This window comes from Leucopleurus acutus (genome assembly GCF_964270905.1).
Source record: "Leucopleurus acutus genome assembly, chromosome: 16".
Taxonomy (NCBI): domain Eukaryota; kingdom Metazoa; phylum Chordata; class Mammalia; order Artiodactyla; family Delphinidae; genus Leucopleurus; species Leucopleurus acutus.
The window spans coordinates 9389794-9459096 of NC_139158.1; the positions used below are offsets into that span (position 1 = coordinate 9389794).

Sequence of the window (69303 nt, forward strand, 5' to 3'; positions counted from 1 at the left end):
GCGCAGGCCCAGCGGCCATGGATCACGGGCCCAGCCGCTCCGCGGCATGCGGGATCTTCCCGGACCGGGGCACGAACCCGCGTCCCCTGCGTCGGCAGGCGGACTCTCAACCACTGCGCCACCAGGGAAGCCCGCAACTCTTTTTATTTATTTATTTATTTTTGGCTGCGTTGGGTCTTCGTTTCTGTGCGCGGGCTTTCTCTAGTTGAGGCGAGCGGGGGCTACTCTTCGTTGTGGTGCGCGGCTTCTCATTGCAGTGGCTTCTCTTGTTGTGGAGCATGGGCTCTTAGACACGTGGGCTTCAGTAGCTGTGGCGTGTGGGCTCAGTAGTTGTGGCTCGTGGGCTCTAGAGCCAGGCTCAGTAGTTGTGGCACACGGGCTTAGTTGCTCCGCGGCATGTGGGATCTTCCCAGACCAGGGCTCGAACCTGTGTCCCCTGCATTGGCAGGTGGATTCCTAACCACTGCGCCACCAGGGAAGCCCTCTTTCCTTTTTTTGTTTTTAATTGTTAGTTTCTTGGTACCTCAATATCCTTTACTGAATTCCCTAGCTCTACCCATACCTCTCTGTACATAGTCCCTCCAATAAAGTCTCTTTAAAATCAAGCATGCTGGACTTCCCTGGTGGTCCAGTGGTTAAGACTCTGCCCTTCCAATGCAGGGGGCACAGGCTCAATCCCTGGGTGGGGAAGTTCCACTGGCCACGTGGCCAAAAAAATAAAAAATAAATAAATAGAATAAAATCCAGCATGCTGTCTGCTCTCTGCCAGGCCCCCAGTGATACAATTAGTCTTTAAAGTTTGCCAATCTAAAAGGGGGGAAAATTTGTTTCACTTAGAGAATTTAGAGAAATACCACTTAATAGGGAAGTAATACATCTTTTCATATGTTTATTACCATAAATAGTTTTATAATTGCTTCTTCTCCTTTGCCGATTATTCTTTTGGACTGCTATACTTTCTCTTGTTGATTTGCAGGAACTCTTTATAGTAGGTGTTTTAACCATTTTTCTGTTACATATGTTGCAAACATTTTCTCCCTGTTTCTTGCTTATCTTTGACATTTGTTCATTTTTCCCTTCTATGTAAATTTGTTTATTGTGGCAAAAAACACATAACATAAAATTTACCACCTTAACTATGGAGTATAGTTCAGTAATTTTAAATAAATTCATATTGTTGTGAAACATATGTTCAGAACTTTTTCTTTTTCTTTATTTGGGATCTTAGTTCCCCGACCAGGGATCGAACAAGTACCCCCTGCTGTGGAAGCACAGAGTCTTAACCATTGGGCTGCCAGGGAAGTCCCCAGAACTTTTTAATCTTGTAAATCTGAAACTATACCCATTAAAGGACAACTCCCTTTTTCCTCCTCTCCCTGCCTTGGTAGCTATCATTCTGCTTTCTGTCTTTATGAATTCGACTCCTCTATGTACCTCATGTAAGTAGAATCATACAGTATCTGTCTTTTTGTGGCTGGATTATTTCAATTAGTATTTATCTTTAAGGCTCACCCATATTATGGCATATGTCAGAATTTTCTTCCTTTTTAAGGCTGAAGAATATTTCATTGTATGTATAGACCACATTTTACTTATCCCTTTATCCATAGATGGACATTTGCATTCTACCCCTTGGCTATTGTGAATAGTACTATGAACATGGGTGTGCAAATATCTCTTTGAGACCCTGCTTTCAACTCTTTCGGGTATATACCCAAAAGTGGCATTGTTGGATCATAAGGTAGTTAAAGTTTTTTACCCCCATACTGTTTTCCACAGCATCAGTACCATTTTACATTCCCACCAAAAGTTCCAATTTCTCTATATCCTTGCCAACAGTTGTTATTTTCTGTTTTATTTTTCTTTTTGAGTTTTAGGAATTCTCTATATATCCTGGATATTAATCATATATCAGATACATGATTTGCAAATATATTCCAAAACCATCCCGTGGATTGCCTTTTCATTCTGTCCATAGTATCTTTTGATGCACAAAATTTTAAATTTTCATCAAGTCCAATCTGTCTATTCTTTTCTTTTGCTGCTGGTGCCTTTGATGTCATATCCAAGAAATTGTTGCCAAGTCCAACGTTGTGAAGCTTTTTCCCCACATTCTTCTAAAAGTTTTGTTGTTTCACCTCTTATGTTTAGGTCTTTGATCCAGTTTTAGTTTTTGTATAAGCTGTCAGGCAAGAGTCCAACTTCGTTCTTTGGCATGTGGATATCCAGTTGAAAAAACTGTTCTTTCCTCATTGAGTGTTCTTGGCATCCTTGTTGAAACTCATTTGACCATTTTTGTGAGAGTGTATTTCTGGGTTCTCTATTCCATTTCATTGGTCTATATGTCTGTCTTTATGCTAGTACCACACTGATTTGATTACTATAGTTTTGTAATATTTTGAAATCCAAATGTGTGGATTCTCCAACTTTGTTCTTCTTTTTGGCTATTCAGTTCCCTTGAGATTCCATATGAATTTCAGAATGAATTTTTCTATTTCTGCAACACAAAAACAAAAATGTCGTTGGGATTTTGACAGGCGTTGCATTGAATCTGTAGATCACTTTGGGTGGTATGGATGTCTGAGCAATTTTAAGTCTTTCAGTCCATAAACATGGGGTGTCTTTCCATCTATTTGTGTTTTCTTTAATTTCTTTCAGTAATGTTTTGTACTTTTCAGTGTACAAGTCTTTCACTTCCTTGGTTAGGTTTTATTTCTAAGAATTTTATTCATTTTGATGTTATTGTAAGTGGAATTGTTTTCTTACTTTCCTTTTCAGATTGTTTATTTATTTTATATTTTTATGCACTCAAATCTGATCATCTTTTGTTTGACTTCTTCTGGGGTTTTTGTCTTGCTTAGGGAGGCTTTACTCATTTTGATATCATAAAAATGCTTTCTGCATTGTCTTCTAGTTCTTTCTAGTTTGCTTGTTTGTTTTGTTGTGTTAGACCTTTAATGCATCTGGATTCCCAATGAATTGCCAATGATTAGCATGTGGACAGAAGGCAAGGTGGAAGGATAGGGATAGTAAAAAGTGTTGGGACTTCCCTGGCAGTCCAGTGGTTAAGACTCCTCTTTTCCACTGCAGGGGGCACGGGTTCAATCCCTGGTCAGGGAAGTAAGATCCCCGATGCTGCTGTGCGACATGGCCAAAAAAAAAAAAGTGCGGAGACTGGGTGGGGAGAGGGAAAGGAGGAGGGGCAATATAGGGGCAGGGGATTAAGAGGTACAAACTACTAGGTATGAAATAAGCTACAGGGATATGTTGTACAACATGGGGAATATAGTCAGTATTTTATAATAACTATAAATGGAGTATAACCTTGAAAAATTGTGGGTCACTATACTGTACACCTGTAACTTATATAGCATTACTGTACATCAACTGTACTTCAATAAAAGAAAAACTGTGGCGGCTGGAACAGCTCTAGGTGGCTGCATTGTTGGGTCTGGGAAGGAGGCACTGAAGGGTCTGGAATACCAGGCAGAGAAATATGGGTTGAAATGTAACTCCGTGTCCCTACTCAAATTTTTCAACCTTTCTCTTACTGGCTTGTATACAAAGTTTGTACTTCAACCAGGTTGACCTTTTGGTCAACTCCTGACTTCTGGTCTGACACCTTGCCTTTGCCCAATCAGTGACTCCTGCCTGGAAAGCCTTTTCCTCTTAGCTCTGCCCATCTAAAACCTACTTATGCAAGACCTTTTCAGGGACCACCCCCCCCCACTGCCCACAAAGCCTTCCTGGACTGTTACAGCTCTTCATGACCTCTGAACTCTTCTAGAACCAATCTGCTGCTGTTCCCTGATTGCACATAAGACACAGTCATTTTTGTCTCCAAAAGGCACCATGGACATTAACCTTGTCTCTTCTTTATTGAGTATCAGCTTTGTGCTGGGCATTCTGCTAGGCTTGGGGCATACAAAGGTGAACAGGATGCTTAGGTCCTTCCCCGACAGAGCTGATGGTCTAGGGCAGGAGAAAGACAAGAGGTGATTCTGTCCACCTGCCAATGCAGGGGACATGGGTTCGATCCCTGGTCAGGGAAGATCCCACATGCTGCAGAGCAACTAAGCCCGTGTGCCACAACTGAGCCGGTATGCTGCAACTACTGAAGTCCGCGTGCGTAGAGCCCGTGCTCCGCAACAAAAGAAGCCACTGCAATGAGAAGCCCGCGCACCGCAACGAAGAGTAGCCCCCGCTCGCCGCAACTAGAAAAAGCTTGCGCGCAGCAACGAAGACCCAATGCGGCCAAAAAAAAAAAAAAAAAAGAGAGAGAAAAGAAAAAAAGAGGTGATTCTGACACAGAGGGACAAACGCTATGGTGTTACCCGGGATGCCCAGGACTCTATAGGAATAGGCTGGGTGTCAGGGAAGCATCCCTCAGATGGGATATAAAGTGACCTCTAAGCTTCCCAAGACGGGTGAGGTGAAGATGGGGAAACTGTGCCAAGAAGAGAGGATGACTTGTGTTGAGGGTCCAGAGAGCACGATTTTTGAGGAAGGGAAGGCTGTCTAGTGGGGTTGAGCCTTGGAGGCCGGGGTGGGGAGGCAGAGTGGGGCAATGCGCAGAGTGCAGGCAGAAACTGAGAGGCAAGCACGGCTCTGCCCTTGTAGGGGCTCTTTAGGCATGCCATGGTGTTTGGGTGGGCTCTTAAGAGCCACGTCGGCTTGGGGGACTGGAAGGACTTTAAATAGGGGAGTGACGTGGCCAGATTCAGGACTGTGTCACTTGGCTATTCCAAATGGCTTGGAAATGGACTGAGCAGGGTTGAGGGTAAGGAGAGGCAGTCTGGAGATGGGAGACCCTCTTGAGGCTGTTACAGAAAGATGGTGATAGCCTGGTTGGAATCGGTGGTACAAGTGGGGAAGAAGAGAGGGGGACGTATCTAGAAATAATAACAGGCTGGTAATTGACAGGAGGTGGCAGAGCCTGGAGCCCAGCCTCATCAGCTTGTGAGCTTCGGTGGTCTCAGCGTGTAATGCCTACCTCGCAGGGTTCTTACGGAGATCAAATAGAGCAGGGACAACATCACCTCTCTTACAGAGGAGAGTGGGAGGTGGCCAGTGACTTGTCCAAGATCCCTCACCAGGGCCAATGCGCTCTCTCTCTCTTCACCTCCTCTGCAGTGCATACTTGTCTTGGCAAGGATGACCTTGAATGGAGCCCTGGCAGGGGAGGGAGAAGGAAGGTATAGTCTGTCCCTCCAGGCCTGCTGCAGACCTTGAGGGAGCCACAATAAATGCTGTATTTGTTTGGTAAAACACTTGACTTTTAGTTTTGCTAGGAGGAAGAGCTAGAACAGGTATGGCCAGATCAGGGCAGCCTGCAGCACAACAGTGGGGGGTGGGGTGGGACAGAGCCCCAGGGCCTGGCAGGGGGCTCCAGGGGCTGTGGATTTTGAAGAAAGACAAGGACTTTCTCATGACCCAGCCATCTCCCTCATGTTCCCAGACTCCTGCCTGGCCGAATACACCAAAATATTAACGATACCAACTCAAGTTAACTGACGTTCTACTGTGTACCTAGCATTGTGCCACGTGCTACTCCTGCACATAGACAGGAACACAAATGAGTGCTGGCCTGTACTGGGTGCTGCAGACCGAGAGAAGCTCAGGATAGTGCCCCTGATCTTGGGAGATGACCTTCTGCAGGGGACATCTCACAAGAAACAGAACAACAACATAGTGTATGTAGTATGTGCTGTGACGGGGTGAAACTAGACTGCATGGGAATCCAGAGGATGGCTCAGCTAATCCTCAACACAGCTCAGTGCTATTATCGTACCCATTTTGTAGATGAGGAAACTGAGACTCAGAGAGTGAACTGCCCTGTTTACCCGGTCAGTTTGGTTCCGACTAATTTTCTTCTGCAGGGGGTGATAAGGATAAAAATGGGGATGGAAAAGACAAGTTACAGGGGCCCTCATGGATCATCTGGTCCAAGCCCTATGTTGAAATGATGGGGAAACTGAGACCCAGAAGGGAAGGAAATTGCTCCGAGTCACACAGGGAAAGGAGCGGATCCCAGCTGACTCCCAGTCCAGTCACACCAAATGGCTTTCTCTTCTCTAGCAGTCTCAAGATTTCCTGGGACCCCTCACGGGGGACCCTCCTCAGTTTGTGGGCTCTAGGCTGCAAACTCTAAGCCCTCTGTTTACCCTAAACTCCAGAAGGAATAAGAAGAGTTTGAGTTAGGACAGATCCTGAAGCCAGGCAAGGATGTGTGTGTGAGTTGGGGTGGGAGGGTGTAGGATGGGGTAGGATACCTCACCACTACCTGCCAGGGGAGCCCAGGAGAGCCCAGGCTTGGGGAGAGACTAGGGAGCCGGGGGAGGGTCTGAGGCCCGGGAGTCCTTCCCACCCCACCTGAGGATCTGATTGGGTGTGTCTACCTTCTCGGCCACATCCCTCTGGCTCATGGGTGCTGACAGGTGTGCTGGGGATGAACCACAGTGGGCTGGCTGGCTCAGAGCCTCAGGCTGCAGCTCTGCCACAGTGCGGTTGGGAGGCGTTGCATCCAGGCTGCCCTCTTGAAGCGGTGGTAAATGAATAACCTCGCTCCTGCCTGCAGGGCCCTCTGGGACAAAGAAGCCACCTGGTGCCCCTCAGTTTTGGCTTGGGCCAACCTGACTCCCTGGTTCCACTGACCAAGAGACCGTGGGGGTGGGTGAAGGCAGATGCAATCCCTTTGTCCTTTGCCTACACTCCCAAATCCCATCTCAGTTCCCTCCCCCTCTACTGCTAAGCCTCTTCCCTCTCTGACACTTCCCCCCACGGAGCCCTCTCCCCTTCACTGACCCCCTTCTCTGAGTCCCTTCCCTCTTACTGGGCTCCCTCCCCTCACTTCGCCATGGCTAAGCCTCCTTCCCTTGAGGCCTCCCCATGGAGCCCTCCCACCCACTGCCCCGAGCCCACATCCCCTCCCTCTAGCTCTCCCAAGGATCCATCACTAGCAGCCCCCCTCACCTTCATATTCCATGTCACTCTGTTTCCTTCCCCGCAGGCTAGAAGACTCGTTCCCAAAGGGGACTGGGCTGGAGAGAGAGTAATGGCAACCCCAAGTCCCTTCCTGGAACCTCACAGAGAATGAAGGCTCTAAAGCTAGGGTACTCTTACTGTTCATGGTAACCTACTTCCTCTTCCCCGGGTCAAAAAGGGTAAAAACATATCTATTGTTCCTTAACTAGAGGAGAATTTTTTGGGAGCTATGTGAAGCATTCTACTGAAAAAATCTGCCTGCTCCCGGGGCCTTTTGCTTTCGCTTTGCTGCAGGCCAACAAGTTCAAGATACAATAATTTCGAAATAATTGCAAGCCTCCACAATCCCAAATACCTGTCCTCTGACCTTTGCTCCCCTGCAAGTGGCTCTCCTGGCCTGGATTCCCCAAACCTCTAGGACGCATGGTCTACATGTTCTGTTTCTGCTTCTCATCTTCCACTCACTTTTCTGTCCACTGCATCTGCCCCCGCGCCTCTAGTTAAGGCTGCCAGTGACCACCTCGCCGCTTTTAATCTTCAGGCTTCTTCTTGCCTGACGACTTCCGCAGCCTCGGATGCCATTGCCAACGCCCGCCTTCTTGAAACTCTTTTTTTTTCTCTTTGGTTTCTAGACTGACCTCATCCACTTCCCTGGTTTCGGTTGCCATATGTATGCTAACAACAGCCAGGTTTACTGTTCCTGAGTTCCAGATCTCTATGTATGTCCAGTCACTTCCTGGACGTCTCTGCCTGGAGGTCCCACAGGCTTGCCAAACTCCGTTCACTCACAAGTGAAACCATCATCTTCCCCCAGCAACCTGGTCCTAGTTTGGTAAATGGTACCACCACCAGCCAGTCAGTGACCTAAGGCAGAAAATTGGGGTTATCCTAGCTCTTTCCACTCCCTCACCCCGCCTATCCAAATGGTTCTCCAGCCCAGCTCATCTTGCTTCTTGTACAGCGCCCCCTCCCCGTCAGGCCTGGTCCCCCACCCCGCCGTCCCTGCTTTATTTCTGGGCTGCATCATCTCACACGGGTACAGCTGCACAGCTTCTAAGATGGTCTCCTGCCTTCATGTGCCTCCTTGAGTCCCAGTTCTGCAGGGGCAGCTGGAGAGGTTATTTTAGAGTGTAAATTTGACCAGGTACGTCCCTCCCATGATTCCCATAACATTAGATGAGGGTCCAAAATCTGTAATTCTGCACACGAGATTCTCCATGACTTGGCCTCTTCTGGGCCCAGGGCCCCGTTGCTACTTCCCCCCTCACCTTGCTATCTACCCAGCCATCGGAATCCCACTTTCCTGGCTCTGCACACCAGCCCCCTTTCCCGCTGCCTGAACCTCTTATACCTTCTCCAAGACACAAGTGCTTCCAAACCTTGTTTACCTTAGCATTAGCATGTCACCAGAGAGTTCTGAGTCCCCCCGCCTCTTTCCCTCCCTCAAGGGTTTCAGGAAGAAAATGAGGTCCCTCTCTCATCTCTTCTCCTGGTGAGAAGATTCCACTCAGCTTCCTTTGGTGGTGTGTTTTACCAAAACAATAGATCTTTTTGTTCTCCTTTCCCAAATATGAAATCATAGCATTGAATGTGCTCTTTCACACACCACAGGGGAGATTCAGGTGTGCGGGAGCGCTGTGGAGGGCGGGTGCTCCAGGCACAAGCCCTGGGGAAGGGGGTCCCTGACATCCTCCTCCCACCTCCCCCATGCCCGGAAGCGCTCATGCCCGCCCCTCCAGATTGGGGCTTCATCGTCTGAATCCCCAGTGAACAGGCCAAAAGACCAACTAGCTAGTGAGCACCCAGCTCGGTTTACAACCCCACTTTCTCGGCTACCGAAACTCGGTCCCTCTCTAAGCTTCATCCCGGGCAGTGGGAGAGCAGAATCCAGCCAAGGCCAGCCCTTGCGGGGAGAGCTCTGCGGGGAGGTGGAGGCCTGTCCGCGCTCGGGACAAGGAGGCACAGGCAACTGCAAAACGAAAGGCTTTTATTGAAAAATATCAAGTGGCCCTTTTCAAGACTGCGGGTCCCTGCTCAACGAAGGCTGTCAGGCCGCAGCCCGACGGGGCGAACAAGTAGCGGCAGTCACCCCAGCTCCGCGCTCCAGAGGGGCAAGGTTTCATGGTCCATGCTGGCTGGCCCCTGGACTCCGCACTCCCGCTCCCCGGCCCGAGGAGGGGTGGCGGCTGGGGAAGGGGGTGCCGGGAGGTCCCCTCCCAGTCCAGCGAGAGAGTTGCCTGGCATCTGGGTGGGCTGGTCTCCGATGCAAGGCCGCACGCAGGACTGGTGGGCGCGCCATCTCGTGGGAGTGGTAGAGGCTTCCCGCGGCTGCTCCCTCAGACGTAGTCCTTGCGGTCGTAGGCTGTGCCGGTGCCGGTGCCCGGGCCGTTGGAGCGCGGCGCCGAGTAGAGGATCTTGGCGGGCGTGTATTTCTTCTCGCGCGGCGGGCACGAGCAGCAGAGTAGCGCTCCCCCCAGCAGCTGCAGCGCCGCGGCCGCCCAGCCCACGTACAGGGCGGAGCCCATCTCGCGCTTCTGTGCATCTGGCACCAACGGGTTGTAGAATTCCCGGATGATGGTGTTGGCCGACCAGGACACCGGCACGAGGGTGAGCAAGGCGGCCATCAGGAAGAGCACGCCCGCCACGATGGTGATCTTGGCCTTGGCCGTTTCGTCCTGCACACAGTTTGTGCACTGGGCACCCACGAGCGCCACAAGGAGCCCGAAGGCGGCCAGCAGGATGGCGATGACGATGAGGGCGCGGGCGGCCTGTAGGTCCTGCGGCAGCGCCAGCAGCGAGTCGTACACCTTGCACTGCATCTGGCCCGTGCTCTGCACCACGCAGTTCATCCACAGGCCCTCCCAGGTGATCTGCGCCGTGATGATGCTGCTGCCGATGAAGGCCGTCACGCGCCACATGGGCAGCACGCAGCACACGATGGTGCTCAGCCAGCCCATGACGGCCAGCGAGGTGCCCGCGATCTCCAGGCCCATGGACATGGCTGCCGCTCCAAGGCCGTCACTGGCGGGCGGCTCCCGGTGCGGGACGACGAGGGGCCGGGGCCGCTGGGGCCTGGGTGGGAGCGGCGGTGCGCCGACGGACTGACGCCCGAATTGATGGACCGACGGAAAGACACACGGATGGCGCGCGCCCTAAAGGGTCCGCTCTGCCCGTTCGCGCAGCGGCTGCGCCTGCACCTGCCTGTGGCTTTGTAGGCGGGCGGCAGCGACTGGGCTGGCCCTGGGCTGGGGCAGGTTAGTCTTCGATCCGGTCCCAGCGCTCCGGCGGGGGAGGGAGGGGCGGAGCCGCCCTCTCCCGGGCCTGGGGACAGTGACGTGGCCCCTCTTCCCACCTTCACTAAGCGCCCTGGGAGGAAGGACTTGGCCAGGAGTGGCTCACGGCGCGGGGATGGGGGGTGCCAAGAGAGGGCGGGGCCGAGACCTGCGCCCCCGCCCCTCGCTCCTGGTTCCCCACTGCTCGGAAACGAATTCTACGGGGTGTGGGGTGAAAAGCACAAAGTGCTGGACACTCCCCCTCCCACCTCCCGCATTTTCAGCGCCGTTGGCACGGAAGGCGTGGGGAAGCGGGCGCTGCCAGCTGCCAGGGATCCGCGGGGACAGGGAGGGCCCACTGTGGGCGTGGCCGCGGCTGTTTTCCCAGAGTGGGCCGCTGCCCCGGGAGCTGCGCACCTGCTCCTCGGTCCGTCTGGCCTCTGAGGCAGCGCTCCCAGCGCAGGATCCCGGTCTGATCCAGGCCCATGGCGTTGCCAGCCCTGGACGTCTGGACTCGGCGGAAGCCAGGGACCACCCGCAAAGACGCCCAGAAGACACCCCTGAGCCAGTGCTGAACTCAGATTCTCTAGCCCCTCTCCAGCTCTCAGCTCTTAACACTCGCAGTGACCCCGGATCCCTTTAGCTGAGCTGCTCTCGCCTTCCAGAGCCGCCCCCATTGAGTCCCTTCCCTTCACAGAGCCCTGGTCCTCTCTCCTGCTGAGCCGGGGGCGGGTGGGGGTGGGGGAGTCAGAACCGGGATCCACCTTAATGAAACGGTGGTGAAAGAGGTTTGATCCAGGCAAAAGTGGGAAGTCAGAGACATTACCTGCAATAGCCTTGCTCCCACACCTGGGCTATCCCTCGCCCTGCTTAGAGCCTTGCAGAGTTGGCCTTGGAGGGTCTGTCCCCCACCTTCCTTGCTTCCCCTCATCTCAGAGCCCTCATTCTTGCCGTGTCCTCTGCCTGGGACATTGCAGAGACCACATGGCTCACTCCTTTCACCTTTCATGTTTTTGTTCCCAGCCAGGCCTTCCCTAACCACACTATTTAAAATCACAGCTGGGACTTCCCTGGTGGCGAAGTGGTTAAGAATCTGCCTGCCAATGCAGGGGACACGGGTTCCATCCCTGATCCGGGAGGATCCCACATGACACGGAGCAACTAAGCCCGTGCGCCACAGCTACTGAGCCTGCACTCTAGAGCCCGTGAGCCACAACTACTGAGCCCACGTGCCACAACTACTGAAGCCTGCGTGCCTAGAGCCCGTGCTCTGCAACAAGAGAAGCCACCGCAATGAAGAAGCCCGCACGCAGCAACGAAGACCCAATGCAGCCAAAAGTAAATAAATAAAACAAATTTATTTTAAAAAATTTAAAAATAAAACCACAGCTGGGAATTCCCCATCGGTCCAGGGGTTAGGACTCCCTGTTTTCACCGCAGTGGCCCAGGTTCAATCCCTGGTGGGGGAACTAAGATCCCGCAAGCTACGTGGGGCGGCCAAATAAATACATAAAATCACAGCTATTCACCCCACTATGTCCTGTCCCCTTCTTATACTTTACATTCTTTTTTAGCATTTAACACTGTCCATCATACTCTATATTTTTCTTACTTACTTTTTATTCTCTCTCTCTCTGCTCTAGTATGTCAACTCCACTGGGACATCCAGAAGGTCCCCAAACGAGCAAGGGTTTCTGCTGGTTTTATTAACTGCCGTATCTCCAGTGCCCAGAACGGTGCTGGGTCCTCAAGAGAAAGCTGATTTAGAAAGTTCATGCAAAAACATCACTTTCTTGCATCCCTGCAACCTTGTCTGCCTGCGGGCCCTCCTCCTGGCATAAATGACTGATAATGGGACACTACTCTGTCACATGCTTTTGGAATCTAGTCGGAACCTAGGGCACTTCCAGGCGAGATGAGAAACCCCATCAAACCAGGCCTAGGGGTTTTTCTGGTTTGCCCCACATCTCTCAGATACAGGCATGCAGCCTATGTCTTCCTCTGTAAGGGTCGAAGCCCTGGGGTGAGGTAAACAGGGCCAGAGGCCCATGGAAACCAGGGTCCTACTTCTCGCAGGGGCAAAGGTCTTGGGCTGGGCCTATTGGGGCTGGGTTGGGCAGGGCTGGGAGTGCCCAGCCAGAGGGCCCCGCTGGTGCTGGGCGGGGGCTGCCCCGGAGCATGTTCTTGAAGCCCAGGTCCATCCAGTGGACTGCTGGCTGCTGCAGTTTCCTGGTTAGTGGCGTGGCTTTGGGTCGGAGGAGAGGCAGAACACTTGGGCAGTGTGGCTGCATATAGGGTGGGTGCCTGAAATCACATGCTTTTGTCCTGAGAGTGGGCTTCCTGCTGGTTTTGCCCTGAGCTCTATCTCTTGCTACCTGTGAGGCTGAGGAAAGTCACGTCCCCTCTCTTAACCTACATTTCCTCCTCTGCCAAATGAGGAGACTGATGCCTACATGACCTACCTCACAGGGCATTGATGAGAACGGAGGAAACGTATGTGTACTGCAAACCAGAAAACAGCCAGGACCAGACAAACCAGTGGGCAGAGAAACAGTGTGGACAAGGTGGAGGGTTTAATTGGACAGACCTGAGGCGGAGTCCAGCTTCACTCTTATCAGTCCTGCGGCCTTGAGCAAGTCCTTTCCCACCTGGACTTGGTTTCTTCATCTGTGAAGAGGGGTTTGTTCTGAGCTGCTTGGGTTCGGGGTTGGGGGGCTGGTGGGCAGGAAGAGGCGCCTTGTTCCCGAGCCTGAATGAGGTGGATGTGCTGGGCAGGGCTGTGAGGAGATGAGGCCAGCAAGACAGAAAGCTTCTTGCCCAGGGGCCAAACTTCAGGGACGCTGGGCAAATAGCTTCAATCAGCGTTTTGCTCAATATCGTCCACGGTCCTTACAACTCAATAATAAAAAGACAAATAACCCAATTAAAAAAATGGTCAGAGGATCTGAGTAGACATTTGGAATAGACAAGGAAGACATACAAATGGGCAAGGTGCACATGAAAAGTTGTCTGACACCATTAGTCATTAGGGAAATGCAAATCAAAACTACAAAGAGGGATTTCCCTGGCGGTCCAGTGGTTAAGACTTTTCCTTCCAATGCAGGGGGTGTGGGTTCGATCCCTGGTTGGGGAGTTGAGAGCCCACATGCCTCATGGCCAAAAAAGCAAAATATAAAACAGAAGCAATACTGTAACAAATTCAATAAAGGCTTTAAAAATGGTCCACATCAAAAAAATCTTAAAAAAAAAACATACAGAGGTAAAACTTCATACCTATGAGGATGGCTAGAATCAAAAAGATGATAACAAGTGTTGCAGAGGATGTGGAAAAATTGTAACCCTCCGACAATGCTGGTGGCATTGTAAAATGCTGCAGCTGCTTTTGAAAACAGTCTGACAGTTCCTCACAAGGTAGAATTACCATAGGACCCAGCAATTCCATTATTAGGTATTTACCCAAGAGAAATGAAAATGTACGTTTACACGAAAAACTTGTGCACGAATGTTCATAGCAGCATTATTCCTAATAGCCTGAAAGTGGAAATGTCCTAAATGTCAGTTGATGAATGAATAAACAAAAAGGAGTGTATCTATACATGCAATATCATTCAGCCATAGAAAGGAATAAAGTTCTGATATGTGTTACAACGTGGATGAACCTTGAAGACATTATGATAAGTGAGAGATACCAGTTGCAAAGGATGGCGTATTATATGATTTCACTTATAAAAATGATCCAGGACTTCCCTGGTGGCGCAGTGGTTAAGAACCCACTTGCCAATGCAGGGGACATGGGTTCGAGCCCTGGTCTGGGAAGATCCCACATGCCGCAGAGCAACTAAGCCCGAGCACCACAACTACTGAGCCTGTACTCCAGAGCCCACGTGCCACAACTACTGAAGCCCGAGCACCTAGAGCCCATGCTCTGCAACAAGAGAAGCCACTGTAATGAGAGACCTCTGCGCGGCAATGAAGAGTAGCCCCTGCTCGCCCGCACTCAGCAACAAAGACCCAACGCAGCCAAAAAAAAAAAAAAAAAAAAAAGATCCAGAGTAGGAAAATCTATAAAAATAGAAAGTAGATAGGTGGTGGTGCTGCGGTGGTGGTGTTGGGAGAAAATGGGGAGTAACTGCTAATGGGAACAGGGTTTCTTTTTGGGGTGATGAAAATGTTCTAATGACACAGTTGATTGTGTTGATGGTTGCATAGCTCTGTGACGATACTAAAAAACCATTGAATAGTACAGTTTAAATTGTGAGTTGTAGGGTATGTAAATTGTATCAATAAAGCTGTTAAAAACCACAATGGTGCTGGGTGGGGGGGCTGCAGTGTGTGTTCGTGTGGTATGTGTGTCCCCAGAGAGTGGGAATGAGGGTGGGATGAAGCTGTTTTTTAATGGAGAGTACTGTGGGAGTTGGTGAGAGGAGGGTGAGGCTTGGGGGCTCCAAGCACAATGCTTGTCTCCTCCTCCTCCATTCCTGAGCCTCCTGTCTAGAAACAGCAGCATGAGCCAAGGTGGGACCGATGCTCCAACATCCCTCCAGTTAGTGCTGAGTGACCATAGGAAGGGGAGTTCTGATGCTGTTTTGGTCCAGGAGAGCTTCCCGTAGGAAGAGGTTGGGCAGGAGCTGGTAGAGAAGGATTTGGCTGGTGGAGGTGACTAGGTGCGTTTGGGGTGAATTGTGTGTGTGTAACTCCAAGAAGCAAGGGTCTAGAAAAAGAGGAACTGAAAGAAGAGTGCCCCCAGCTAGGAGATTAGCCTGTTCCCCATCTCCCACCCAGTGTTCAGCTCCCCAGAAGTAGCCATCACGTCCCCAAGGCCTGCCTTTCCCCTACTGCAGTGGTGGCATCCTCCCCTTTCTCCCATCCCAGCACACTCAGCCTGGCCCCCACCTCTCCCCAGTGGGCAGTCTGTACTGAATTACACCATCGGCTTTCTTGGTTCTCCAGTTTGCAAATGGCAGATTGTGGGACTTCTTGGCCTCTATGACTGCATGAGCCAATTCCTATGATAAATCTTCTATTATACGTATCTGTATATAGTCTATTAGCTCTGTTTTTCTTGAGAACCTTGACTAATGTGGTAGAATTCTCCAGTGAAAAACTGGGCCCGTAGATTACTTTCTGGGAGTCTTAAAATTACAAATACTTAATACTTACAGGTCTATTTAAATTATCTATTTCATACTGAGTGAATTGTTGTAGCTGTGTTTTTTGAGAAATTGGACCATTTCATCTAAGTGGTTGAATTTATGTGTGTTCATAATATTTCTTATTATCCTTTTGATATCTGTAGGGTCTGTATGATAGCTCCTGTTTCATTTCTGTTGGCAAATTGTATTTCTCCCTCTCTCTGTCAGCTAGAGGTCTGTCTTTGTCAGCTAGAGGTTTGTCATTTTTACCAGTTTTTTTTTTTTCCTCAAAGAACCAGCCCTTTGTTTCATTGATCTTCTCAATTATCAATTTCCTTGATTTTTCTCTTTATTATTTTCTTATTTCTACTTGTTTTGGGTTTATTTTCTCCTCTTTTTCTAAATTCTTGATGTGGGAGTGTAGATTATTGATTTGAAACTTTTCCTCTTTTCTAATATATGCATTTAGTGTTATAAATTTCTCTCTTAGCACTGCTTTATCTATGTTCTACAATTTTGATATGTTGTACTTTCATATTCACTTATTTCAATGCATTTTAAAAAAAATTTCCCTTGACCTATGGCTGCCTTTTGAGTTATGGAACAAGAAGTGTGCTGTTTAGTTTCCAAGTGTTTGGAGATTTTCCTGTTGTCATTCTGTTATTGATTTCTAGTTTGATTCCATTGTGGTCAGAGAGCATACTATATGATTTCAATTAATTTAAATTCAATTAATTTAAATTAATTTAAATTCAATTAATTTAAATTCCCTGGCCATCCAGTGGTTAAGACTCAACGCTTTCACTGCCAGAACCTGGGTTCAATCCCTGGTGGGGGAATTAAGATCCTGCAATCCAAGCAGCACGGCCAAAAAAAAAAAAAAATCCGTGGAGATTTCATTTTGGCCCAGGATATGGTCTATCTAGGTTTTTAATTTTTAATTAAAAATTTTTTTTAAAAGATTTTTTGATGTGGACTATTTTTAAAGTCTTTATTGAATTTGTTACGATATTGCTTCTGTTTTTTGTTTTGTTTTTTTGCCCCCGAGGCATGTGGGATCTTAGCTCCCAGACCAGGGATCGAACCTGCGTTCCCTGCATTGGAAGGTGAAGTCTTAAGCACTGGACCTCCAGGGAAGTCCCTATCTGGGTTTTTTAAACAAATGTGTGTTCTGCTGTTGTTGAGTGGAGTATTCTATAAATGTTGGTTAGATCCTGTTTGTTGATGGTGTCACTGAGTTCTATAACTTTGCTATATTTCATCTAGTTGTCCCATCAATTGTTGAAAGAGAAGTGTTAAAGCCTCCAACTATACTTGTGCTTTTGTCTATTTGTCCTTTCAGTTATGTCAGCTTTTTCTTCATAATTTGCAGTTTTGTTGTTTGATAATGCATACATATTTAGGATTACTATGTCTTCTTGGTAGATTGACCCTTTTTTCGTTACATAATGTCCCTCTCGGTCTCTGGTAATTTACTTTGCTCTGAGGTCTAGTTTATCTCATACAAATATAGCCACTTTCACTTTCCTTTGATTGTTTTCATGCTATATCCTTTTCCATTTACCTTGCCTATGTCATTATATTTGAAGTGAGTTTCTTGTACACAACATATATTCGGGTCATGCTTTTAAGCACTCAGATAATTTCTTTTAATCGATACAGAGGCATACCTTGTTTTATTGCGCTTCGCAGATATTGTGTTTTTTTACGTTGAAAGTTTGTGGCAACCCTGTACCAAGCAAGTCTATCTGTGCCTTTTTTCAACAGCATTTGCTCACTTGGTGTCTCTGTGTCGCAGTTTGGTAATTCTTGAAATATTTCAAACTTTTTCATTATTATTATGTTATGGTGATCTGTGATCAGTGATCTTTGAAGTTACTATTGCAAAAGGATTATGACTCATGAGGCTCATGATGGGTAGCCTTTTTTAGCATGAAGTATTTTTCAATTAAGGTACGTACATTGTATTTTAGATATAATGCTATTGCACAGTTAATGAATACTGTACAGTGTAAACATAACTTTTATATGCACAGGGAAACCAAAAAATATGGGTGAGTCACTTTGCTGTATTGGCTTTACTGTGGTGGTCTGGAACCAAAAGTGCAATACCTCTGAGTGATGCCTGTATTTAGACTATTTACATTTAATGTAATTGTTGATGTGTTAAAGCTTAGTCTGATATTTTATTTTTTGTTTTCTGTTTGTTCTCTCCATTTGTTTGTTTTTTTTTCTGTTTTCTTTTTTCTGCTTTCCTGTGGGTTACTTGAACAGTTTTGAAATCCATTTTATCTATAGTGTTTGTTCTTTTTTAAATATTTATTTATGTCTTAGTTGTTGCATGCAGGATCTAGTTCCCCAACCAGGGATCGAACCTGTGCCCCCTGCATTGGAAGTGCGGAGTCCTAACCACTGGACCACCAGAGAATTCCCGAGTTTGGCCATTATTTATTAAAGTTTAAAAGCAATGCCTAATTATACAGGAAAGTCAAAATGGAAAAGGATATTAGAAAAATTATAATCCCATCCATTTAAAGATACCATTATTGACATCTGGTTTTATACGTTTCAAGATGCTTTTCTAGTCATTTCTGTTCAAACGTGGTGTCCGCTAGAATGTAAACTTGATGACTGTAGGGACCTTGTCTGTATGCTTCAGCACTTTATTTTTAGCAGTAGAATAGTGCCTAGCAGAGGGCAGGCACTCAGTAAATACTTGTCAAATGAATATGTGAGTGAGTCCTGTTGTACTACTGTTATAATATACTGTAATTAAAATTTTTTAATTGAAAAAAGTTTTCATATTTCATATCTAGGCTCCCCATTGGCCTTTGTGGTGTGGGGATGGGTGGGGCCACAGTTTCTTCTCTGGTGTTTGTCCTAATATAGAATGCTTAGTTTTAAATTTTATTAAAATTTTTTTTTGGCCGTGCCTCATGGCTTGCAGGACCTTAGTCCCCGACCAGGGATTGAACTCACGCCCCCTGCAGTGGAAGTGCGGAGTCCTTAACCCCCACTACCCACAAACGGCTGACAAATATTTATTGAGCACCTATTGTGTGCCAGGCACTGTGTAGGCTCTGAAGGCAGGGTCAAGGATCATTCCAGCTGATGACTCCTTGCATTCTCCCCACCTCACCCCGCCCCCACACAAACCACTGCAGGGATGAAGTATCACTCTTCTAGCTACCACTATCTCTAAGAACCCCAAATCTGTCACCCCATAATAAAGCTGATTTGAAGTGTTACTATCTTTTGGAGGGACTGCCAGGAAGTTCCCCTAGAATGGTTATTGTTCAAAAGTTTTCCGTCCTTTTAGGCTGCCTCTTTCCTGGTCTTTTGACCGGAGAAAGCAGACTTTTATTGGGGCTTTTTTGGTTTTTGTCCAGTGGTATCTCCCACTTGCCTACATCTTCAGTTCCATGTTTGGGATACATGAGGGAGAAAGAAAACCCAGGGCACTGGCACAAAAACAGACACCTAGATCAATAGAAAAGAATAGAGAGCCCAGAAATGAATGCACACTTATATGGGCAATGAATCTATGACAAAGGAGGCAAGAATATACAGAGGGGAAAAGACAGCCTCTTCAATAAATGGTGTTGGGAAAACTGGACAGCTATATGCAAAAGAATCTAACTGGAATACTTTCGGGCTTCCCTGGTGACGCAGTGGTTGAGAGTCCGCCTGCCAATGCAGGGGACACGGGTTCGTGCCCCGGTCCATGGGTTCGTGCCTCTGGGTCCAGAGGTCCTGAGTTGGTCTGCCTTTCCTCCACCTTTCAATCTTCTCATGCCTGTTTTATCTATAAAATCCAGGGGTTTCAGCTGTACTTGGCAGAAGGAATAGGAACACGTATGTCTATTTCATCTTCTCAGGAGTCAGTCCCCCAACTGTTGTCTTTCTTTCCTTCTTCCTTCCTCTCTTCCTCCCTTCCTTCCTTCCTTCCTTCCTTTCTTTTTCTTTTGGCCACGCCATGCAGGATCTTAGTTCCCAGACCAGGGATCGAACCCGTGCCCCCTGCAGTGGAAGCGTGGAGTCCTAACCACTGGACCACCAGGGAATTCCCCCCCACCCCACACACCTGTTTTCTTTCACCTGGTTCTCTGTACACATATTTGTTACCTGCTCGGCCCATGTAACCACTTGAGTTTGAGACCCCTGGCTTAGCCTCTGTAGTTTAGTGTTTTGGCCCTGGGTCTCCTACTGGCAACCAGAATGAGAAAAAAGGAAAAGGAAAAGAAAGAAACCCCAGGGAAGCTCAGTTGGGATAGGCTGGGGCTGGGGGCACTGCAGGAGAGAGGCATGTGAGACCCCAGCCCCCAGCCCCTGCACTGTGCTGTGTCTTCACCTCACTAAGCCTCCCTTCCCAGGAACAGAGGGTAATGGACTCTGTTGACTTCTAAGTTTATTTAAACCTTGGGGAACCTTATCATATCTTCATGCAAACAGCACAAAGTTAAACAAAGCAGCTTCTGAGGCCCAAGGAGAGCATAGTTGATTTAAGATAGGGCTCTATCAGAGGTTACTCAACCCTTAGTGCCTCCCGTGTTATCACTGACAGAGGCCACGTTCGCCAGCCAGGGCAGTCTCATGGCACTCTGTGCCCCGACTCTGAGCTCCAACCGAAAGGAGAGTCTTGCTGCTGAAGGAGCTCAGATACCTTTGTTGGCTGATGAAGAGCCCTATGGGTACCAGGCAGCCTCTTCCCCAGACAGCCCAGTCCCTGCTCAATGGCCTTGTGACTGTGGCGGCCACTGTGGCAGGGAGGGAGTCCACGGAGGGCTTTCTCTCACCAAGGCCGACCCCTGTGGCTTCTGGCCGCAAAGTAGCACCCATCCTGAATCCAATATGGCGCTCTCCTTCCTTAGGGGCCAGCCAACCTAATGGGACTGCCGTCGCTCCAGACTCCTGTTGTGAGGATGTCAGCAGTGTGTCCGTACATCGACAGGTGCCCATCTGGGATCTGGATTTGTTCTACTTGAGCATGATGCTTCTGCCAGTACTACTATTCATGGACTTACTCATGCCTCATTTGCTGTCCTAGTGAATCTTGCAATATTGTTTCTGATCTAGAAGCTGCCTTACAGCAAAAGAAGTATGGGGTGATGTCCTGGGAGTCCTGCTCTTATCATGAGCCCCACCATCTAGAAGCATCTGGCCTTGCAGGGGGGATGAAATGGCCCTTTGAAGACAGCTGTGGTTCCACCTGGGAGACAACAGCGTGGCAGCTCAGACGGCCATCTTGCAAATGCTCTCACACCTCGTGCTGCTTCTCCTGCCGACAGAACACGTGTGTAATCAGACTTCCTCCTCCCCTGGCCTGCTACAGAGGATTCAATAATTGCGCACCGAGTTTGCCCCAGCCCCTCCCGCCTTATTGAATATAAGGAGGAAGAGCTGCTTGCTGGAGGAAAGGCAATGCAGATACAGATAATAAAGTGTTGCGATGGGCAGGGGAGGAACGGAGCTCGTCAGACTGGGAGTGAAAGAGTGGTTTGGGGGGGTGCAGCTTCTAGAAGATTTGCTTAGGACCGATTGTGGGGTGTGAGGAGGGGAGAGGGAAGGTGGTTTTCACCTGAGTTGTGGTAGACCACATATTTTGATAACTTTGACATCTTTCAAAAGTCAACGGTGGGGGGCTTCCCTGGTGGTGCAGTGGTTGAGAGTCCGCCTGCCGATGCAGGGGACACGGGTTCGTGCCCCAGTCCGGGAAGATCCCACATGCCGCGGAGCAGCTGGGCCCGTGAGCCATGGACGCTGAGCCTGTGTGTCCGGAGCTTGCGCTCTGCAATGGAAGAGGCCACAACAGTGAGAGGCCTGCGTATCGCAAAAAAAAAAAAAAAAGTCAATGTTGGGGATTTCCCTGGTGGTGCAGTGGTTAAGAATTCGCCTGCCAATGCAGGGGATGTGGGTTCGAGCCCTGGTCCGCGAAGATCCCACATGCTGCGGAGCAACTAAGCCCGTGCGCCACAATTACTGAGCCTGAACTCTAGAGCCCGTGCTCCACAACAAGACAAGCCACCACAATGAGAAGCCCACGCACCGCAACGAAGAGTAGCCCCCTGCTCGCTGCAACTAAAGGAAAGCTCGCGCACGGCAACAGAGACCCGATGCAGCCAAAAATAAATAAATTGACAAATAAACATTTAAAAATATGTTAAAAAAGTCAACAGTGGGGTGGGGGTTAGGGGGTTCCTATGTACTTCTAGATCATGCTTTGTAAATGTGACACCAAGCCTGGGTGGCATTAAATCTCTAGGACCTCAGTGTTATTTGAGGATCCAGGAACTGAGGGGCAAAAATGGGGGAGGCATCACCCTGAAGTACACCCAATGACCCACTGTCAAGAATTTTGTTTCCTGAACTCTGTGGAAGGAGGGATGCTCCCCTGGGGTGTTGCATGGTAACAGGCCCACTGCGCTGGAAGGGAGGAGGCCCCCTGACTGTTTTGTGTCCCTTGTCCCCCTACAAGAACAGGCAAAAAGGAGTCACTGCAATGGCTGAGATGATTGACTCTGACCACGGAGGGTAAATCAAGTCACAGTTACTGGGGGGGAGCATATGGGCAATTCGTGTAGAGCTCAGGGACCCCCCTGGGGGTCTGCATTCTGCTGTCACCAGTGATAAATGTTCACAGAAGACCACCACCACCCCAGGCAGGACCACCAAGGGCTGGTTATCTCTGTGGGAGAAGAATGCTGGCCCAGCTGGGGCGTCAAAGCTGAAATGTGGAGTGAAGGAGGGAAGGTACAGTCCGGGGTCAGCTGCAGAAACCAAGATGGCAGCCCACCAGCTTGCAGCCAGACTGTAAAACTGCCCTCTTCCCTTTGAATATATATTTTTAAATTACGAGGGGAATTCCTTGGTGGTCTAGTGGTTAGGATTTGACGCTTTCACTGCCATGGCCCAGGTTCAACCCCTGACTGGGGAACTGTCCCGCAAGCTGGGCGGTGTGGCCAAAACCCCTCCCCCCAAAAAAACCCTGGAAAGTACAAAGAATAATATAAAAAATACCCATGGGACCCCACCACTCAGAGTTAGCAAGTTGTTACATTCTGCGGGAGACCCTTTGCACTCCTTCCCTATCCCACTCACTTCTCTTCTTCTGGGTAACACAATCCTGAAGTTGACATGGCATCTTCCTGTTCAGATTTGTATAGTTTTGCTACTTAGGTATATATCCATCCACAATACATAGAACTTCTTGCATATTAAACATTTTTACATGGATGGTCTTATATTGTACACATCATTCTGCAAGTTGCTTTATTCAATGGTGTTATGTCTTTGAAACGTATACAGGAAGCGTTAGTTCATTCATTGTAACTGCTGTGTATATTCCATGGTGTGAGTATGTCACAGTTTATATCCATTCTCCTCTTGATGAGCATTTGGATTATTTCCAACTGTTTTGCTATTACAAAGATGTGACATACATCCTTGTAAATGCCTCCAGGTGCATATGAGTGAGAGTTTCTCCGGAAGTGGAATTGCTGCATCATAGAGTATATGCACCTTCCACCTTACCAGACCTTGCCAAATGATTCCCGAAAATTGTTGCCTGTTAGTATTATACACTCCTTCCAGCACATTAGAGAGTTCCTATTGCTACACATCTCTGCCAGCACTTGGTAGCGTCAGACTTTTTGTCATTCCGTGGGTGTCAAGTTGCATCTCATTATTATTTTTAAAAATTATAATCCTGCTTAGTTTTTAAAAATATTTATCTATTTAGTTGTGGCTGCGTCGGGTCTCAGTTGTAGCGCACAGGCTCTGTGTTGCGACGCACATGCTTCTCTCTAGTTGCGGCATGAGGGCTCAGTAGTTGCGGCACGTGGGCTTAGTTGCCCCGCGGTATGTGGGATCTTAGTTCCCCGACCAGGGATCGAACCACGTCCCCTGCATTGGAAGGCAGATTCTTAACCACTGGACCACCAAGGAAGTCTGCAGTTTCTTTTTTTTGAGGCATAAAATACATTCACTGATGTCCTTGAAATGAACAAATCTTAAAGGTACAGCTTGAAATTTTTACATTTGAACACATCATGCACCTACTACCCAAATCAAGATACAGAGCGTTTCTATTACCCCAGAAGGTTTCCTGGTGTCCCACCCCCATCCTTCTCCCCAGAGGTGGCCACTTTCTAACTCCTGTCACCATTGATTACTTTTGCTTATTTTTGACCTTTGTATAAGTGGAATCACAGTGTGTACTCACCTGTACCTGGTTTCACTCAATACAATGTGTGTGAGGTCCACTCACGTTGTTGTGCATGTCAGTAGTTTATTCTTTTTTCATTGTTGTAGAGCATTCCATTGTGTGACTATGTCACAATTCCTATCCATTCTTGTGAGCATTTGAATGGCTTCCAATAGTTTTTCTATTACAAACAAGATGTGACACATGTCCTTGTCCTCCAGGTACACATACCTGAGAGTTTCTCTAGAAGTGGAAATGATGGGTCATAGGTATATACGTCATCCACCTTACCAGATATTGTGAAATGATTCTCTAAAATTGTACTAACCAACACTTCCTCCAGCATGTTGGAGTTTCTTTTTTAAAAAAATTAATTAATTAATTATTTTTTGGCTGCATTGGGTCTTCGTTGCTGCACACGGGCTTTCTATAGTTGCGGTGCGCAGGGACTGCTTTTCATTGTGGTGCGTGGGCTTCTCATTGCGGTGGCTTTTCTTGTTGCAGAGCACAGGCTCTAGGCACGCAGGCTTCAGTAGTTGTGTCACATGGGCTCAGTAGTTGTGGCACACGGGCTCAGTAGTTGTGGCACACGGGCTTAGTTGCCCTGCGGCATGTGGGATCTTAGTTCCCCGACCAGGGATTGAACCGTGTCCCTAGCATTGGAAGGCAGATTCTTAACTACTGGACCACCAGGGAAGTCCGAGAATTTATATGCTGATCCCCATGCTGTTCCACCTTGTGACTTTTCTGGAATTTGGTGACTCATTTTGCTCTGGAGAGAAACCTCCGTATTCACCCTATAACTATTCCCTCCAATTCCCATACTTTTGTTTTGGGACTTACAGTAAACACTGGCAGTTTCTGTAACTTTCAATAAAAATAATCATGTCTGGCACACCTGCTATCTCTAACACTGAGGCCCTGGTCCGATTGGAGAGACATGGCCTTGCCTTTGGGCAGACATTGCCGAGAAGAGACAGGCCCTGCCCTGGGAAGTCTCAGTCTGAGGTGGGTAATCACATATACTGGGAGCAGATGCTGCAGCTGGGGCAGAAATGGCCAATGTGCTCAGGGGCTGGGGATTCCAGGGACTCCTTGGAGAGGCGATTTTGCAGCCGGCTTTTGTTGCATGGACACCTGTGCTGAGACGTCAAGATTATGTGTGTTCCCTGAGATGGAGCCTAAGGTGGGGGGCAGGAGGCAGTGAGGGTGGGTTGGGGGGGCACCTCAGATTCTTGCGATAAGACAGTGCTTGGCCCTGGGGTGGTTAAAACCCAGTGTGTGCTGTCTCTCCTCAGCAGGAGGCTGGGGTCCCCCGCACCCCGATTTGGCATTCCCTCCACCTCTGCTGCCCCAGCGCCTTCCCTCTCTTTCCCTCAAGAGCCTCTTAAACTGGCCGACTGCGAAGCCAGGTTGGTTCTGGGCCAGCAGAGAGGGCCCACACCTGGGTCCGGCTGAGTCTGGGAGCTGGGCTTCGGGCTCGCTGGGTGCTGTGCTTTGCTGTGAGCGAGTGACGGTGGCTTCTCGGTGCGCTGTCTTCTGGGGGCTCTGGGGGCTGTCGCGGATGGCGGGTGTTTGTTTCTGGGTGCGGAGGTTTGGGATTGCGTTTAGCCTGTGGGTGTGTGTCTGCCTGAGTTTGTGTTTGTGTGAGAGGGTGTGTTTCTCCTCCAAGGTGTCCACTGTTGCGGGCATGGTCCGTCCCTCCCTGTGGGTGACGGTGGGAGGCCTGAGGTGAGAGTAGCCGGGGTGGGGTGGAGCTGTTTTCTCTCGGCCGGGCCTGGTTGGCTGTTTGGGAGTAATTCCCAGGCTCTGGGGTGTCAGGAGCCTGGGAGGGGGAATGAGTCACTCCCTCCTCCCCCCCACCAGAAACTTATTCCCTGTCCCGGGGGCCAGGTTTCGCCAGGAGCCATAAAGAGGCCCTGCCCAAGCCTCTTCCGCTTTCAGGCAGGCGGGCGAAACCCAGCCCGGGGGCTGCCTCGGAGCCAGGCGCTGCCCAGCTGGCATGAGGCGGCCTGGACCCACCCCTCAGGGCTTTCCCCGGTCTATTCTATGTGCTGACTATTCTGCCCGCTCACAGCCGCTCCTCCCATGGCCCCTCCCATTGCTGAGCCCCTCCCTCACTGAGCCTCCTCCCCTCACTGAGCCCCCCTCCCCTCACTGAGCCCCTCCCTTCACTGAGCCCCCCTCCCCTCACTGAGTCCCCTCCCCTCACTGAGCCCCTCCCTCACTGAGCCTCCTCCCCTCACTGAGCCCCCCTCCCCTCACTGAGGACCCCTCTTTGAGCCCCCCTCCCCTCACTGAGCTCCCCTCCCCTCACTGAGCCCCCTCCCCTCACTGAGCCCCCCTCCGCTCACTGAGGACCCCTCTTTGAGCCCCCTTCCGCTCTCTGAGTCTCTTCGTTAAGCTTTTCTGGGGGCGGGGGCGCGGGAGGGCGTGAGCTCGGAAGCGCGACTGGGTGAGCGGGCTGCTGCAGAGGGCCGGAGGCTCAGGGCAGGGTCGGGCTGCGTCTGGGCCAGCCTGCCTTGGCCTGGCTGGCTCTCCATTTCATCCCGAACATGGGGGCCAGGGTTCCTGCCATCTTCCCAGGCCCAGGGGCATGATGTGGAGGAGGGAAGAGTAGGGGGCTGTGACTCCGGAATTGAGTCACCCCAGGGGCTCCTGGACAGCCCCTACCTCTGCTCCCCTTCTTTCTCTCTCCTCACAGAGGCGCACACTCGTCTGCCTACCCTCCTCACCACCCACCTCCGTGAGGGCCCAGGAGAAGTCTCCCTCCTCATTCCTAGGCTCTTGGTTCTCAGGTCGGAGCCCTTGGTCTAGGCGCCCTCACCCCATCCGACCCGACAGACCCAAGATGGGGTGTCAGGGCTTTCCTCGGGGGTACTTAGAGGAAGGCTGCAGTGACGCTCACCTCCACTGGGGGGCGCTCCTCTACTGCCGGGGCCACAGCCACCCCAACCCCACGGGTTACTCCTTCCCGTGGACCTCACATTCCTGCCCGGATGCCCACCTCCTCCGCCTGTGCATCAAGGCCTCGGCCACACTGGCTGTGCCCTCCGCAGACACCCAAGGGCGCCCACCTCAGGCCTGCCCCGCTGGACCCACCCTGGGGAGAACGGCATCGGCCATGCACACAGCACTGGTCAGCCTTTATTTTTCATCATGATGAAAAAAATCTGTACATCCTGTGGTTCACCATTTACCCTGAACCCCCTCCCTTCGCTGAACCCCACCTTAGGGGTACCTTGGGCGGCCCCATCACTTTTCTGACGATCACAACATTCCCTGTTCACTCCTCCACCCGCCTTTAGCAGGAGTGATTTTCGAAATTCCCATCCACGGGCTGGAGTACACGGCGGAGGCTGCAGTGACCATAAGCAAACACACGGGGGCAACACCTGAGAGGGCCGGGCGGGCCCAGGCTTGGCGGGGAGATGGACACGCAGCCATTGTACCCCGGGGTGCAGCGCCACTGCCAGGGCCTCTGTCACCTTGCTGGGCGTCCCAGCTCATTCTGGACAGGGGGTTGTAGCGGTGGAGATGGGGTGTTGCCTAGGACAGGCACCCTGTATTTCCACCATCCTGCTAGGTCCCCGCGCCCTTTATCCCAGCCCCACACCACCTCGGGCAGGTCTCACCACTCCTGCGTGTCCACAACCCGACCAGCAACCCTTGAAGACAGGGCCTGAGGGTTTCTGAGTTTCTCCCCAGTTCGAGCAAGCTCCCGGCTGTCCTGAAAACAGACTTGAGTAGACTTGATGTTTGGTGTGGTGGTTACACACTGGCTGTGGTTTCAGACAGTTCTGGGTTCAAATCCTGCCTCCACAAGCTGTGTGACCTCGGGGAAGTCACTTAAATGCTCTGAGCTTTGGTATCTACATTAGTAGACTGGGATGATAGCCCTTTTTTTTTTTGGATCTTAATTAACAGAATCTTATTAGTTCTCTCCTACATATACCCATGGTATCGGAGCCTTGTTTCAGAGCTCTTCCTTCCTCCTGTTCACTGTACAGACCTGGAACCCAGGCCTGCCCAACAATCCCTATAGAAGACAGTGTTAGTGTGTTTGGGTCCTTCTTTGGAAAGCTGTCACCTCTCTTTCACCTGAACACTGGGACTAACCCCAAATTCCAGGCAGTCACTTCATGTTTTTGAGCTGTAGCAGAACAAATGCATGGAGATTTCTTTAAGGCTACAAACTTTACAAGTTGGTCCCGTTAACAATGACCTAGAGGCAGGAGTTTTTTAAACGGCATGAATTGAACACTTGCACGTTTCAACAGAATACAGTTTACATTCATCTCTAAATCTGAGATTAAGAAACTATCAGCTGGTTTCCAACTGCTTTCAATACTGGTTTGAAATTTGAATAATTTTACTGTGTAGACATTAAATATTTTGTTTAAATATGAAACATTAAATCTTTTCCTGACTATCCAGACAGAAATAGAGAAAGCAGGAACAACAGGCAGGAGAAGAAACAGTCCAGTTAACAGACTTGTGACTTCTATGCCATCTGTAACAAGGGGAGGGACTTCGGCATGGGTTTCAAAATCGCCTGGGAGCTGCCGCCTAAAGTCACCTCTACTCGGCATAAACCATTTTTTCTACACGAGGTGTCTGATTCCTACAAAGGCAAAAGAAACCCAGAAAACAAAACAGAAAGAACTGGGGTGGTCTCTCAATGAGTTACAGCGGATATCCTGTAGCGCTAAAGGAACTGTCATTTTATTTCGTACTACTGAGCCCTTGCCACGCAGAAGAGCTCTTGCTGAGAAATAAAAAACTTCAATCCTGGTTCCCCTCAGAGGACACCTTGAGCCTGGGTAAGGTCCTCAAGACGAAGGTTTCCTGCTAGCAGGAAGCTATTCTCTCCTAACTCCTAGGCTTACTGCATACTAGCTGAAAAACAGGCCACTTGGCTATTTCAATAAAGCTCAATGCCACAGCCCTTTTTTTTTAATGTTTATTTTTTTCAAAGGAAAACAGCAACAGCCAGTTGGAAACCTATTTATTCTTCAACTCCAGTTTTGTTTAATTTAGAAGTGACTTACTGATTCACTATATTAACCACCCCTCCCCCCTCCCCACCTTTCCTCTTTAAATATTTATCTTCTACTTTGCTGAATTCTTCTAAGGAGATTGTTCCAGTATATATCTCCAGGTCCTTGCTTTGCTCCTTTTACCAAATAAATAAATAAAAATTAAAATGCAAAATGCAATTCCCTTGTGCATCTTAAGGGCTCCAATTGTCAAAAATAGAAAAGAAAAATCTTTGGAATAGCCAATTAAGTTGAATTTAAAAAAAGAACTCGCATGACCATGTGTAAAATAGTTAGTGGGAACCTGCTGCATAGCACAGGGAGCTCAGCTTTGTGTTCTGTGATGACCTAGAGGGGTGGGAAAGGGAGGGTGGGAGGGAGGCTCAGGAGGGAGGGGAAATATGTATACATAGAGCTGATTCACTTTGTTCTACAGCAGAAACTAACACAACATGGGAAAGCAATTATACTCTAATTTTTAAAATTAATTAAAAAAAAAACCCTCACGTGCATGTGGTTTCTCTGGGGGCAGAAATCCACTCCTATTATACGTCACAAGGTCCTGAGGGGTAACAGAGGCTGTGTGGGGCCTGCCTGGCACCTGACAGGCATTTGACAAGTGCTAATTATTATTCTTTTCAAAGCAGCTCTGTTGAGCTCTAATTCACACACCATGCAATTCACCCATTTAAAGTGTATAACAAAGTGTTTTTTTAATCTATTCAGAGTATGCAACCATCATCACAGCCAATTTTAGAACATTTTCATCACACCAAAGAGAAACCCTGTACCCTCTACCACCCTATGCCACGTCCCCTCCAGCCCTAAGCCACTCATCTACTTTCTGTCTCTATAGATTTGCCTGTTCTAGACATTTCATGTAAACAGAATCATACGATATGTGACCTTTTGTCTGACACTTGCATTTAGCATGTTTTCAACGTTCACCCATGTTGTAGCACGGATCAGCACTTCATTCCTTTTTATGGCTGAAAAATAATTCCGGTGCATGAATATAGCCCACATGGTTGATCAGTTCATCCTCTGATGGCCACTTGGGTTGTTTCCCTTTTGACTGTTGGAATTATGCTGCTATGAACATTCAGGTAGCTATTATTATTAAAGTCACTGCCCTTGTCTTCCAAGATGACTAGGCCTGAGTGCCCCAGACTGTCCAGAGCGCAAAGAAGGGAAAAGGCCGGGAGGGCAGTTTTGCACCAGATTCATCCCAAAGGGAGGCCCGGGTGCCAGAGCTGCATGGGGCGGGGACCCTTCTCCCCATCAGCAGGGAAGCCCAGCGTGTATGGGTATGATTCAGGATATGAAGCAGGAGAGGAAGGCTGGGCCAGATTACGGCAGACTTTAGTATGGGGTGTGTAGGGGTGGAGGCGCCTGGGGAAGACTTCTGTGGGTGAGTTGGGCTTGGGGGTGAGTGGGCGTGGAGGGTGAGGCCGGTGGGAGGCCAGCAAGGAGGCTGAGGAAACCATGGCTGGTGTGTGTGTGTGCGTGGGGGGGTTATTGCCATATCAGTTTGCCTCTGCTCTCTCTTCTTCCCCGTTCCCAGCAGCAACTGGTCAGGCTTGGGACTGGGGTGGGGTGGAAAGAGAGCCAAGGCTGAGGCAGAAGCTCTCCCTGGGCTTGACTTTGAGGTAAAGGCCGAGGTCAAGAAGAGCTGGGGTTTGGTGTTCTGGAGTGGGGACAGGAGGAAGGGATAGCAGAGAGATTCCTCTATTGGAAAGCAGTGATGTGGGCGGGAGGATGACTTGAGAGCGTGTGGCGTGTGGGGAGGTTCCTACTACATGCTTCTACCATACGCCAGGCACTACTCACAGGAATGAAAGGTGATACCTTTTAGTTGATGACCATATGGTTCCTGGACAGTGATTTCTTTCTTTTCGTTTTTTGGCTGCGCCACGTGGCCTGCGGGATCTTAGTTCCCTGACCAGAGATTGAACCCGTGCCCCCCTGCAGTGGAAGCGCGGAGTCTTAACCACTGGACCGCCAGGGAAGTCCCGAGGCCAGTGATTTCTGATTCCTTGGTGTTGCTGGGAGGCCACTGAGCCCCAGACCCTGAGGGGTCCAGGCAGACTGGAGCCTGGAGGTTTCCACGGCACCCAGGGCTTGGCAATGGTTGATGGTTCAAGGAAGGACTTCCCGATGTCCTGGGATGTCGAATATCCCTGGTCAGAGATGGAGCTGCAGGAAGTTCTGAGGCTGAGAGCCCTGCCAGCCCGCTGAGGTGGCAAAGAACTGGAATGAAGTGGATTAAAAGAAAATAAAGAAACACGCGGGACCCTCAGTGCATGCCCAGGTGTGTGGTGGCAGCTTCATGCTGATGTGGGGCTGAACAGCTGTGGAGTGATGCTGAGGGGCAGTGACACCAAGCCACTGGCGCCTGGCCAGCCCCCTGGGCACCTGCAGTCCCCCAACCTCACTGGAGAGAAGCAGGGATTGTATGGAGGGGGAAGGGAGGGTGTGACCGAGGGCTGTGGGTGAGCGCTCAGGTCCTTGTCAAAAGTTCAAATCATGTAGGTTGGGGCTTCCCTGGTGGCACAGTGGTTGGGAGTCCGCCTGCCGATGCAGGGGACACGGGTTCATGCCCCGGTCCGGGAAGATCCCACATGCCGCGGAGCGGCTGGGCCCGTGAGCCATGGCCGCTGAGCCTGCGCGTCCGGAGCCTGTGCTCCGCAGTGGGAGAGGCCACAGCAGTGAGAGGCCTGCGTACCACAAAAAAAAAAAAAAAAAAAAAAAAAGTTCAAATCACGTAGGTTAAGCCCTGCTATAAAAAGAACATTGAAAAAGAAAAAAAGTTCACACTAACCAGAGGTGTGGCTGCTCCCAGCTGGTCCCCACATCCTGCTCCCCAGCCCATGGCGGGCAGGTCAGGGCCGGCTGTACCCTTCCTCAGGGCTAGACTGATCCAGAGCTGGGAGCCAGCAGAGAATGAGGGCTGGGTCAGTGGGCGCACCGGGCGGTAGGACAAAGACCTGGCAGTTGAACTGGGCCCCAAGAAGGCCAGGGGTCAGGATCTGTGGGTGTTGTCTACCCCAACCATGCCTGGAGGCACTCCAGTAGGAGAATGCCGGCCAGGCCTGGAGGAAAAGGTAATGTGATCTCTGAGTCACCTGGGGCTGGGGTGAAATGCCACTTACAATGGATCCCTAGATTTTTGGTTTTGTCCCTGGTCTGTCACTGCTGACTCACTGGCTGCCTACCTGGGAGTCCCCTGGTTGACCTGCTAGTTTCTCTCTCCCTCTTGGTATGTCATGGAAGTAGAGACAGCTTCTCTGTAAGCTGTCGTCATCAGGTGTAACCTGCCCAGGCTGCTGGGAGGGAAAAGGTGCTGGGTTCCAGGATCCCCTGGGGTCCGCACTTGGGGGGGGGGGGCAGGAAGCAAGTAGGGATGACTCCAGCCCCTGGCTCTACCCACTGGAGACCACGTCTGTCTTGGCCCGGGGGAAGCAGGCTGCTCTGGGGGGTCTAGCTGGTCCTGGGTCAAGATGTCCCCCTAATATCCCAGGGCTCCGTCCACCCCAGAGCAGGGCAGCCCTCCTGGCTCTCCCCATCCAATTAACCTACCACGAAGGCCCAAGTAACAGCTGTCTGGGCCTACCCTTGCTCAAAGCCTGTCCATGGCTCCCCTGGGCACCCCAGCTCTTGAGCTGGGTACTTGAGGCTTTTCCTGATGTGCCCAACTTGCCTTCCAGCCCAGCTCCACCACCTGCCCAGCTCCAGACACCACAAGGCCCCCAAAATGCCCCTAGTCTCTGCCCCTTGCCGCTCCCCTTTTTAGAGAACTCTCTCCTTTCCATAGGCTTCTAAGCCTTTACTCACCTTTCACAGCTCTCCTTCCCTCTCCCTCCTCCAGGAAGCCCGCCTTGGGCCCAGGATGCTGCTGACCCTTTCCTCCAGAGCCCACACAGAGCTGCCTTCTCTGGTCTAGGGAGTTGTCTGTTTAGATCAGGGGGTCTCGAGGGCAGGCACTGGCCCAATTCCCACTGTTCTAATGATTCTCATGGCCCTGGAATGTCACATCAGTTCTCCGAGGCTTAGTTTTCTCATCTCTAGAATGGGACAGATGGTGCCCTGCATGGTTTTGTAGTAAGAAAAAATGATGTCTCATAATACTAAGGCACCTTAGCAGGCCCAACTCCTGCTGACCAGTGACCTGGCTGGGGGGTGTGGGCTGGGCAGGACTGATCCCTCCAAAAGATTAGAAGGTCCTCGGGGATCCCCTGGCCTTTAAGTCCTCTTCTTCCTCTGCCTCTGGAAAATGGATGTATCTTACAATCAAGAGACAGGGGCTGCTCTGAAGTTAGGTAGGGGGAGCAGGAGGGAGGGCTGGGGGGGCGGGAAGGAGTTCTCCTGTCCCTGGGATGGACCCCTCTGAGAGGCAGGGCAGTGGCTTGTGAAAGGTGGACAGCAGGGTGGGCGGTGAGGATGGCTCCGGTCTTGCATAAATATGGGCTCTTTGAAACTGCCAGGCAGAAGCTGGACTCAGAAGCACTAATTTCATGGAAACTAATTAAAAACTCACTCAGTCCCATCCTGTCTTTCAGTCTCCCTCCCTTCACAGAGCCCTTCCCCCGCTGAGCCCCTCTCTCTAGCCAAGCCCATTCAGAGCACCCACATCCCCCCACCCATCCCCCGCCCCCGCTCAGCTCCTCCCTCTCTCTGAACCCAGCTCCATCCCCGCCATCCCTCCATCTCATTCCCAGAAGTGCCTGGGCCGTGGGGCTGCAGCCAGCAGCGTGGCCTCGCTTCTCTTCCTTGGAGATGCCACCCCACCCCACCTTCTCCCTCCATGTATGTGGGGAACCAGGCCTGTCATTACCCCCTCCGGGGCCAAGTGGGGAGCGTGGCCACCGGTGTGGGCTGCCAGGCTACGGGCCGGGGGCTACCCACTCAGCCCAGGACCTGGCCTCCACTTCTGAGCCCAGGGCCCGTGGCTTTCTAGGGCCTGGGCTGGGCCCGCCGGACCCCTGTCAAGGCGGCGAGAAGAATCTCAGTGGACTGAGTGGGCCTTGCTTCCGTGTTTTCACGGAGCCTCCCACTGCCTCAGAGGGAGATGTTGTCCTCCTTCCCCGGATGAGGAAATTGGTTGAGAGAGTTTAATTCTATTGCCCAGTGTCGCAGAATTGGTAGTGACAGAGCTGGGACTCAACCCGGGGAGGGCTGGGGTCATCTCAGAAGAGAGCCATAAAAGGACCACCACATTCTGCCCCAGATTCTGAAAGTCCCAGCCTGGGGCCCAGCCCTCCCAGCCAGGGCTGGGCCTGCCCTAGTGAAATCCCCACTGTTGCCAGAGCCAGCAGGAGGCGGCCAGCGCATACCGGCCCAGGGTCTGGAAGTGGCCGCCTGTTTGCTGGAAGCATTCAGGAGATCCTCCTCCGGGGACCATCCAGGACGATGGCTCTGAAGTGACTCAGAGACACAATCTTTACACTCACGGAGAATTATGACAACCCACTGCAGATTATTCACTAAAATTTAAACAAATTTTTAACTTAATGACATTGTCTCTGCTTAAAAAAGAACAGGATCTTAACTTGTGTCTGTGGGCAGAGAAGTTAGTGAACTCCTGCAAAAATAAATCGTTTTGAGCCAACTTCCAGCTAGACTGATTTCTGAGCTGAGAGTGAGGCTTCTTCCTTTTTCTTTTTTTTTTTTTCAGAAAAGCCATTTGGTTTTTTTTTTTCTCGGTACGCGGGCCTCTCACCGCTGTGGCTTCTCCCGTTGAGGAGCACAGGCTCCGGACGCACAGGCTCAGCGGCCATAGCTCACGGGCCCAGCCGCTCCGTGGCATGTGGGATCTTCCCGGACCGGGGCCCGAACCCGTGTCGCCTGCATCGGCAGGCGGACTCTCAACCACTGCGCCACCAGGGAAGCCCTAGCCATTTGGTTTTACACAGATCAAAACGTATGTTTGGTGGGGAAGAATAATTTTAAGTTGACACCTGGCCTTAGAGTTCCCAGTCCCAGCGGAGACGAGTGAAGGGTCCCGGGACCCAGGTCCGCTCAGCCCTCAGAGATCCCTCTGGCCGCCTCGGCAGGGGTCTGGTGGACCCGCACAGACCAGAGAAGGACAAAGAAGGCTCAGATGGCAGTAGGGCGCCTCAAGGTTGGATGGGAGACTTTATCTGCCACTTTCCCAGGGACATGCAGGGAGCTGGGCACAAGGCTGTGTGTGTGTGTGTATGTGTGTGTTGTGATCAAAGACTTGGCTGAGCCCCTGGGGCCCCGGGGACCCGGGTCTGAGAAGTCCCAGCTCCCCTTCGGTGCAAGGGTAGAACCAGAGCCGAGGGCCTGATGCTTTGTGACATGAACTTGGCTCTTTCCTCCTCACGGTCCCAAGCTTTTCAGCTCGCAAAGCATTTTCACATCCTCATCTTATTTCACATCTGTCTTAGATCGGGAAATGTGCTAATGTCTTCAATTTACAGAGAGAAGTTGAGGCCCAGAGATGGAGCTGGCTTCCCCCAAGGTGACGGGGCTGGTGAGAGGGTTATGGGCGGAGATGGGTGACCTGATCTGGCTGGAGAGAGCGCTGTCCTTGATAAAAACCAGCGTGTAAGATACAATTCTATTGGCGTAAAGTTAGTGTATGTTGGGAGAAAGAAAAAGAAGTAAGTGCTAACCCTGCCCTCTCAGCCCCCAAAGCAAAAGTAATGAATGGCAGACACACTAGTAAAGTGTCACAGTGAAAGACTGTCTAAGCTGTTGGGAGGACCAGGCCCAGGGAGCCAGAGTGGTTGTAGGAAAATTGTTCCGGCTTTGCCGGTGTTTTTCCTGCAGCAGGTGCGTGGGACCCAGCCAGTGTCTCCTGGCGTAAATGAATCCTCAGCAAATATTTCTCCAGCTCCACTCATGTGCAGAGGGCTCACAGCTCCCCCAGGACTGGCTCCTGTTTCTCTTTCACACCTGAGCACCTCGAGCTCCACCTGAGCTCCCCTGCCCTGGGCCTGCCCTTTGCCTTGGGCCCTCTTGCACCTGTCCTCCCCCTAGCTTTCAGCCCCTCCCCTGCCTCTGAAGTGCTTGGCTGAGCTGGGCAGGGAAGGACAGCTTCTTAGTCACTTCTGTTGGGCCACAGGTGGAAAGCTCTAGGGCCTGTGTGCTCCCCCTCCCCTACTGCTGCTTCTCCAAGTGCCAGTCGGCTGTGTCCCAGAACAAGAGCAGGAAGTCGGGGGAGGGGGGGCGTGTAGGGGGTGAGTGAGGGTCTCTGTAGGCAGAAACCTTACTGAAGGGCTGGAATGACCAGCCCACCCCGTTCTGGGCAAGCCCCACACGGCCCTCCCTGGGCCTCAGTTCACCCATCTGTGCAAAGGCAGTAAGAGTCCTTGCCCTGCTTAATGATAGGCAGGCTGTGATGAGGTCACTGCAGGGAAGCACTTATCGTCCCTCTGGAAGGGCAGTATCTCCGTTGCTCAGTCCACAGGCCTGTTTGCGTGCTGTTCCTCGAAGCCTGGTAAGGAGAATGCCAGGGAGGCGTGGTCCTGGCAGGAACTATTCCTGTTTGTGTTGGTGTGTGTGCCTGGGGCTGAGGGGGAGTGGGGGAGGGCAGCTGGGAACCGGGATAATGCCTCCTGCCTTGTTGAGCACCTAGTAGGTGTCAACCCCTGCGCTGAGCTCTGAGGCTGAATATCTATCCTTCAGGAGCCCCCAGCCTTGTAGGGGAGACCGAAGTGTTTACAGTCAACCACAGTACAAGGACCTCAGTTTCCCCATCGCGCTAGCTTATCCCAGCCAGCCCTATGGTTCCACAGGCTGTCAGCACGTTTTAAATAGCTCACAGAAAGCTTCTACCCAAATTACGCACACAGGATAGCTCTCTTTCTCGGGAAGCTCAGGGACCACTGCCAGGTTCAGATTAGACACCCAGCTGCCCCAGGGCACCAGGCACGGGGCTGGACAATGCTGGGGGCTCAGGGATGAGCTCCCCAGCACGTGGGGAAGAATGGGGGTGGGGTTCCCTTGATCCAGCCAGGATGAGCCTGGCCATTCTCTCTCCCCACCACAGTGACTCCTTCCTTTAGGTTCCCAAAGCCCCTGCCCTGAATCAGGCCCTTCCTAATCCTTGCCCTCTGCCCGGCTTTCACCTCCATCCTGTTTCCAGAGACCCCTTTCTCAACCTGGCATCCAATGCCCTTGCTGGTCTCACAGCCTCTGTGCACAGCCCAGGGCTCCGAGATGCCTGAGGCAGAGATTTCTGGCTCTTTTCCTCTGGTCCCTCCCCCACTACCCCGTCTCTGGTCAGACTGGATTCCTCTGAATCTGTTCTGGTTCCCAGAACTAGCTGCATCTCCCCACCTTGGGCACCTTGGCGCTCGCTGTTCCCTCTCCCTGAAGCTCTCCTTCACCTAGTCCTGCTGTCTTGCCCAACTCCAGAGGGCCCCGTCCATGGCAATTTCTGTCATCAGTGCCTCTGCAGCACAACCCAGTTGCCTGGAGTTATGCCAGGCAACTCCCCTTCCCTGTCAGGCCCCCTCCCAGGCACCACCCCCGACACCCCAGCTGAGTTTTTCCTCCCCTTCCAAGTCTCATGGGACTTTGCTCCCATTCTGGCTTTATCAGAGGACGGTTCTGTGTATCTTCACTAAGTAAACACCTGTTTGCTGGACTGATGTCCCCAGGGTCTGGCCCATGGCTTTCTCTTGGTGACCTCCCCGACCTAATTCTGGCCAAGCCGGCTTAGCCCCAGCAGAAACTGGCTGAAACTTCTGAGGTGGGGGGCAGGCTTCCTTCTCTCTTTGGCCAAAAGGGCATCACCTCCGAGACCCCTCCTCCGGCAGGGCTGGGAAGCCAGGTGATGGTGGTGAGAGATGGGGAGGGCACGTGATGGACCCAGGAGTCCGGGCCCCCCAGCTCCTTGGTCCTTAAAACTGGACCACATCAGGCCAATGTCCAGACACGGGTAATGCAGATGCATGGATGGCGAGACGCTTAACAGTAATTGTCAGGCCAGTGATGCAGCTGATGAGGACTCTAACATCAGTAATCATGGTGGGGCTGCTCTTTGACGTTCCCAGGACTCTATCCTCAGACCCTCTCCCTGAAGGTAGCCACCTTCCATCCAACCACCCAAGCCTGGAATGAGGGAGCCCTGGGGTGGGGGGACCCTGGTCTTCAGGCCCCAAACCTGGCTGGGCCCGGCTCCCCGCTCCGGCCCCCCAGGTATGTCCAGGTGTTTGCAGGCTGTGATGACCTCAGCACGGGCCTGGGGGCAGGGGGAAAGGGCAGTTTCCTCTGAGACTGGCTCTCCAGCGTGGTGACTCAGGGGCCAAGGGCTGGGGCCTGAAAGTACTTTTGTTGGCAGGCTCAGGAATCTAGAGAAACTGGTCAGGGGGCGGCTCCAGGGACTGAAACCCCTCCCTCGGCCCCCGCCCCTCCCGCGGAGCCCTATAACCGCTCCAGTCTTTAGCCTGAGAGCTTGCGGCAGCTGTCGGCAGGAAGGAACTGGTTGTGTTACACTCTGACTCTCGCTGGGTTTGTGCCTCTGACCCTCAGGAAAGGCACCCGGAGCTGCTCCAACTGGCTTTGCCTCTGGACTTGCCGTGAAAGACCTCCCTGCGAACGCTGAGTGTTCATCCTCGGCACTTGGACTCCTACAGCCTCCAGGGCCGGATCCCCACAGCCTTCCAGGTCCTAGACCCCAGCAGACGCTAAGCTATGGCTTCCATGGGGCTGCAGGTGATGGGTATCGCTCTGGCCGTGCTGGGCTGGCTGGGCGCCATACTGAGCTGCGCGCTGCCCATGTGGCGCGTGACGGCCTTCATCGGCAGCAACATCGTCACGTCCCAGACCATCTGGGAGGGCCTGTGGATGAACTGCGTGGTGCAGAGCACGGGCCAAATGCAGTGCAAGGTGTACGACTCGCTGCTGGCGCTGCCACAGGACCTGCAGGCGGCCCGCGCCCTCATCGTCATCTGCATCATCTTGGCCGTGCTCGGTGTGCTGCTCTCGGTGGTGGGCGGCAAGTGCACCAACTGCGTGGAGGATGAGAGCGCCAAGGCCAAGACCATGATTGTGGCCGGCGTGGTGTTCCTGCTGGCCGGCTTGCTGGTGATGGTGCCCGTGTCCTGGACGGCCCACAATATCATCCGCGACTTCTATAACCCACTGGTGGCCTCGGGCCAGAAGCGGGAGATGGGTGCCTCGCTCTACATTGGCTGGGCCGCCTCTGGCCTGCTGATGCTCGGTGGGGCCTTGCTTTGCTGCAACTGCCCACCGCGCACCGACAAGCCCTACTCTGCCAAGTACTCTGCCGCCCGCTCCGCTCCAGCCAGCAACTATGTGTAAGGCGCTACCGTTGACTCTTTTCCTTTCAGCTTTGTTTCTCCCTGGACTGAGCTTACTGTGACCCCAGGATGGCCTGCCAAGCAGAGACTGAGCCAGGCCGTTGGCCAGCAGCCCTCAGCCCCTCCTGGCCCTGTCGGACATTTTCTCAAGGTCACCTCCAACACTAGCAAGGATGGATGGAAAGAGACTCCTGTACCACGCTCCTCGGAATGGCTGTGGATACGGGGGGCTGGCTCCTGCTGGCCCGGACAGCTCAGCCCTGACTTTGCTTGGGCTCTGCCTCTGAGTGGGTGTTCAGCGGACCATGGGACTATGCCCGTGTTGATCACGGCCCCCTTCTTTGATCCTCCCCACTCCGTCTGCCAGCATCCTCTGGGTGGGTCAGCGAGCGCTTGGGCTGCGCCTTGCCCATGGAAACCTGTGGCCATGAGAACGGCCGCCTTGCTCACCCACCTGCCCTTGGAGCACAGTTGCCGAGCAGAGAGTGGACGGACAGGTTTAGAGGGGAGGGGCAGAGGTGCTACAAACTGGTTTGGGTAGTGGTGGGGGAGGGGGCTACATGTGGCCCAGGCTGCCCACACCCCTTCCAGCCCCTGTCCTGCGGGCTCCGAAGAAGGACCCCGGGCCCCTTAAGACTGGCCACCTCTGGATCCTCACCCCTGCCAAGGTCATTGGAGAGCCTGGGAGAGGCAGGGGGAATGCTCTTTCTCTGGTCCTAACCCCAGGAAGTCCTGGGGCTTTCCCCTGCTGCTACGTGGTTTCTGTTTTGTAATTTAAACTATTTGTCACGGTAATTGCTATTATTTTCTACAATAAATGGGACCTGTGCACAGGAAGACTGTATCGTTTCTGATTTCAGCTGCGGAGGTGGAGGGGAGGGCAGGGTTGGAAGCCTGGGCAGGGGGGTGGTGAGGGGCAGGACGACCGTGTGGTGGCCAGGACCAGAAGACTTACAAAACTGGTTCTGGGGAATTGTGAGACGTCGAAACTGGCCCCGAGCTTTGGAGTCACCTTGCTCAAGCCCTCCATTTGTCAGAGCGTAAAGCCCAGGACCTTAGGAAAGTGCTGGGGACTGTAGGAGGGAGGAAAGATGAGAACAGCCAGCCCTGGGGGATGGGCCACCTGCCCTCCCCTCCTTTTGTTCCAGCTCCATCTGGGCCTCCAGGCTGGTCTGCTCACCCCCCAGGTCCGTTCTCCCAGCCTTTGCTCAGGCTGTCTCTGCCCTCAGCCTGGAACGTCCCTCTTCCTTTCTCCACCCTTCTGAATTCTAGTCCCAAAGGCTCAGCTCTGCGCCTCCTCCTCCATGAAGCCTTCCCTGGCTCCTGTCTGGAGGCATTATCATCAGCCCTGTTCACCTCCCCACCTGGTGCTGGTGCGGACAGTCACCGAGGCCCTTTCACCTGCCCAGCTCTGGGGCAGCCTCCAAGCTACGCCCTGAGCCCCTCGGCTCCGCGTTCCGATCCCTTTAGAGATGAGGAAACCGAATCCTGGACACGTGAAAGTGTTTGGCCAAGGCCCAGATGCGTGAGCACAGGTTCCTGGTCTGTGAGTTAGAGGGAGAGGGCCCTACACCCCGGAAGGGGTCAGAGTCACATCTGTTGCCCTATCGTGCCTGGCACAGGGACAGCCAGGGATGGGGCCCCTCTATGTCCTGTTTCTTCTCTTCTGTCCTCCATAGGGACAGATGTCACTCTTTGCAGGGGTGAGAAAACCGCCGAGCCAGAGCTCTGCTGCCGCTTCTGGGACTCATTTAATAGGCATGGCTCTCCCGAGGGGCAGGGTTGGTGCAGCGGCCTCGTTTTACAGGCAAAGCAGAGGAGGCCCAGCCATGGGCCTGGCCAAGGCCTCATGGAGGCTCGGAGGCCAGCTGGGGGCTAGGCACTGGGCCTCACTCCCTCAGCCTGGGCTGCCTCCTGCTTTCGGTACAGGTAGACGATGCCGGAGATGAAGCCGTCGCTGTCAGAGGTGCCAGGCCCCACCTCGAGCTCGGAGGTGGCCAGTTCCCACTGGTCCACAGGCCAGGCCACCAGGCGTTCCCAAGCCCTGGCCTGCTCCAGCCTGGCCAGGGTGGCCTCCAGCGCCTCTTTGTAATGCAGGTTGGATGGGTTGGTCCTGGTGGTCAGACACAGCAGCCCGCCTGGGGAGGGGTGGGGAAGGAGCAGGAGAGTGAGGGAGGGGCAGGAGCCAGGGACAGGAAGGTTGTCCCCTTCCTGCTCACATCCTCAAGGGAGGAAGTTCTCCCAGCTTTGCCCCCGGGCCAGCCTTTCCCACCTCCAAGCCCCTGGTGCTCACTGATCCCTCCCCCAGGAATACCCTCTGCTTCCTCAGCTTACCAGCCTCCTACACACCTTTCAAGGCCTGAGTGTCCTTTATGCTGGGAATTTTTGGCTGAATCCCCTTGACAGAGGGGGCTCCCTTCTCACTGTTCACCCAGCCCCTCTCCTGGAGGATACGGCTGTGTCTGAATGCTCATGGGCTTTGGACCTTGGGCAACTCCCTTCACCTCTTGGAGCCTCAGTTTCCCAGCTTGCAGGCATGGTTACCCTGTCTCACAGGAAGGCCAGCACAGTCAGTAAGCACTGGCTGAATGAATGAACGACCTTGTCACTCCAGGTCTTCTCCAGGCACCTAGTGTATGCGGGCTCAGATATACTCAGGAGAGACAGGAGACTGGAAGGCTTCCTGGAGGAGGAGGTACGGAGAAGCAGGGTGCTACTGGCGGAGAGGGGCTTCGTGAGAGGAAAGGCTCTGAAGCAAGGAGGCTGTGACATGTGGGCGGGCAGTCTGGCCGGCTGAGGGGACTGGCAAGCACAGGCTGGGCGAGGAGGTCTGGTCCTTACTTGTTCAGGTGATGGGAGTTTCCTGCCCTCCCGAGCCTGATCACTACCTCTCTCTCTGATGCCACCAATGTCCCTGCATCTGTCAGCCTCTGCGGTTCCCTGAGGATGAGGCCTGCCTAGACCTGTCTTGACTTAGCCAGAGCCCCTGCTGAGCCCAGCAGGGGTGAAGGGGCAGGGAGCAGATGCAATCTTGCTGTGATGGGGCACCTTCGGGGCTTCCAGATCCTGTCCTGCAGCCAGGTCTGAGCCTCGTGGTCCTCACACGCCACCACTCTCCTTTCTACCTGGGACTTCACTTAGGCTGTGTTCCTGCGTGGACTGCCCCTCACTCCCCATCCCAGCTGTCCCAAATGCCTCTCTTGTCTGAATTCTCAGGGCATTGAGCACAGCCCTGTGGGCCCACCTCGGGCTTGGTCTTTTTCCCCTGGCCCCTTTCCGGGGCATGTGGGTTGGGTGTGTACCTTCTCCCCAGGGCAGAAGCAAGCACGGGGCAAGGCACACAGTAGCAGCACAGTAAACACAACCCTCACCTGCACATCAGCCCCACTTGTGGAGTTTATAGAAAAGCACTCACATCTATCATCTCACCTGAGCAGCCCCATTTCACAGATGAGGAAACTGAGGTCACGAAAGAGAAGAGACTCCCCCTAGGTTAGTGGGGAAGCTGGAAGATGAGGGAACTCAACGGAGCCCCTACTATGTGCCAGGACTGAAACACAGGCCTTACAGACACTACTTGACCCAGTTCTCAGTGTAATCCTACAGGGAAGGGACTCTGCCACTCTGCTTACTGATGAGGAAATAGAGGCTGGAGAGGAGAGTGGAGTTGCTTCCGGTTTCCCAGTGGATAAGAGGCAAGCTGGCAACCTGCCCGCCCTGCCTGTTTGCCTGGGTCTGTTGATGGTGACGGCTGCAGCCGAGCCTGGGACGGCAGCTGTGGCTGGGATGCCAGGCTGTGTGACCCCGGGCATAACCCTACTCTCGCTTGGCCTGAGGCTTTCTGAGGCTTGCGTCTGTGGGTGTGGAGAAGGGAAGGTGCCTGCGTGTGGCTGGATGGGCTGCTGCTCACCTGGCTTGGTAACCCGCAGGAGCTCAGGTACGGCACTGCAGGGCACCTGGCCGTCACTGAGGGCGCCCACCACCAGCACGGCGTCGAAGGTCCCTGTGTGGAGGTGCGGACGTGGTGTGGTGGTTTGTCTTCAGTGTGGCCTCAGACCACCCTGGGGGATGGTGCGCGTGATGGGGCCTGGGGAGGGACCAGGCCTGCCCCTGGTGTCTGTGGGACCCAGATCCCGTGGGGGATACGGCAGATGTGGCCCAGTCCTGGACTGAGGTCAGATCATGGGATGGAAGTTTCAGAGAAAGCGTCTCAGTGAGGGATTGGGGGGCTCGAAAAGAGAACAGGACTCAGTGTGGGAGGGGGCTTGTGGAGGGCTAGGCAAGGGGGATGGAGTCTTGGCAAAAGAAAGGGGCTACGTCAGGTGGGCTTGGTCAGAGGGTGTGCCTTCGGGTGCTGAAGGGGGTAGGGGAGTACCTTCAGAGCTGGGTAGAGGCTCCTGACCCAGGGTGCAGAGGCTGAGGCGCTGGTAGAGGCCACGGGCCCGGGCCTGTTCCAGCATCCCTGGGCTCCCATCCACCCCATGCAGCTGGAGGAAGCCCCGAGCCTGCAGCTGGGGTGGGGGGACCCAGTCACAATTCATACCTGCCGCCTCCCACTTAGGTCCCTGCACCTCGGGGAGGACAGTGGTCCCCGCAGTGGATGTAGCCCAAGTGTTTGGAACCAGTGAGTCCGAGCAGGGAGGCGGGGATCTGGGGCCTGGGGTAGTAGGAATTTTGAGCAAGTGGGGGCTGAAGGGAGGGCAGGGGATCTAGGGTGGTCTCACCTCTGCAGCCACTAGGCCAGTACCACAGGCCACGTCCAGGATCAGGGCAGCGTGGGGTGGACCTGGAAGGGCTTGGGTGAGGCAGTCCACTGCGAGCTGGGGAGCGCGGTACTGCAGGGCGGCCACATCCTGGGGACAGAATGCTGCACCAAGAGCCACCCCGTGCCCCAGTGTTTGGGGGACCTCCTTTTGGGTGGTCTAGGAGTCAGCCCGGCCTAGCTGTGTGTGTCGGGGGCCCAGGGCCTGCTGGGACTCCAGTGAGGGGAGAACCAGGTATGAGGTGCTTTCCTCTGTCAAGGGGCGGGGACTGGAGAGTAGCCCTCAGCCCACGGCTGGGGTCTTTTCTGTGGGCCTTGGCATGGCTCTCTGCTTAGTTCATACTGACCCCTCAGTGGCACCTCTGCCTGGACTGCAGTCCCAGGGTGGGGATGTCTTGGCCCCTGATCTCTAGGGTCTGCCAGTCTGGAAGATGGGGCTGGTGAGAGGGCAGGGCCACTGTGGATGCGCTGAAGAGGAGCCAGTCCCAGAAGAGACAGGACTGCAGGGCTGCACCCAGGTCTTACTTCCCTCTCACATTCGTTGCCCTGCGATGATGCAAGGCTCACTATTCCGGCTTTACAGACACGAAAACTGAGGCCGGGCAAGCAGATGGAAGCAGAGGTGAGGACCCGGCCGGTTTACCTGGTCATAATCCGGAGCCCATTGGTCATAGAAGTGAAGCTTGTGGGCCAGGTCGGTGATGCCATGCGAAGCCCCCACTCGCGCCCGCACCTCGGGCAGGCTCCGGCCCTCTTCCAGAGCCATCCTCCTGTGGGACACGGCTTCCATGTCCTGAGGCCCACCTCAGTCTCACCTCCCTCCCACCCATCATGCCCAGCAGAGGAGGCTGTCAGGAGGGGGCCTCTCCCGGCCACCGGCACAATGCAATCCCATTTCACTGGGGGTGGGGGTGGGAACACTGATCGCAGGGAGGGCGAGGCTGGACACCTGGGGACTCAGGGCTGCTGGAAGGGGTGTTCCCCGCGGCGGGAGGGAGGACCTGCCCCACCTCCTTGTCGGCCAACGCGAGCGGGATTCCAGGGTGGAAGGGCCCCTTAGGTAGTAGGGGTTCAGAACTCACCACCAATCTGACACGCCAGCGGGGTGGGTGGGCGCTGGAACTCGCGGAAGGGCCTGTAGGCGAGCCTGGCCACGCCCCCACCTCCCTCGATGATTGGTTTTCTGCTAAGAGAAAGTGTCCAATCAGAGGAAAGCGCTGGCAACTCGCCCACCCCTCCACCACCAGCCAATGAGCTCAAAGTTCTTGGCCCGCCTTCAGTCCGGAAAGATCCCAGAATCTTGCTGAGAAGTTTGGAAGGTATCTAGGTTGAGTAACGTTCTCTGTGCCCTCCCGACTCCTGACGTCCTTTATGCTTCTCCAAAGCATCAGCTTTTAGGCAGTAGGAGCCTCAGAATTCTTGCGGACCAAAGAGAGACCTAGGATTAGCCTTCATTTTTAGAACAGTCACCAAGATCCATGCAAGGCTGTCCAGTAGAACTTTCTTTGGTGATGGAAATGTTTTATAAATACACGCTGTTCAAGTGGCGCTTGAAATGTGCCTAGTGCTGCTGAAAACAAACACTATAGGTTGGGACTTGAAGCCAGTCGCACTTCAGATGGGACTTGAACCCACAATCTCTGGCTTAGAAGGGGACTTGAACTCACAATCTCCCTGGTGAAATCACATACCTGGTCTCAGGACTTAATGAAGCTCAGGTTCTTTATGTGTTGTTGCGGAAGGAATTCAGCAAGAGGCAAAGTGATAGGTAAGAAGTGGACTTACTGAGAGGGATACAGACTCCATAGACAGAGTATGGGCCATCTCAGAAAGTGACAGGTTGCCCTGAAATATGGGGAGGTTAGTTTTCTTTGTTTTTTTTTTTTTTTTTTTTTTTTTTTGCGGTACGCGGGCCTCTCACTGTTGTGGCCTCTCCCGTTGCAGAGCACAGGCTCCGGAAGAGCAGTCTCAGCGGCCATGGCTCACGGGCCCAGCCGCTCCACGGCATGTGGGATCTTCTCGGACCGGGGCACGAACCCGTGTCTCCTGCATCGGCAGGCGGACTCTCAACCACTGCGCCACCAGGGAAGCCCGGGAGGTTAGTTTTTATGGGCTGGATAATTTCATATGCTAATGAGTGGGGGGGATATTCTGACTATCTTGGAGGAGGGGTGGGGATTTAATGGTTGTGCCCTGCCCCCTTCCTGCCTGTCTCAGCACTGAGGAATGAATTTTAAAATTTATTTAAATAATTTAAACAGCCATCTGTGGCTCGTGGCCTCCGAGTTGGACAGAGCAGGGAGCCTTGCTACTCAAAGTATGGTCCACAGACTTGCAGCACCTGCATCAGCATCATTAGCTTGGGTTGCTCCAGGGGAGGACCTTAGGGTAAATGCAATTGTTAGAAAAGCAAATTTGTTAGAAATGCAAATTCTTGAGTCTTATCCCAGGCCTATCGAATGGGGTGGTCGTAGGGCCCAGGGATCTGCTTTTTAACAAACTCTCCGGGTGATTTCTATGCAGATGAATTTTCAGAGGCACTAGCCTAGAGAACCCTTGTAGGGGATTGAGGTGTGGGCAGGCAGTTTGGGAGACTGTTGCAGTTAGCCAGGCAGGAGGTTGATGTCCAGGGTTGATGGTGCCATTCGTAGTGGGGGAACCCAGGAAGAGGAGTAGGTTTGGGGTGAAGAGGATACTGACAGTTTGGGAATGTTGACTTTGAGATGTGTACTTGAAGATGTCTACTTGATGCCAGAGTCTTGAGCTCAGGAGAGAAGCCAGGCTGGAGACAGATTCAAGGTCATGAGTACAACCTGTGGTGAGTGAAGCATCTGGCACGGGTGAGATTGCTCAGAGAAGAGAAAGGGGAGGGGAGAGCCCTCAGGATCCAGCTTGAGGACCTCCAACACTTCAGTGTTTCAGAGTGTAAGCAGATCGGTTAGGGGGTCCCCAGAGAAAGAGAACCAGGAATGGTTTTCTGGACAGAAGAGAAGCCATTTTGTGGTCTAAGCCTGGCCACAATGCTTGCCCTTGAACAGGTCTCAGTAACCAGTGATCTTAAAGGAACAAAGGAATGCAGGAACAGAGAAAAGGCAGTCAGACAATAGTGCAGTGATAAAGCAGAGTCCTAGTTCATCCTCAAAGCATGTACATAATAATATATCTTTGAGTTCTGTGGGAACTAAGGCCCCCACCCAAGTAGAGGACAACAATGACCCTCCTGACTTCAATCAACTACAGCCTGGACTCTGTGGGCCTTTGCTCCAATTCTATGCTGAATTCTCCTCTGCTCAGGCCCCTTCATGAATATGCGTATACCATTAGCTTAAAACTTCCCCAATTTTGCTGTTTAGGGAGATGCTGCTTTGGGAAAGATCCCAGGTGTCCTCCTTACTTGCTGCAGGTAATGAATCCTTCCTTCTTCCTATCTTTGGCTTGGTTGTGTCTTTTGTCTCAACACCCACCAAGAGGTGAATCCAGTTTTCAGGTAACAAGAGGAGCGTCTAGCAGTGTTGAAGAAAACCCCGAGAAAGTAAGGATGCGAAGAACAGAGTGTTTCAAAAAGATGGGGGAAAAAAAAAAGAAAAAGGACTTTCCTGGTGGTCCGGTGGTTAAGACTCGGCATTCCCAATGCAGGGAGCACAGGTTCGACCCCCGGTCAAGGAACTAAGATCCCACATGCCACATGGTGGTGTCAAAAAAAAAAAAAAAAAAATCTGCAAAACAAAAAGATGGGGGATGGCCAACGTTGCCCGATGTGCTGGTAGGTGGTGTAAAATGAGGCTGAAGAACTGAGCACTGGGTGTAGGGACATGGAGACCTTTGGTGGCTGAGGTAGACCCCGATAGCGCACACGAGTTACCAAGTTTGCCTCTTCTCCCTGAGTTAGACTACACATCCCAGCTTCCCTTACCTGTAGGTGTGGCCGAGTGGCCAAATTCAGGCCAATAGGCTGTGGGTGGTGGTGAAGTGCTCCATTTACAGACCTGGACCATAAACGCCTCCCATAGGACCCTCTGTGGAGTGGGCTCTAAGCACCCAGAGGAGAGTGGGTCTGTAGACGGAGGCGTCTGGAGCCCTAAATGATTGTGGGGAGCCATGCCCTCCCCACCAACCTGCACTGCACGGTAACATGGACAAAAATAAACTCACAGTGTTAGGCTCCTGAGATCTTAGGATTTGTCTATTGCAATAGCTATTGTCATTTCCCTTAATGACCTTGGCAAGAGCAGTTTTGGGGGAGTAGAGGGAGTGGGGGAGACCCAGATTTCAGCTGTTATCTGTGTAGGGGAGCAAAACTTGCCACCCCAAAATGTCTCTTTGGCATGTGGATTATGTTGAGCTGGAAATGATGACGGCCAAAAAGACTCAGAAAGAAACTTTTTAAAAAAAATCTGTTTTGTTGAAGTATAGTTGATTTACAATGTTGCGTTAATTTCTGCTGTACATCAAAGTGATTCAGTTATATGTGTATACACACACACACACACACACACACATATTCTTTTTCAGATTCTTTTCCATTATGGTTTATCACAGGATATTGAATATAGTTCCCTGTGCCATAGATTGTGGGTGGTGGTGAAGTGCTCCATTTACAGACCTGTAAACACCTCCTATAAGATCCTCTATGGAGTGGACTCCAAGGATCTTGTTGTTTATCCATTCTATATATAATAGTTTACGTCTGCAAATCCCAAACTCCCAACCCATTCCTCCCCTCCCCCCGTCCCCCCTGGCAGCCACAAGTCTGTTCTCTATGTCTGTGAGTCTGTTTCTGTTTCGTAGATAAGTTCATTTGTGTCATATTTTAGATTCCACATATAAGTGATAGCATATGGTATTTGTCTTTCCCTTAATGAAACAGGAGGGAAGGGTGCAGGGCACAACCTTTAAAAGAATGACATAGCCGTTGAGGATATGACACAAACTGGTTAGAACCAACTAGGTTCAAGATGGCAGAAGATTCGACCACCAGTAGAACTTGAGTCTCACTATATACTCATTGTAATTCATTAGCATATGCTAAATGACACATCCACAGGCACCATGACAGTTCTGAGACCAACCATAAAAGGCCAAAAGTGAGTGGGGCCCAATGCCTGGAAATCTCCTCCCCTTCTCCAAAATAGTTGGAATAATCTTCCCACTCATTAGCTTGTGAAATTACCCAGCCCATAAAAACTAAGCACCCCAGGGCTTCCCTGGTGGCGCAGTTGTTGAGAGTCCGCCTGCCTATGCAGGGGACACAGGTTCGTGCCCCGGTCCGGGAAGATCCCACATGCCACGGAGTGGCTGGGCCCATGAGCCATGGCCGCTGAGCCTGCACGTCCGGAGCCTGCGTTCCGCAACAGGAGAGGCCACAACAGTGAGAGGCCTGCGTACCACCAAAAAAAAACAACAAAGAAAACAAAAAAAACCCCTAAGCACCCCATATTTCAGGGCTCTTGCCTTCTGAGATGGCCCACACTCTGTCTATGGAGTGTGTTTCTCTCTAAATAAATCCACTTCTTACCTATCACTTTGTCTCTCACTGAATTCTTTCTGCAATGAGACATCAAGAACCTGAGCTTTATTAAGTCCTGAAACCAGGTGTGTGATCTCAGTTAAAAGACAGTGGGTTCTGGCTGGGTTAGAGTCCCAGCCCATGGGTTCAAGTTCCAATCTGAGTTTAGGCTGGGTTTGAGTCCCGGCACGTGGGTTCAAGTCCCAATCCGAGGTGCACAGTTTCATTGACTCAGGAAGAAACTTTGACCTTCCCCCTTACTGCTTAAATCATTTAGATAGAGGGGCTGTTCCTGGAATAGAGCTATCACCAGAGGTATCTGCAAAGAATGTGGGCTAGGTGTGGTGGGAGGAAATTCTAGGAGGGGTCTAGAGATCAGAGTCCACTCTGTATCCCATTGTCTCTGCCTGGTTCATGAACATTTGTTTACCAAACATTTACTTTTTTATCTGTGTCAACTGCCTTCCTCCTTTCTGAAATTCCAACCCCCCACCCTAACATCCTCCTTTGTCTTTAGCTGAAGATGATATTTAAGGTGAATGTTTCTGCCATTTTGGCAAGTTAATCAGTCTTCCTGGGTCTCTTCCATGCATACATGTTATTACATTTTGTTTGGTTTTCTCCTGTTAATCTGTCTCATTTCAATTTAATCCTTAGGTCAGCCAGGAGAACCTAGAAGGGTAGAGGAAAATTTCTTCCTCCCCTGAAACCGAATCCCCCTGAAACCGAGCTCTCCCACCAAGTTTATGATTAACCTCTATCCAAAACGTTATTCTCTTTCTTGTCCTGTACCTGTCCCCCTCAGGATTGAGGAGTATCAAAGAAAAGGGGGGAATGAAACCCTCCTGAGTACAAAAGCCTCTCCGTGTTGCCCATTTCCTGTTTATAGAAAATGGCTTTTTTCTCTTAGACCTTCTCTGAGTTCCAAAGAGCAGGCACGAGCATTGCTTATTAGGGAAGTGAGGGAATGCTGAAACAAAGAAAAAGCAGTTAAGTGAGAAAAAAATGACAATAATTCAGTGATAAAACAGAGTCCTAGTTCCTCTTCAAGGGATATATTGACATAACCGTCTGACACATAATTTGGTGTTGTTCTGCAGGAAGTAAGGCCCTCACCAAGGTGGAGGATGGTGACTACATGCTGAGTATAATCAGTAGATCCCAAACCAGTTGGTCAGAACCAGAAGGTTGATGATGTCCCTGGAACACCATCCTGTTATCTCACTACCAACCAACCAGAAGAAAATCATGCACTCTGCAGCCCTCACCCCAAGTGTTGCCTTTAAAAACCCTTCCCTGAGGACCGTCGGGAAGTTCAGGTCTTTTGAGCACAAGCCACCCACTCTCCTTGCTGGGCTCTGCAATACACGCTGTACTTTCCTTGACAACAACCCCTTGTCAGGAAATTGGTTTTGCTTCACATGGGTGAGCAAACCCAAGTTTGGTTCGATAACACCCTGACACCAGCCGAGATCCAAACCCCAGTCTATCTTAGTCTAAAGCTGTACCAAGAACATGCTGTGAACCCATTGTGTTCAGCTGCAAATAACAGAGCACCTGTATAGCTGTGGCTTAAACAGAGAGGGGTTTGCAGGTCTCAGAGGAAGCTGAGACTGGGCAGCATGGTCTGGGGCTCGGTTATGCCATCAGGGACCCAGGCTCTTATCCTCTTTCCTCTTCTGTCACCTTTTGCATGGAGACCTTTGTCCTCATGTCTGTCATCTTGTCGCAGCTGCTACACCTCCCAGTAGGACAAAGGAGAAAGTGCAAAAACCTAGGCCATCTGTGCTTTCTCTGTTTATGACAATAAACAAAAGCTTTATGGGAAGCCCCTCCCCATGACTTCTGCATCATCTTTTTGGCCAGACTGGGTCACACGGCCACCCCTGAATCATCGCTGGAAGGTGAGTGGGAAGGGGGGCTGGAGATGGGGGCTAGTTCAACCAGCTGATGTCTGGGCCCCATCTCTGCAGCCTCATGTTCCATTTAGGTCAATAAATATTTACTGTGCACCTTCTGTTTGCCAGGTCCTGTGCAGGGCACTGGAGGCAGTCATAGAGATGAATCAGAAGTAGCCACCACTCCACCCTGTTCTAGTGGAGGAGGTGAGGCTGGGGTGTCTTCTCCTGTCCAGGCTCTGGTCACCCACACCCTCCACATCCAGAGCCACTGCTTTGTCTGGGGTGGGGGTGGATGGGTGCTATGATGTTGAGGAATGTCACTGTGGGGAGTGACCCTTCAAGTAAGGTGGATACCCCAGTAAAGGCAGTCCTGTTGGACCATCTGAGGGTGGCTTGGGTTGTCCCAGGAGAGGTCCTGGTTGGGGGGAGGGTCCCAGGGGGACGGTCCCGGGGGGACCTGCCTATCCGATCTGTCCTCGTAGGCCCTCAGTGGTGTCCTGCTCACCGACCAGGGCATGCAAGGTGTGTGGGCACCTGTAGCTAAGGCTCCTGATGGAGGATGAGACTTGCCATGTAAGACACTGGTAGGGGTGCTGGTGGCCTCTGGACACCACTTTGCTCCCCCCAGACGTGGACCCCAGGCCCCACAGACTTCTCTCTCCACAACCCACTACATTCCTTCCCCTCCGGAGCCCAGGAAGCTGTCCCAGCCTCGGGGTGAGAGGCCTTTCTCTGACCTATCACATTTCTGTCTCCTCTAAGTCAGTCTTCTGAAGTTTCTGTAACTTTTGCCAGAAACCATCTTCCCCCCGGGCAGTGGATAACACTGGGTCCCGCAGCTGTCAAAATGGGGGAAAGGGTCAGGTAACACAAAATAGTTTTGGGGTGAGGAAGGGGTCACAATGATCTCGGGTGGCCTCGGCCTGCAGCGGCTTGAAGCAGGGTTTCGGTTCCTGGCCGGAGATTGAGGTCTGGCCACGGCAGTAAGAAAGCTGAATCCAAGCCACTAGACCACCAGGGACCAGGGGCCAGTGACAAGGCCCTGGCCCATCAGCTGCGTAGAGATCAATTTCCACATAGAGATGGAAAGTAGTGAAACAAGTAAAGTGTTTATTAGGAGGAAATAGGGTACATGTGGATAGACACACAGGTGGGCTCAGAGAGCGAGTCACACACTCATGGCAGTTTGAATCACTCTTACGGGGCATTTCTTCTGGGTTTCCTTTGGCCAATCATCTTGTTTGCCTGGTTCTGAGTCCATATTTGGTATATCTCAGGGTCCTCTCCTGTGTGCACACACATCTCTTAGCCAAGATGGATTCCAGCGGAGAGGCTTATGGGTAGGTTGACATCACCTATTATGAGGTGACGCCCCCTCCCTTTCGACCTCTGAGGAGCCTTTCTGTGCACGTGTAGTCGGGAAGGTCTCCTTGACCTCGAGAATGAGAAGTATGTGGTCTCTGTCTTTTATCTGGGCGGAACCCAGCTCTCCTCTCTTGCTATTTTGGACAGACTCTAGCTGCTCAGCCTGGGGCCCCATCTATCTCCTGCCCCAGTCATAGCAGCTATTCATGTTTCAAAGCTATTGTCGGATCTCAGATGTACAAAGGCCAAGGGTTGCCGGTGGTGGAGGAGAGGGCAGAGTCATCCTGTGGCCAGAAGGAGTGGACAACGGTGAGGGCGTGACGGGGCAAGACCTGGCAACGCCAACGGGCATGAGTTCTGGTGGGAGGCACGACTTTCAGGGCATCAGGCGTGCGAGGTGGGGTGTGCGCATGTGTGAGTATATGGGGGTCAGTTGGGATGTTTCTGAATGCAATTGTCAGAAACCCAAAGCCACCCGAGGCGGTGTTAACAGTAGGGGTTGCTGTTTCCTCTTACAGGAAGTCCGGCGGTCACCAGAACCAAGTCTGAGCCTACCGATTTCACTAAGGACCCAAACTCTATTCTCTGGTTTGCCATGCTGTACGTTTGCTCTGTTGGCCCCTTCTGGTCAGAAGATGGTGACAGCAGCTCAGGCAATCATGTGTCCTCACAGACAAAGCCCCAAGGCACACTAGGGTTGGCCTTGTCTCCTGGTCTCTCTCTTTTCCTTCGGGGATGGAGGATATTTTCCCGGAAGTCCCAGAGGCTGGGAAAGCGAGGTCTGGTACTTCCAGGCTCAGGTGTGGGAGGTGAGCATGGTCTCCAGGAAGGAGGGAGAGGCGAATGGCTGTTGGTACAAGCTGCAGCACCTGCTCCTTGGGTGTATGCAGACGTGTGCAGAGGGGTGGGAGCGTCTGCAGGTGTAGCTGCTGCCTTGGGCAGGACCCAGGCCACAGGGAGTGTGGTCACCAGGCTGTGGACTTGGTTTCTTACCCTGAATGAGCTACGGGGAGTTACAGCATCAGATCTGCATTTTACAAAGATGGTGAGAGTGGACCCGGTGGACTGCAAGGGCAGAGCCTGTTGCAATCATTTAGGCAAGAGCTGGAGCCCTGAGCAGTGTCAGGGGCTGCCCTGGGGTTAAGGCTGTGGCGTTTTGAGGGATGAGGGGAGAGCAACTCCCCTTCTGCTGAGCTTCCTCCTGCCCCAGGAGCTGCTCATTCTGATCTCCTTTGCCGCCTCCTTCTCCTTTCCTCTCCTCCACCTGTACCCAAAGGCGGGCCCCCGGGCTCAATCCTGGGTCCTCTTTCTTCTCCATCAACGCCCACTTCCCAGGTGATCTCATCCAGTCCCGAGGTTTTAAATGCTATTTATATGCCAGTGATTCCCAAATGGGTGACCAGCCCTGATTCTTCCCTGAACTCTGGACTTGTTCGCCTGACATCTCCCCTCGGAGGCCACTCCCAAACCCCTTCTCGTCTCCACGGTCCTCTGAACCACTAGGCATCCGGAGGCTCAGCCCGAGCTAATTTTCTCCCATCCCTCGTTCTGTCCACGGGCAAATCCCATGGCTGCTCCACTCCACCCCTGACACTCTGGTTCCGCTCACCTTCCCCTCTCACCCAGACCCCTGTGGTGGCCCCCAAACTGGCCTCCCTGCCTCCCCCCATTGTCCCCACACCCAGTCCGTTTCCCTCACAGCAGCCAGGGATCATATTATTGTTTTTTTAAACTTCTTATGGGAAATTTCAAACACACCCAAAAAAAGAGATTAGTACAATAACCTTAGTGTTTGTTTATCACTCAATTTTAGTTGTTAATAAAACATGCCCAGCCAGAATGATGTCTTTACAGTATAAGTTTGGTGGGTTTACCCTCCTGCTTAAAACCTAAAATCCAATTCCTTACCAACCTCATCCTTAACCTCTCTCCTCCTTGCTCTGGCCTCCTGGCCTCTGCTGATCCTGGAACATGCCACGGTGACCTCAGGGCCTTTGCACTGCTGTTTTCTAATGGCCTGGATCACTTCTTTCAGATCTTTGCTTGACTGACTTGTTCTCAACCTTGAGGTATCCACCATTTAGAATGAACAAATATTAGAATTTTGCCATTATGGCTTCTTAATCTTTGAAAGTAGAAAAAAGGACAAAGCATGACAGATGAAGCTGACATTCTCTCTGACTTTCTCCCTCCTCCATCTGCTGCTCCAGGGAACCAGCTACCAACACAAATGGGCAGGGACCTTCTAGGTCTTGTATTTTAAGAAAGATTTTCACTGTATATGTGTTCAGAACAACATATAATATGGCTTAATGGGCTTGAAAAAATTATACAAATGCTATCATTCCACAGCTATGTCTCTGTAACTTTCCCTTTTCACGTAACACCCTGTTTTTGAGATCTGTCCACATTGATACACACAGATTGCATTCATTTTAATCACTGCTTAGTCATTCCTGAGACAGATACACCCAGTTTATTTATTTCCCAATTGATGGAAAAATGCTACCACACGCAGTCTTGCACATGTTTTTTCATTCACAGGTGGATGCTTCTGGAAGGAGTGCTTTTCAGACTGGGGTTTGCAACCCATTAGGAGGTAGTGAAAACAATTCAATCAGTTGTGAAATAGAATAGATAGAGAATAAATGCACACGTTGCATGTAATAAGGGTAATTACTGTTTTGTTAACTTCGTGTTTCAGTTTCACATGTCTGAGTAGTGGGCAGCTTTGTACAGCACACTCCTTACTGTGGGTGGCTCTCAAAGTCTGAAAACCAAGTCTGAGAGCCACCCACGGTAAGATGTGCTGGGTCAGGGCATGGGCAGTGTCTGATGCTCTGGTCGACCATGAACTCATCCACGCACGGTGAAGTGTCAGACTTTTTTTGTTTTTTCAAATGAGTATGAGATAGTATCTAATTGTGGTTTTAATTTGCATTTCCCTCGCTTACTAACGAAGTTGAACATCTTTTCCTACGTTCATTGGCTCTCTGGTTTTTCTCTTCTGTGAAGTGCCTTTATCTATGCGTTCTACCGCGTCATTTGATTTTATCTTACTGATTTGTAGGTGTTCCTTAGATATTCCATGTATTCTGGCTACTGGTCCTTGGACTGTTTCATGGGGTGCATACATTTCTTCCAGGCTGTCACTACCTTTTGGCTTTGCTCCTGCTGTCTCTACACCAGATTCAGCAACAAGGAGTTTACCAGTGACTTGGGCCAGGGCAGTGGCCATGGAAGTGGGGAGGCAGGGGCTGAAGCTGTATGGCCAGTGGCTGGTGACTGCATGACTTCTTTCAACAATATCCTTTAAATGGTCAAGTGAAGGGGCATTGAGGAACATTTTTTTCTTTTAATAAAAATTGTATACATTTTTTTGGGCTGTACCTTGCGGCTTGGGGTATCTCAGTTCCCCGACCAGGGATTGAACCCCAGCCACGGCAGTGAAAGCGCTAAATCCTAACCACTAGACCACCAGGGAACTCCCCATGTTGTATACATTTAATGTGTACAACCTGATGTTTTGATACACATATACATTGTGAAATGATCGCCAAAAACCAGTTAAACAACATTTCTGTCACCTCTACATAGTTACCGTGTGTGTGTTTGTGTGTGTGTGTTGAGAAGATTTAATAAAACCTATCCTCTTAGCATATTTCAAGTATACAGTGCAGCACTGTCAGCTGTCATCACCATGCTGTACATTAGATCTTTATACCTTATTCATCCTGTATAACTGAAACTTTGTACCCTTTGATCACTATCACCCAACTTCCTGAGCCTCTGACCACCACCATACTACTTTCTGTTTCTAAGAGTTCAACTTTTTTTTAGATTCCACATATAACTGAGGTCATGCGGTATTTCTCTTTCTGTGTTTTGCTTATTCCACTGAGCCTAATGTCCTCCAGCTCCATCCATGTTGTTACATCTCACGTGTGGGAATGTAAATTAGTACAGCCATTATGGAAAACAGAGTGGAAGTTCCTCAAAAAATTACAAATAGAACTACCTTAGGATCCAGCAAGCCCACTTCTGGGTATATATTCAAAGGAATTGAAATCAGTATCTTGAAGAGATATTGGCACTCCCATGTTCACTGCAGCATTATTCACAGAAGCCAAGATATGGAAACACCCTAAATGTCCTTTGATGGGTGGAGGAACATTTTCTTTAGGACACAAGGAACAAGCAGGAAGAGGAGTAGTTGAGGATGGGTGTGGGTGTGGGTGTGTGGAAGATCCCAGAGGGAGGTATAAGTGAGCTGGCAGAAAACAAACGCATGAAACACATTGGTTTTGAACAAACTGATCAGTAAATGAATTGGTGAAAATTATTTGCCATGGTTGTTTTTCACACGTTGATTTTTGTAGCATGCAGGTGTGACTTTGCAATCTGTTGCAGGTGGTGACGTGTTTTTTCCCATTTATCCAAACTTTTTTTTGGGGGGGGGGTGAATGTTTTTGAACAATGGGATGGTTTGGCAACTTTGTATCCTTTTAAAGAACACTTTTTAAAGCATTTTCATTCATTTTTGTGTAAAAAATCTTTTTTGAATTACTTTTAAGGCAACAATGACCCTTTTCTCTATGGTCGGGACTTTTTTTGGAATTTCACGGTCTAGTCTTGGGCTCCAGGTGAATTGCTTGAAAGTGGTTTGGTTGCAATGAATATTTCCACATATTGGTTTATGAATTAACAAAATGCGTGCCCCTGGGGGTGATTTCTTTTTAGAAATTTGCACATATTTGAAAGCAATTTTGTCCAATTTGTAGCTTATTTTGTTTTTAAAAAATTCTTGCGTTCCTTCTCATCTGCTGACGCTGACTTCACTCACCCACCAACCCCCAAGCACTGGTGTGCGGTCAGGTACTGCACAAAGCACTTTACAGCCACTATTTCATCGACTCCTCCCCATGACCTCACCTGGCAGATTCTATATATAAACTATATCCCAGTTTTACAGATAAAGAAATTTGGGGCGGGAGCATAGACTTGTGATTAAGCGGCAGAGGTCAGTTCAATTCCAAGTCTGTGACTCCGAAACCTTTTTCCTTAAATCAGGATAAGTGCTCGAGCTTTCATCCGTTTGTAATGATTTTTTTTTTTTTTTGCATTTAAGTGGTTTCAATCAAGCCATCTTTAGAAAGAAAAAAAAAAAGACAAATTCCAATAAGTTTGAAGGCATATTTTATCATTTTTGCGTCCTTTTGGGAATAAAAATGAAGATTTGAAATAAAGTGAAGTTTTAATATTGGAACGAGAAAGAAAGGAGGATGTCCTGAACATTTCTCGGTGGTTTCGCCTCCAGCAACCCAGGCAGGACGGGACCTGCACCGGGCGAGCTCCTCGGAATGACGCAAGGTTGTTGTCGCAGGCTGAGAAGGGACAAAATCAGCGACGGAAAACTTTGCATCAATTTGCGCAGCACGCTCGGGATCGGCGGGCCCCCGCGCCCCTGGTGTTTGCTGCCCCCGTGCGGTCGCGCCGCCGTCCTGCACCTGCAGGGAGCGCACCTGAGAGCTCCTGGGACTGCGAGAAGTCGAAGGCGGGCTTCCTGCCTCTCTCGGCCTCGGTCCTGGGCCGGGGAGGAAAATCTCCGCGGAGACGGGCAGGGACTGGGGAATGGCGTCCCCTGGCGTTAGGCAAGGCAGCGGCCACTGATAATTCGGTTATCCCACCAGGTCCATCCCATTAGGGAGTGGAGGTATTACCCGACACCACATAGCACAATAGTACATGGATAGCCTTGAACCTAAGTGATGAGTAGGAAAGAGAAAGGAGTGGAGGGATCCCTACTGAAGGATCCAAGCGGGGGGGCTCCTTCTGCAGCAGCTCCTGCTGCTTTCATTCCAGCCTGGCAGGTGGGGATCTCCGAGGCCATTACTCATTCATTCATTTATTAATTCAACAAATATTTATGGAGTTCCTGCTATGCACCCGGCGCTGTTCTAGACATAGGGCACAGTAGTGAACAAGATTCATGGTCCCGGCCTTCAGAGGTGGCTTGATATGAAGATTAGGAGGGAAGGTGATGGGGTGACTCTGACTCTGGGGTTTCTGGCCCGTGGGACGGCATGGCTGGGACTGCCCTTCCCTGAGCTAGGTTAGGAGGAGGTCCTGTGTTGGTTTTACACTCCAGGGGCGATCTCTGACCTCTGTTACTAGATTTCCAGCCCTCTGTGTTCCTCCCTCCTGTGGTCTGAGAGCCTCAGAGAAGCCTTGCTATAATCTAGCTTGGGGACCAAGATGAGGGCCCTGGTGAGGGTGGGGGACAGTTGATTGGAGCTGAGACTGAGGCCCGGGCCTGGCATCCTAAAGGAGCTTGAGAGGTACCTTGAGGTGCAGCCCTGGGGGCAGTGGGGCAGAATGAGATCTCCAGCTCCTGCCTGGACCACATGGTCCAGGGAGTTTGGTCAAGATGATGTAAAGGATGATCACCTCAGCCTTAGTGACAGTGGAATTCTGGGTATGGTGATGCCAAGTGTTAAAAAACCAAAAGTCAACTAAGAAAATTGAAGATCTAATTGGCCTTATTCAAAAATTCGTGAGTAGGGTAGCATCCCACCTAGCAAGTAGATAGGTGCTCTGAGGAGCTGTACAAAATGGAAGGCTTTTACAGGCAGAAGGAGGGTGGGGCAAGAAAGTAAAGACAGTGGATTAATTTAGGCAGGGTCATCTTCCCTTAGGGGAAGGCAGAGGGTCTTAGGCAGATTACCTCACTGGTGTTGACCAGGTAATTCCAGACTAATTGGTTTAAAACACCGCTCCTGAGAGAGGCTGAAATTGCAATTAGGTTAGGCATTAAGTCTTGGTGGGGCTTAGCACAAGTGACTCCATTTTGGGCCTGTAGTTTCTTTCTAACAACTCCCCCCCCCCTTTGATCAAACTCTCAACCTAACTGAGAGATGTGATCAAAATTTTAAGCATTAGTACCACTCACCTACTGCTCTGTAGTTCTCAGTTTTTGGTGATGCTGCTTTGTTGCTGAATCTGTGTAGTATTCACAGGTTGCACAACTCCAGACTCACAATTTTTTAGTCAATCATTCTCTTTGTTCCTTTTTTGAGGTCCAGTCTTAGGGAGATTTGCTTGGTGATTAGCAGCTGTAAATATGCATTTAAAGCTTTAGAGAGAATGAAATGCACCAGGGATATTATTATAACTATAAGCGGGATAATTCCCAATGTTAAGAGTGCACTTGGGAGCCATGGGTCTCCAAGACCCAAACCAATCAAAATCAAATTAATCAAAGAAAGACTCCATTGAAGGAGTCACCTTTTTAAGCCAAGTCGTTTGCTCAGTGATCTTATGTAATTGAGTTTCAGCTTCCCCAGAAGTGTTCATTCTAGGTACAGCAGGTGGTGTTGGCCACAGAACAGCTCAGCTAAAAGATAATCCTGTTGTAAAGAACAACTTTGGCCAGAGAGTCTAAGGATCTTTGCTGGGTAGCTAGTGTCTTAGCAACGGAATCGGCAATGTTTCAAGAGTTAAGGAGAGGTTTCTGATCATACTCCCATTGGATTTACTCCTAAGCCAGGGGTCATTCAGGTTTTTAGTGCATATGGGGTGAGAATCTTCTAGCCTGAAATAAAAAATTGTTCTAAATTCCAGAGCTTACAGCCCCTAGCAATGGCCTGGGAGATATGGGTGACGACATTATCTTTCCAGGCCAACGGCAGGGTAAAGGAGGGGGAGAAGAGAGAGTTTCATGTTTAGTTAAAGTATAAGATCTTGATCCAGTGTCCTGAGTGGAAACAGTCTACTTTGATGTTAGCTACTTCTCTTCCTAGCCAATTTGATTTGGATGTCTCCAGTGTTTGCAGAGCACCCACCAAGTTTTGCAACTTTTTGGCTTCTGAGATTCCTGTTAGCAATAGTCTTTACTGGACCCAGTCCAGCTCAAATTGGACCCAGTCCAACTCCAGCTGGTAACTACCAACAATTCCTGGGGAACTTTGGACTGGGGGAAAGCATTGAACCAGCAGACCTCAGCAAATGAAGACGGCAGCCTGATTCCAGACAAATGGGGGAACTACTGTAGCCATGGCAGCTCCCAATGTGGAATTTGGGGAAAGATTCCAAACAAATGGGGAACTAACTGGAAAGCCAATTAGACCAGGAGCTTGACGCAAAGAGAGCAGAGCTCACAGTCATGAGGAACTTCCCCTGGCTTCAGAAATGCTGAGAAAGACAGTGAACTCAAAAAGGGGTGTCCGGGTACCACACTTGTCTTTCTCATTGTCCCCAAAAGCCATCAGAAGTTCACTTTGGATCCCACCACTGCCACCAAATCTGTTAAAAGCCAAAATTCAACTGAGTACATTTGAAGATCTAATTGGCTTTATTCAATAATTCATGAACAGTCAGCATCCCATCTAACAAGTAGAAAAGTGCTCTGAGGAGCTATACAAAACGGAAGGCTTTCATAGGCAGAAGGAGGGCGGGAAAAGGAAATTAAGAAGGTGGATTATTTCGAGCCAGGTCACCTTCCCCTAGAGGAAGGCAGGGGGTCTTAGGCAGATTACCTCATTAGTGCTGACCAGGAAATTCCAGATGGATTGGCTTAAAATTCCACTCCTGGGGGCTGAAATCACAATTAGGTTAAATATTAAGGCCTGGAGGGGCTTAGCACAAGTGACTCCATTTGGGGCCTGTTGTTTCTTTTTAACAGGGGTCATGGTTGGGGGCAAGCCAAAGAGGGGAGGAGAGACAGGATGGAAAACAAATTGCAAATGCTAGTTTCAGCCCCCATCATCTGACTCCCAGCAATCAGGCTCTTCCCAAAACCCGCTCCTCCTCCAACCCCCACCTTAGTGGGCAGTACCTCCATCTACCCTTTGCCCAAGCCTTCTGAGGAGGACCCCCTGACCCCTGCCTCGCTTTAGCTCTCTTTCCTCAAACTTCTGCTGGGAAACAATTCCCCACAGATCTCCTGTGTTTCTGCAGAGGAATCGGTTGCTTTTTGTTCTGGGCGATCTTTTCCAGCATGGCTTGGAATATGTAACTTCTTCTCAAAGCACAGGCATGGTCCAGCATGATAAAAGTAATGTCTCTCTCAGGAGCAAAGGGCAGGCTTGCTTATTGCCCATCAGAAAAGATTGGGGTTCCCTAAGCTCAGGGTTTCTCTTCTGTGATTCACCCACTCAGTGTACAGGTACCATCTGCCCCTTTTCATGTCACCCTGTGGGATTTGGGACTCAAAGAGCCAAAGCAAAATAGTTATACTCCAGTTTACTGCTAGTGCTGTAATACATTGTCCATCCTCTCTGACCCATGAGTCTTGTGCCTTCTACCAGCATCCAAGAAACCCCAGCAGGCCGACTGGTAGCTTGCAAGTAGGGTACCATCTTGGACCTTTCACCATTCTTGACAGCTTCTAACTCTGTCAGTTCCACCTTCCACACGTTTCTGGCATCTGGCCACTTCAGCCCCCGTCCTGGCTGCCATCATCTCGTGCCTGGAGAGGTTGTTGTTGTGGGTTCCTATAAGATCTCCCCCTTTCCCCCCAAGAGCCCTTCTCTGCCCTAGTCTAGCCTCCTCATGCAGCTGGAGGGACTGTTGTAAAGCCCCCATTGATGTCCAGTGCCTTGCTGCTTTGGTTTTTCCATGGCTCCTATCATTTGATAGAATATTCTATGACCCATGTGGTCCTTGCCGAACTCACCATCTACCTCGTGCTCCTCCCACCTCCTACTTTATGCTCTAGTAATACTGAATTGTTGGAATCATTCTGTCCCCTCTGCCCGGACCATCCTTCATACTTTCTTCTCTGGAAAACTCCTACCCATCCTTCAAAACTTAGCTCAAGGTGGCCTTTCTGAAGCCTCAGCGACCCCTCAGGGACATAGCGTTGGAGACATAGAGGGTGGGTAGGGGAGGGGCAAGGGCAGAGGACAGAGTGGAGGGACTTTGCACACTTTACCCTCTGGGCCTCTGCTGTTGCCCCGTGGGGAGGAAACAAATGGGTGAACAGGACTTGCCCTGGGCAAAGGTTGTCTTTGACCTTCCAGGGACTCATTATGGCAGGTTGCCATGTACAGCTGGGCAGGTCGTATCCTGCACAAGGGTCCTGGCCGAGGAGGGTAGTGAGACTGAAATCGCGCTGTGTGCCAGGGCAGAGGGGCCCTCTGCTCACGGTGCCCTGCACTCACAGGATCCTGCCACCAGAGGGCGTCTTTAAAAAATTTCTAAAAGGTGTGAGAGCCTCATCTTGCAGCATCTTGGGGCATCTGCTGGGACCCAGACAGGAAAACAATGCAGGAAACGCTGTGATCAAGGTTCTGGATTCTCCCAGATTTCTAAGCCTTTGACCCTGATCCATGGCTCCAGAAACCTCTCTGAGATGCTCCAGGCAGCCTGTGGCCCTGAGGGGTTTCACTCAGCCAAGTGCCCCTTTTCCCTCTGAGAATGCCTCTCTCCAGGATCCTCTGAGACCTTTTGTGGGCACATTTTCTCTCTCCTGCCCTCCTCTAACTGAATCTCAGAACCCACTGACACATCACTAACATCGTAGAATAAAGGTCACAGCCGCACTTCTCTGCTTCTGTGACTGGGGACCAACCTTTAGCAAAATGCAAGAAGGATGGATGGGGGGGGGGGTTAGGTAGGAGATTTCAGATTTGGGTGGCTGAGGCTTCCATCTGCCTCCAAACATTTTGTCACCTGAGGCCCTGGGGGTGAAGATTTCTGTATCCCAGGCGTTTGCTCCTTCGGGATTTGGAAGGACGTGGGAAGGCACAGCGCCCATACGCTGCCTTGGCCGCCCATGCTGGGTGGACGGGAGGTTCGTGGAGTTGATGTCCCCAGGAGCAGTCTCCAATTAGGAAGTCGACAGAATGTGGAAGACAAATACCCCAGTTTCCGTTCAGCAATGGGATGGGAGGCAGGTAAAGGAGAGCCTTTTGCGGCAGCTGGGTCCCCATGGTAAATTGGCCCCCACCCTGCAGTATCTGTGAGGTCACCCTGCCTCTCCCACCTGGAGGGGGGGTAGGAGGGACAGACATGGAGTCCGTCCCTCCGGTCAGATCCAGCCTTTGGGGACTCTCCGCACTGGTAAGTGGGGTTTGGGGGGCAGGGGGTGAGGACCACCTCAGAGCTGCTGGACTCCGCAGGTGAAACAAGGTGGCTGCCTCCCTCCCGGAGTAATCCGACAGTTCTCAGAAGCCCCACCCACAAGCCACAGTGCTAGAATTTTCTCTATAGAGGGTCACTCCTGTGGGTTAAGTTTTGCCCGTCCCATCTGTCTTTTTCAAGCATGCAAATGCTGACCATTGGGGTCACGTCTCCAAATCACAACTCCTCAGTGGGCTGAGTTATCAGAAAAGGGTCTCCTGTGGCAGAGAAAGGGGAGATTACACAGGGCAGGAGAGAGACAGACATGGCTGGATTGGAATCTCAGCTGCTCTTCTCTTTAGCTGTGTGACTTGGGGCAAATTGCTCCACCGCTTTGAGCCTCTGTTTCCTCTCCTGTAGCCTATCTTATAGGATCATGTGGGATATAACAGGTTTCTCTCCTTCCTGGTTTCTACCTCACGAGCTGAGGGGTGGAGGTGCAGCTCCTGTTTCCATCTTGATTCCCCTCCTAGCTGGACCCCTGGACCTCCTTCCTTTCTCAGCATTGCTCCACCCCCTTGGCTCTGCTGATCCCGCCCACAGTGGGGCACACAGCCAACCCCCGGTGACTGCCTTCCACACCACTGTCCCCTAGGGCCCCAGGTGGTCCTCTGGACCGGAGCATGTGGGGTCCGGATTGGTGGGTTGGCGATGCTTTGGGGCTAGAGGCTTTAGGGCTCTGATGAGGGGCTGTTCAGCTCCAGGACTCCAGTGAGTCTCATTTCCAGCCTCTTTCCCCATCCAGGCCCACTCTTTCTCCCAGTGGATGGGAGACATCACATCTACCTTGTCACCCAGGACAGGAATCTGGACATCTTGTGTTCCCTCTCCTTACCCCTCACAGTAGGTCAGTCATTCATTCTGTCACTGTCCCTGTGCCTCACAACTGTCTACCCCTAATGGCACTGCCTTTGTCCCCAGCTGCCCTCATGACACCAAGAGGCAACTGATAAGAAGGAATCCCAGGTGCTCGGGAGAAGGAAATGCCCTGGGTTCAAATCCTGCAGGATTAGAGGGCTGAGGGCAATCGTCATTCCTTATATAATGATGATGATGATACTAAATCAACCTCCTTCAGTCTGGAGGTTTGTAAATAACCATTTAAACCCAAAGGAAAGGGAATTCCTCGGTGGTCCAGTTGTTAGGACTCAGCGCTTTCACTGCCATCAGCCTGGGTTCGATCCCTGGTCAGGGAACTAAGATCCCGCAAGCCGCCTAGTACTACAAAAACAAAATGCAAAACACAAAACAAACAAAAACAACCCAAAGGAAAGAAAATCAAATATAATATGAAACACCTCTAAAGCTCCCTCCTGAGAATGGAGTCCTTCCAAGTGACAAATAAAGATCGTTCTTGGGGGGTGGGGATTGAGGGGGGAGGGCACGGCCCAGGGCGGCCTGGCATCCCCACCCCCACAATAAAACTTGGGACAGGGAGGGCTCCTGCCGCAGGTGAGTGGCAACGGGTGGTGATTGTCTCCTCCTCCTGCAGCTGGCCCAGAACCGGGCCCACCTCTGCAATTTCCTGCCCCTCAAGACCACCCTCTTTAACCGCTGGCTGTCAGGGCTGACCCAGGAGGCCCAGGGGTCCCACCCACCCGCCAAGATCTCAGCCTGCCCCGTGGGCCGGGTTCTACAGGCTGGGCTGACACTGATAGAAGTCCCTGTGTGGCTGGTGCGTCGGGCGCCCAGGCTGGTGTGGGCAGGCGTGCTGGGCTGTGCCCGGGCCTCGGGCCTGGCCCTGAAGCGGCTGGGTGCCTGGGAGCAGCTGGGCCTCTCTGCGGCCACCTGGACAGACCTGCTCTTGTCATATCTGCACGGCCTGATGCTGGCTGCCGGGCTGCTTCTACTGCCGACCTGGAGACTGTGCCAGAAAGCCCACTGCTGCAGCCTAGGCCGGCTGCCCAGGAAGGTGGGTGGGGTGGGTGTGGGACAGGCTGGGGAGGGCAGGCCTGGGGCACTGGGCCTGGGCTGGGCGGGGGCGGAGGCTGGCAGCAGGTAGTACAGCGTGTGAGCTCCTGGCCGTCACCTGCCCATCCACCTGCCCCTCCCAGGCTCTGCTGGAGAACCGCGTAGTGCTGGGGACACCGGCACTGCTGAAGCGTCTGCACTGCGGTGTGGAGAGCATGGCGGCACTCACCTCCTGGCACCTGGCCTACTTTGTCACCTGGACCACCTGCCTCGCCTCCCACCTGCTGCAGGCTGCCTTTGAGCACACAGCCCAGCTGGCCCAGGTCCAGGAGGCTGAGCCCCAGAAGGCCTTGGGGCTCTTGTGTGAGTCCCCACTCCCTGAGCCCCTGCCCCCCGAGGCTGGGCCAGTCCTGCCAGAGCCTGGAGCTCCTGTGGAATAAACGTGTGCCCATCTGCCTCTCCTGTCTGATCCGGCCTCGGGTCTCACTCTCTGTCCCTCTTCCGTACTGGGCTGGGGTGTGTGTATGCGTGTGCGTGTGCGCTCGGGCGTGTGTGTGGGTGCATGCGTGTCCTAGGGCCGCCTCTGGGAAGGAAGTTACCTCCGGTGAGCCCCTGATATGTGCCAGGTAACCCTTGCAGACACTTTCCACGCATAATTTTGTTTAAACCACTTACCAGCACAGGTATCCAGATGAGAAAACGGAGCCTCAGAAGGTTGAACCTTCCCAAGGTCCCAGAGTAAGTCAGGGGAAGGGCCAGCACTGGACCCAAGCTTTCTTCATTTCCTAGAACCCCTAACTTCATCGAGGTCCATGTCCCTGCTTCTCAAAGACTTGGTGCTCAAGGCTTTAGGGATGATGGGTAGTTAGAGACTCTGGCCTCTGGGGGGTGCCAGGGCCTCACATTTCAGAGATTTAGAAAATTCCTTTGAGGAGTAGTTACTCCTGGGCCAGTCTGAAACTAGCCCATGCATCCACTCACATACTTGGCCACTCATTTTCCCACCCATCCATCCAACCATCCGTCCATCCATCCACCCCCACACACACCTACGCATCCATCCACCCACTCATCCACAAATCCATCCGCAGGTCCAGCTCCTCCAGGGAGGGGGAAACACCCGGTGTCTCAGCACTCAGCCCTAGCTGCTCAGGTGCCACTGAAGGGGTGCTGACTAGCCAATGCAAGCTCAGGCTGCAGTGGGTCAGATCCCCCTGACGGCGCTCTTAGGTGAGTGATTCTGTGAGAGGAGGGGAGGGACGGTTTCTTGGGAGTCAGCGATCACCGCTTCCTCATTCCCAAGCCTGACAGCGGTGTGAGTGTGGGAGGACATTCTAGAGAGCTCTGCCCTGCTTCCTCCTTCTCCACTCTGGTTCCCAGGGAAGTTAGGGCTGGATTCCTGCCCTGCCTCTCACGTAAACCTGCAGATGGCCCAGGGTGGGTGTGGGGTGAACTTCCAGGCCCTTCTCCTGAGTCCGAGGGGGCAGGCCTGGCCTGCCCCCGTGGGGAGACTCTGAAGGGCTCCCAGCTGGCCGACCAGGCAGAGCACCTGCTGGGGAAGGCCCTGCAAGGTCCTGGTGAAGGGGTCAGCACAACTGGGATTCCAGAACCCACACACAGCACGCAGAGAAAGCTGAGGGCAGAAGTGTGTGACATTGGCCCACTGCTGAAGGTGGGGACGGGGGGGATGGGAAGGAGGCCCCAGAGCAGGCCTGTGGAGCTGAATGGCCTTTGAGCTGCCAGGGACCAAGATGGTCCTTGACAGCGCTGTGGCCTGGAGGTGGGGTGGGGGGCGGGGGAGGTGGGAGGCAGCGAGCAGGTGGAGAGGGGCCTCAAAGGCCAAGAATGGAGGGAGGGGGCAAGTACCTGTGCCACCTGGGAGAGAGGACAAGATCCGGGATGGAGCTGCGGACCAGTGATGAGACTCGTGCAGCCCTTGGCAGTGGATGGGGGTGGAGGGTCATGGGGGGTGAAGGGGAGGGGGGGTATTTTTTCCTTCTACTAAAAAAATATTGTTGTTGTTTTAATTACCTGAAGTACGGAGATGTTAAGGTAAAACTCTTTCCTTTTCTCTGGTTCTAAACTTCTGAGAAACAGGGTCAGCTGTGTGTGGACTATCTCTCCAGTCACAATATAGACGCAAACCTGCGTGCATGCACTCAATGCGCCTATAGATTGTACTGATAGGGATCCAGTCACACCATACGTATCGTTAGGCCTCCCCTCCGGGCCTCAGTTTCCATGTCTGTGCAAGGTCGGTGACCTGGTGATCCCCGATGAGACAGCCAGCGTTCAGGGGACCCCAATATCCTGGACACCCCAGCTGGGAGTTAGTTGGTCGCCAGCTGGACAGGAGCGGCCGGCCTGTGCAGCTCCGTTGGGCTCTTAACGTGAGCTGAGATCTGGCTGTATGAAGCTTACACCTCCAGACCCTGAACATAAGTCCTCCCGGGCCTTCCAGGGGCCCTGGCATCAGGGGGCCAGGGCTTGGGAAGAAGGGAGGAAGGTGTGAATCTGCCCTTGGCTTTTCCTCACAGGCAGTGGGAAGATCAGAGGCCTCTTGGGGTCAGGCAGCCTCAGGTTTGAATCCTGGACCCACCACTTCGTCTGTGTGACCTTGGGCAAGTCCTTAATCACGTGAGCCTCAGTTTCGCCACCTGGGAACAGGTACAACTGTAGCCTTGGGCCTCACTGGGCTGTGCTGGGCCTCTGCATGAACTGTACCAGGCCTGGTGTGGGAGACGCTGGGAACCGCAGCTCCCTCTCCTGGGCATGCGGCCTTCCCAGGGGCCACGGGGACCTTGCTCTGAGGTCGAGAGGGCGGGCGATCAGTCCATCTGTCTCAGGCCTGAGAGTGTGGAGGGGCCCTGGCCTGATGGAGGAAAACAAGTGGGGGACGGTGGGCGGGAGGTGCAGGCAGGGTGGGGGGACTGGCTGCAGGGCTGGCCAGCAGCTCCACGCAATCTGTCTGCTATGCAGTCCCAGGCCTGGCCTGTATTTATTTATGCTGAGCGTGTATTTATATCAGCCCCTTTCTCATTAATAGGGCAGGAAATGGCTGGAATTGTTACATACCTGGCGGCCCAGGGGTCCCACTGAGCCAAGACACACAGGCCCTGGACGCCCAGCCGCGCTTGTGAGGGACCCTCCTGCTCAGCCCCAGGCCTAGGTCCCTGGCCTTTCATTGACCCCCCCGCCCTGTGCACTGAGCACCCATCTACTTCCTTGGGATCCTAGTCACCCCCTGAGCCCACAGCCCTCAGAGCGGGGCTCATTTCAGGTCTGTCCCTGTCCTCCAGCTCCTGACCCCATCTGAACCCCAGGAGGGCCAGTGGTGTCAAGGTGCATCTCGGAGGATGGGGGAGTACTGGGCAGACCTCAGGCAGAACAGCGAGAGTATGGGATGAGAAGTCAGGGGATGGGATCCTGGAGTCCCGGGGTGGGGCTCTGGGCAGAGGAGGAAGTGAGGGGATGCGGGAGGACCCACCTGAGGCTTGGGGGTCATCCCAGGGCTCTGTTCCCCACCAAGCTTGGACAGACCCTGCAGCCCACGGAGGGTGTGTCTGTGTTTACCACCCAGCAGGGGTCCGACAGGGGGTGGGGCTCATCCGAGTCTTGCCTTCTGGGCAACCATGGCTAAATGAGGCTTCTCCACTCAGGGCCCGGCAGCCCCCTCCTGGGCTCTCACGCTGCACGCAAAGTCAAGCCAACATCGCTCTCCAGGCCCCAGCTCTTGGGCGCGGGCCCCAGGTGGGGCTGCCAGAGCTGAGAGGCGCGGCCCCCTCTCCAGAGCTCTCGCCTGACATAACCTA

The 69303-nt window shown here is 51.9% G+C and overlaps 4 protein-coding genes across 7 annotated transcripts; 2 read left to right on the forward strand and 2 right to left on the reverse strand.

Annotated features, from left to right (window-relative positions):
- Positions 1 to 8954: 8954 nt before the first annotated feature.
- On the reverse strand, positions 8955 to 10198 carry CLDN3 (claudin 3). The gene has a single exon (XM_082856150.1). The coding sequence runs from the start codon at positions 9981 to 9983 to the stop codon at positions 9321 to 9323; it is 663 nt and encodes a 220-aa protein (XP_082712276.1). The 5' UTR covers positions 9984 to 10198; the 3' UTR covers positions 8955 to 9320.
- A 27864-nt stretch (positions 10199 to 38062) lies between these two features.
- CLDN4 (claudin 4) lies at positions 38063 to 39755 on the forward strand. The gene has a single exon (XM_082856319.1). It carries the CDS (start codon positions 38297 to 38299, stop codon positions 38924 to 38926), a length of 630 nt encoding a protein of 209 aa, XP_082712445.1. The 5' UTR covers positions 38063 to 38296; the 3' UTR covers positions 38927 to 39755.
- Positions 39756 to 40663: 908 nt separating this feature from the next.
- On the reverse strand, positions 40664 to 44817 carry METTL27 (methyltransferase like 27). Of its 4 annotated transcripts, XM_082857183.1 has the most exons (6): positions 44770 to 44817; positions 44331 to 44457; positions 43650 to 43778; positions 43301 to 43436; positions 42836 to 42928; positions 40664 to 41063 (listed from the first exon to the last, which is right to left on the reverse strand). In XM_082857183.1, exons 2-6 carry the CDS (start codon positions 44451 to 44453, stop codon positions 40801 to 40803), a joined length of 744 nt encoding a protein of 247 aa, XP_082713309.1. In that variant the 5' UTR covers positions 44454 to 44457; positions 44770 to 44817; the 3' UTR covers positions 40664 to 40800. The 4 variants fall into 4 exon arrangements, with proteins under 4 accessions (XP_082713309.1, XP_082713308.1, XP_082713311.1 ...); XM_082857182.1 differs by lacking the exon at positions 44770 to 44817 and having other exon boundaries at positions 44331 to 44573; XM_082857185.1 differs by lacking the exons at positions 43650 to 43778; positions 44770 to 44817 and having other exon boundaries at positions 44331 to 44573.
- Positions 44818 to 52693: 7876 nt separating this feature from the next.
- Positions 52694 to 65931, forward strand: TMEM270 (transmembrane protein 270; the record flags this gene model as incomplete). Its single annotated transcript, XM_082856846.1, has 4 exons — positions 52694 to 52768; positions 57777 to 58013; positions 65073 to 65492; positions 65635 to 65931. 4 exons carry the CDS (start codon positions 52694 to 52696, stop codon positions 65929 to 65931), a joined length of 1029 nt encoding a protein of 342 aa, XP_082712972.1.
- Between the last annotated feature and the right edge of the window lie 3372 nt (positions 65932 to 69303).

Bases quoted from the DNA above. Each gene is read 5' to 3' on its own strand.
- CLDN3 (XM_082856150.1), bottom strand. From the start codon at position 9,983: ATGTCCATGGGCCTGGAGATCGCGGGCACCTCGCTGGCCGTCATGGGC.
- CLDN4 (XM_082856319.1), top strand. From the start codon at position 38,297: ATGGCTTCCATGGGGCTGCAGGTGATGGGTATCGCTCTGGCCGTGCTG.
- METTL27 (XM_082857182.1), bottom strand. From the start codon at position 44,477: ATGGAAGCCGTGTCCCACAGGAGGATGGCTCTGGAAGAGGGCCGGAGC. The intron at 43,437-43,649 runs GTGAGACCACCC...CCCCCACCCCAG, and splicing joins CTGGCCTAGTGGCTGCAGAG to CTGCAGGCTCGGGGCTTCCT. The intron at 42,929-43,300 runs GTACTCCCCTAC...ACCTCCACACAG, and splicing joins GCCTCTACCCAGCTCTGAAG to GGACCTTCGACGCCGTGCTG.